The sequence below is a fragment of the Lathyrus oleraceus genome, chromosome 1 (genome assembly GCF_024323335.1).
Source record: "Lathyrus oleraceus cultivar Zhongwan6 chromosome 1, CAAS_Psat_ZW6_1.0, whole genome shotgun sequence".
Classification (NCBI taxonomy): domain Eukaryota; kingdom Viridiplantae; phylum Streptophyta; class Magnoliopsida; order Fabales; family Fabaceae; genus Lathyrus; species Lathyrus oleraceus.
Genome location: NC_066579.1, coordinates 97964149 through 98025096, shown reverse-complemented (window position 1 = coordinate 98025096; position 60948 = coordinate 97964149). Strand labels below are relative to the sequence as shown.

The following is a 60948-nucleotide window of genomic DNA, read 5'->3' as shown; positions in this document are numbered from 1 at the left end:
AAGGAGGCTATGGAATTAATCAAGTTTGCTGGTTTGATGAAAACAGTTAGTGCATTACCCCAATGTTTTGAAGGTTTAGTGGAGGAGTTTGTGGTGAATATCCCAGAGGATATTTCTGACAAGAATAACAAAGAATTCTGCAAGGTCTTTGTGAGAAGAAGGTGTGTAAGGTTCTCCTCAACTATAATGAATAAGTTCCTAGGGAGAGGAACAAAAGGAGCTGTTGAGTTAGAAGCCATAGACAATGAAGTCTGTAGGACAACCACTGCTGGTCAAGTCAAAGAATGGCCAAGAAAGAAGCATGCCACTGCTGAGAGAGTAATTGATTTGGAGGAAGAGAGTTCAGAAAAGGAAGATGACACCTTGGTTCATCACTTGAAACCAAGTGTTGCAAAGAAAACGAAAACTAGGAAAGGCAGGACTGTGGCTAGAACTAGTAGGAAGGTTGCTGCTGTAGGTCCTTCTAAATCATGGAGTAAAGTAGAGGTTCAGAAGAGGAAAATCAGATAAAGCTCTGATTCTGAAGATGATGTCGAAGATGATGTCCCAGACATCTCACCTGCTGAAAGGCAAACTATTAGAAAGTCTCCAGCTAAGGTTGCAGCTGTGCATTTGGGCAACATTTCCTTCCATCTGGAAGATGGTGAAGCCAAGGAGTCAGATGCCCATACCTCAAGTGAGAGGTCTAATTCTCAAGATCAATCTAGTGGCAGTTCTGAATCTGAAAGTGAAGAAGATGCTACCTCCTCAGACTAAATTGTGGTGATGGCCCCCTGTTATGATGACATGGGTGCTGTTCGGGATGCTGTTATGACTGTTTTGGAAGCTTGGATGTTTTGTTTCTGTTGAAATGTTTGTATTTTGTGGCAGTCCTTACTGATGCCTTGATGTAATATTTGGGCTCTTAATGAGTTTAATGGATTTCTAATTATCTCAGCTATTACAGTTGCGTATAATTATGGTATGTATCTCCTAGCATTTATGTTACCTTTGGTCAATTTTGACTAAAAAGGGGGAGAAGTGATTATGTGGAGAGCTGCAGTTAAATATGTGGTTGTGGAGATCTGCAGTGCTGATGTAGCTAGCTAGGCTAAACAAATGACAACTGATGATGTTGAATAGAATGATGTTCTATGATGTTCTGTTCTGTGATGTTGGAAGAGATGTCTGATGTAAGACATAATGGTTCTGTTCTGTGATGTTGGAGGAGATGTCTGATGTAAGACAGAATAATGTTCTGTTCTGTGATGTTGGAGGAGATGCCTGATGTAAGACAAAATGGTGTTCTGTTCTGAGATGTTGGAGGAGATGTCTGATGTTCTGTGCAAGCTCTATTATGTACATGTGATGTTGAAGGAGATGTCAGAAGGAGGTTCTGAATGTTAACATGTTGAAGGAGATGTCAGAAGGAAATTCTGAATGTTAACATGTTGAAGCAGATGTCAGAATGACATTCTGATTGTTACAGGTGTTGTGGTTACAGGTGCTGTTATTACCAAAGAAGATGTTTGTTGTGTGCACAGATTTAGGGGGAGAAGGAGTACCCTTGTGCATTTGTGTGTCTTACTAGTTGCATCCATAACTAGTAATTCTATTTCTATTGCACAAATTTAGGGGGAGGAGAAGTACCCTTGTGCATATGTGTATTACTAGTAGCTATAACTAGTAATTGTGTTGCTTTTGCTACTGTTTAAACTGTTGTTTAACTGCTGATAGTTTTCTTGTGAGTAAAAAGGATAGATATATGTTTTAGCCAAAAATTGCCAAAGGGGGAGTTTGTTGGTTCTATGTGTTGGCAGCAATTTTGGTAAAACAAAGAGAGTTCACAAGATGTTATGTGTGATGTCTTAACATAAGATATCCTATGTACTTGCTGGAGTTCAAGAACATGATCATGTAGGATTGTTTCAGAATGTCATATACAATGCCATGGCTTCTGATAATGTGTTCCTGCTGGAGTTGAAATGGAAAAACATAATTATGCAGGATTGTATCAGGATGTCATACACGATGTTATGACATCTGATGTTTGTGTACCTGCTGGAAGTTATAAAAGGAATTATGGAATTATGCAGGATTTTTCCAGGATGTCAGACCCAATGTCATGACATCCTATACACAGAACATTCAGTATGAATGTCTGGTGTTTTGTGATTGCACAATTAATGGAAATCTATGTATGATTGAAGATCTGATTTGCAGGCGCATTCAATCATGGATTACAACCTGATTTACTTATTTTCCAAGGAGATCTAACCAACTGTTATGAAAAGATTTAATTGGAAAATAGATTTAGGGTTTTCAAGATGTCCAAGCCCAACTGAAAGCTTCTATAAAAAGGGACTTAGAAAACCTGTTTTACGACACAACCAATACTGAGCGAAATATAGAGAGAGAGCTAGGGTTTGTGTCTGTTTAGTCGTGAGACTTGTAAGCCATTCAAGTCAGCTTTTGATGATTGAATTGGACTGATTTGTGGTTGTAATTTGTCACTCTAAAGCTGTTAAGCAAAAGTGTGTGTCTACTTGATCAAAGTTGTGAAGCAAGATGAAGTGTGTGTCTACTTGATCAAAGTTGTTAAGCAAGATCAAGTGTGTGTCTTCTTGATTGAAACTGTGAAGTAAAGTCAAGAGTGTGTTATTGAAAAGTGTTTTCTTTTCTCAAGGAATTGTTGTTTAAAATCATAGGTGTGATTGTAGGGAAGTGAGTGGGTTCTCATATCTAAGAGTGCTTAGGTAGAAATTGCACGGGTAGAGATTAGGTGAGAAAGACTGTAACTTGTTGAAGTGTACAGAGAGTCTTTGAACTGATTCTGTTTTAGTGGATTTCCTTCCTGGCTTGGTAGCCCCCAGATGTAGGTGAGTTGGACCGAACTAGGTTAACAATTGCTTGTGTCTCTTGCATTACTATTCTTTATCTTTATCCTGTTTGCATAACTCAGATATTAGTGTCGTGACATTACCTTCGACATCTCATATCTGATACCAGAATTTCACTCTTCATCACTCAATAATGCTGCCAAAGTGTCAACATCCTATTCAGAGTACTTGTCCAAATCTGAAGCTTGTGTTGGTGGACCCACATTGACCATTGGTTCCACATTGACAGTTGGCTCTACATTGACAGTTGGCTCCATATTGACAGTTGGTTCAACATTGATAGTTGGTCTCACTCTGGCAGTTGGTCTTACTTTAGCATCAACTTTTTTCTCCTTTATCTGAGCCTTTTTACTCTTTGTTGTAGTCTAACTTGTGCTACCACTCAGAGACCCCATAAGCCTCCTCTAGTAGAAATAATTTAGAACATTAATTTAGAGACAAACACAAATTAATTTAGATCACAAGCATAATATTGATTTAGAACATTACCCTCTTTTTGCTGTCACTTGGGCTTTAATAGTCTGAATGGAATTTGTGTAGGTATCTCCTATGTGATAAACATGTTGTCATCATTTGCCCCACTATCAAGTTCATTAGCTATGTAGTCTTCTTTAATGAAATGTTCCCTACCCATCTCTTGTGTGATAAATATGTTGTTAGGTGGTTCACTTGGGGTCTCACCATCAACAACAACTAACTCATAAAGCATATCCATCATCCCTAAATGGTTTTAAATCTTCTTTCAAAGAATAACCATCATGCTTCCATCATATTTTAACATCCCCAGCATCAAACTCAAGGTTAATCCCTTTGACTAAATCACAAGCTTCAAAATAAGACCAATAATCTGTATCTTAACTACTATATGCATAAACTTCTCCACCCTCATATATTAAGTCAGGTTCTTTTACAAAACAACCCTTGTTGTAGAACACAACCTTAAATTTGCCCATGTCATGTACAATTAATTCATTTAGGATCAAAGTTTTTCGAATTAGATCCAATACAGTATGCAGTAGAAATACTAATATACACATACAATCCAGACCAACACATATGGTATTCAACATTAATGCGAGTAAAATAATTCTTAAACTAACCCTAGCATTACTAAATAAATAAAAATGAAATACTTGAATGGACCACAAGCTTGCTTTCAACTGGGACCATAAGATGCAAATATCTGGGACCACAAACTTTCTTTCAGCTGGAGGAACCACAACACCAATAGGATTTCGACTGAAAGGTACCATAAGCACAATATATAAGACCACACAGATGAAGAAGAAAACATTTAAGGCTTGACTTATGAAGAAGAATGATGGAATGGATTAAGAATTTTGGTTTTCTAATCATCTAGCTAACATTGTCGGAATATCATCCACACTGACGAATCATTGAAAAAATAATCCACGTTGAAAAATTAAATATGTTTCATGCAAGCCTCTGTTAGTGGAAACTAACGGGAGAGACTAAATTTATGGATGGAAAAGTTTACAAATATCATTATTTGAAGGAGAATTTTAGAGAAACTAAAATTAAATTATGACTTATAAAATAAGGACTAAAAACATATTTAACCCAATAATATATTAATAGACATTTTGATATAATTGTGATAACGTAGTTTAGTTTTCTTGGCTTAATCATATTTGAAATGTCAGCATCAATAAGTTGTGCATATAATTTATAAAACACAAGTTAATATTAAAAATGTAGATATGAAAATAAATCATCATTCAAAATATACCATCAATTAATAAGTGTAATGACTCTGTGTTGACATGCAGTTCATCAATTTTCTACATAAAAAAGAGAATCAATTTTCTACACAAAAGAGCAGATCATTTAATCATTGAATACATTTAAGTTCATTTATATACTCAAACTAATATCTATAATATAAAAAAAATGATGTTCTGGAAAATCCTCTAATGTCCTACCCTCTTCTTCCGCCACCTCATCAAATTAAGGGCATTTTGTATCTAAGAAATATTTTTTCCAACCGATGATGTCAATTTGTTCTATTTCAACTACATGTTTATTCAATTAGACCATGGTTTGGAAGGTGTAGTTCATTTGATGATGTCACATGCTTATATTTGATTCTAAACCAATCTATCCAATTCAACTTTTTCTCTTTTCTCTTTACCCAATATCAGATCCAATTCAAAATTTATTGTAAAACAATTTGTAATTGTAACAAATAGGGCTAGACAACGGGCCGGGCCGGGCGGTTTCGGGCCCAAAACCCTCACCCAGTCCAACCCACAGTTCATATATGAAGGCCCATTTCCGCCCAATATCAACACGGTTTGGACGGGTTCAGTTTGTGCGGATTGCGGGTTTGTTTTAGCGGTTTATTCGGGTTAAAAACAAACTTATATATATATATATATATATATATATATATATATATATATATATATATATATATATATATATATATATATATATATATATGCAGTTATTACCACTTGCTAGTCTTTCAATGTATAGAGCACATTCCAAGAATCAAGTATACACAAAATCTTATAAAACATCACAGCTGAGAATTTTATGAATGCAGCCTAATGAATCCATTAATGTACGACAAGTAATTAAACTCAATCTTACAGACACACAGCTTAGAGGAAAGATGAGTGAAATGGAAAGCAGAAAACAATACATAGACATTGAGCTATCAACAACTACGTGTTTAATGACTGTTTAAGCTCTTTAATCTTCTGTTGTGTCATTTCTCCTCTCGAAAAATCAAAAACCTCTTCACTCAAAAGCTAAACAACCATTTTTTAGGTTAGTCATTGACATTGACATAAGAAACATAATTTAATGAAAAGTGAGATAGACTTACTTTCAATATAGCCATGCAATTCTCACAGATTGTTTCACTAGTTTTAGCTGCTGAGACAAGATCAGGAATAAAGCTTCCCCATCTTGCTGGCCACTCGTGCTTCAAAATCTGCATGTGAGACACCCACAATTACATAAAGCCTTTAAGTACAAATTGTCCTAAGATGAATGAATGTGTGTATAAATGGAAAGCATAAAAATTAACCATAGAAACATGGGTTTCAGAACTTAAAAAACACAGGAATTACTAGTCAATGTTAAGAAACTGTGCTGTTTACCTAAACTAATATAATGTTGAGTTTGCTGACATACAACCTTTCCGCTCGAAATGAGGCCTCATTGCTGGAAAGCTATGCAAGAAAAACCAACAATAAGATCCATGATGCGGGAAAAACCAAGTACTAAAAAAGAAAAAACTATGTATGCCTGACTAGCTCAACACAAATAACTGCTTTTGCGAAATACAGCTGATACCTGTACAATGATATCAGAGATGAAATTATTCATCCCGTCTCGCTGCTCAGCAGGTAATGCATTCCATCAATATTTAATCACACCTTCAAGAACCTAAATATAATGTATAAGAATAATGAGGCCCTTTAACTTTTTGATCCAACCAACAAGCTAGTCTTAAGGTCTCCCATGTAAAAAACAGGACCTTTAAGACTCTGATAAGCTCTATAGAAGTTCAATGTTTGCAAGATATGGTTGAAAACAAACAAAGGTGGTTGTTACATCTGATATTTTTCCATTTAAGTTTAAGATCACTCAATCAACTAATGGCACAAGAAAGGATGGTTGGTATGCCAAAGTTTTCAATGCCTAAGAAACTTTGTGAAAGTTGCTGGGTAGGAAAGCAATCCAAGAATTCTTTCAAGTCCTATTTTCGTATGAGATCAATGTGCATTCTTTAGGTAGTTCATTCAAATGTTTGTGTCTAAGTCATTGTGTGGTATATTATTATTGAGCAAAAGACAAAACAACAAATGTCCCCAAAATGCTGATTTTGATAAACTTCATATAATAATATGATAAGATGCAGAGATAGTAACTGGTTTAGTCATATACTTAGTTGTAGCGAGACATAACATAATAACCACAAGACATAAGAGACGGAGTGAAGATGAAGTGAAACCTTGTCAGCATGTCAGGGTCAACATCTTCCCATTTCACCTCTTCAATAATTTCCACAATATGCTTCGTCCTCTTTTTAAGCTCTATCGATTCAAGAAGATGCAGATCAACACTCAAAAATGTGCCCTCGTCAATAGGACAAGTAACCTGTAAAACATATATGCTAAGGTTAACACAGGGAGGACTTGCAGAGATTCTTTGAAAAACCCAATCAAATATGAATACACACATAAACAACTGAGACATAAAATATGGCAGGAGATAAAGACAGATTTACCCTTCCATTAGTAAAGATAACATTGACACCAGATTCAGACCCAAGGGCTGTAGACAAAAACTTCTCTGCCTGATAACAAGAAGTCTCATTAGTGCAAACTTTCACGGTTACTGAACAATAAAAAATGTCACTGAAAGGCTGATATAGTTTAGAAAAGGGAAAAGCAGCCAGAAGGAGTACCTCACTCAAATGGCTTTTCACTTCATCAGCAGAAAATTCTGAGAGGGAAGATCTAAAGCTCTCATATGGTAACCCGTTAGACTCGGCAAGCTTGCAGATCTCATCAATAAATGCTTGGGTCCCATCAACACCCACAGGAGATGTAAGGATGTATTTCTGCAGATAGACTGAGGACAGCTGATCCAAAAAGTTTAATGCATTCTTTTTATGGGTGCATAAAACCATGCATTCATACAATAGCTATAAAACCGTGCATAAACTTAGAAAAGAAATGCATAAAACTGCAGAATCAAATAGACAAATGCCAATCAATCTATTATTAAAAGTCAACTTTAAAAGTTATAAAGCAAACCTATATGAGGATGTAGTAATTTCAAAAACCTTCACAAAAAGGAGGCTAAATAAATTTGTAGTATGATTGCCACTAAACAGAAGACCTACACGAGCATCTTTGGACCCTTCTATCTGTAGAATAATGTTCAAATAAAAAAATACAAGTACTGAATAAGTGGCCCAACACTCCAACCAATGACAGTCATCAGGCTAAAAGATAGAAGCATATTTAAAAGAAATGCAAATAAGTATTAACCAGATAATTGAAGCCTTGGCAAAGTAACTTAATCCCACTCGCTAAAGTGATGTCAACTGCAAAAAGATGTGTCACGGGCTTCAAATCATCCATTGCTGCATTGGATAAAAACAGTCCAAATGATAAGACTAAAGACCAGTGTGTAGGAATGGACCTGTTTATTTTAACATATCAAACAACTTACATCAGGGTGAGATTTTATTTGTCCAAAATATACTTGTTCTTGTAATCTCTGAGTCTCATCATTCAAATATAATTATTAGAGTAATTAAAGTAATACCAAATTTTAGTTTATGAAACTAAAAGTTGAGCACATAAAGCAGACTGAAAGTTAAACAAGACATCAAGCACAGTAATAAAATGAATTGAATCCTCTACAGTTCAGGGTGTACATTATATACTAATGTGACAGTGGTTAACCATTGGCAATTAAACAAGGAGCATGTTCAGGGTGTACATTATATACTAATGGGAAAAAACCATGCACTATCAATCACATTAGAACGAAAGCAAGAAAATGATAAAACGATAAAAAGAGTGAAATACCAATGCTCAATGACGACAACAGTTTGGGCAGTCTCTTCTTTAACAGCTCCAGAGCCTTCACCTTCTTCTTTCACTTCCCAAACGGATGGAGTGATGGGGAAAAACTTAAATATAAAGCAAAATAAAACCTGTAGAAACTTTCACAGGCTCCAATGGCAACCAACCAATAGGCATTGGTAACTTTCACAGGCTCATATATATAGGTCATGCATGACTCCAAAAAATCAAAAATCATAGCCTAGCTATTTTTCATTCGGCCATTGAGTAGTGATATATATATATATATATATATATAGATCATGCATGACTCCAAAAAACGCAAAAAACATAGTTGACCTGGAAAATTGGACAACATAAACATTAGTTTACAAAAATAATAATAAAGTAATAAGTAAATAATGATATACATACATCCATTTCAAGCACAACCCGAAGGTTGTGGCTGAGACTGTGATGATGAGACACCTGATACTCGTTTTGCTGCTAAAGACATTTGTTGAAACTCTAAAATAATTAAATAAACAATTTTTAATAAGGCATAATTATACAACATTACATCATATTTATTAGAAACTCAGTAATGAATTTACCTGTTACAATATCTTCTGAAAGCTCAAAATCTTCCATGAGATTCATATCTTTGAAATAGGTAAAAAAAGGTCTTAACAAATTCTAGGTGCAAATTAAAGTCTCGGCCATTTCAGCAGTTAGAGAACTCCTATAGGTTTCTACGACTCTCCCTCCTGTGCTAAAAGCACTTTCAGAAGCAACAGTAGACACTGGTGTGGCTAAAATATCTTTAGCCATTGTAGATAAAATAGGATATTCGATTGAATTACGTTTCCACCACACAAGAATGTCAAAGTTAGGATCCCTTTTGACACACTTACTAGAATTACACACCTCAAGCTCATTTTGTTGATCAATCGAGTCTTGCTCCTCTAAATGTTGCTCAAAAGCATCGGCTCTAGCCATAAGTGATGAACGGGCAGTAGATGCATTTGTTTCATCATTGGAGACATTATTTCCACCACTACCAAGAGGCTGTATGGAATTATGTTCTTGGTCATAAGCTTGCTTATGCCAATCATACAACTTTTGTAAATTCTCTTTTATAGATTTTACCAAGTCACTACCAAACTTTGATCCAACTCCATACATGTCCTTAAACGCCCACTCAATGCAACTCAACTTGTATCTTGGATCAAGAATAATACCAAAATATATCATCTTGTTCATCTTATCAGGAATTCCCCAATATCTATTATATTTTTCCATCATATCTCCACCCACACTTGCAAAAAAATCATTTAAGTTCAAAGTAGCTTGCTTTAACTCACAATAAATGGCAGACACTTGGTGAAAACAAGTATGCAAACTCACATTTTGAGAGGTGGAAAAAGTCTTAGTTACTTCATAGAATAACTTTAGGAAAGCGCTAAAAGCCCTAGCAATGTCCCAATCATCATTACTAGGGGGATTACCTTTTCCAAAGAACTCCCTATAGCTCGACTCTTCATCCTCAAGCTTTTCAAAAGCGAGTTGAAACTTCTCCGCAGCCTCTAGCATTAAATATGTCGCGTTCCAACGAGTTGAAACATCAAGGCATACTAATTTTTTGCAAGTTATTCCAGCAAATTCAATGCATTCTTTAAACTTGGCTGCCCTATGAGGTGAGGACTTAACAAATCTAACAGCATCTCTAACACTAGTTACAGATAAATGTTTATCTTTCAAACCCTCATTTACCACCAAGTTCAAAATGTGAGTTGAACACCTCATATGAAAACACTCTCTGTGATACGGTGAACTGGACCTTATTGGATTTGTAATCGCAATGTCGCGGTTAGCAAGAGTCGCCACCGACTTTTCTCTTATCCCATAAGGAAAGGTGGAAAAGAACAGGAAAGACCTTAATTTTAGATTCTTAGGTTCGGGAGGTACTTTATACGAAGGGAAGGTGTTAGGCACCCTTCGTATCCATGGTTATCCATGGGCTCTTAATTGCTCAATCATTTATGTTTTCTTTGTTTGAAAAAGGTGGTTGAGAAATGTATGAAAAATGTTTTGAAAATGAGAATTTAACTTTGTAATGATTCTTGCATGAATGTATACCAAGTGGTTATCTCGTTTAATTCAGAAAATGGTTTAGAAAAATATAACTTGGCAATGATCCTAGTACGGATGTATGCTAAGTGGTGATTTTCTAAAAAAAAGGATGTTTGAAAGGTGTAAGGTGGGAAAAGTATTTTTTATTATGAATGAGCAATTAAGGTTGTACCTGTCCGAGGTCTTTCCGGGCATTTCCCATCCTTATGAGGGTAAAACTGTCCTTACTATTGGGAAGCAAGTAGTTTATCCTTGGGATGTAGAAGGGTCATCGTAGGGTCATTGATAGGTCATTGAAGGCAACAGTTGTGAGGATACCTTAGCATTCGAAGGGACGATCATCATTTAACCGTAGGCTATGTCGAAGGGTCATCGAGGGACGAAATCGTATTTCCGAAGGCAACATCCGAGGGACTATGATGATTTTACCGAAGGGTCTTTGCTAAGGATATCCCCATATTCGCGGGACATGACCGTTATACCGTAATACCGTAAGGCAGCAAAGAGAGGTCCAAGATCACTTATTTAAAGGTCATATTTTAAAGTCAATTAAGTAATTAAGTCCATACTAAAATCAATGCATTAAAATTAATACATTAAAATTAAGACATTAAAATTAACACATTAAAATTAATTAGGCCACTTAGGGTGAGTCTCCACAAGGGTATCCCACAAATAAAGTGGAAGACCTAAACAGCAATCTTTTCCTGGGACATATGAACCTTCGCAAAATTCAGCAAACGGGTTAGAATACCAAATCAGGGTGCAATCGAGAGTTGCACCAAAGTAATAGGTAAACAAAGCATGGTTATAGTAAAACAGGTCAGGTGGGCAAGGGTCAAAACAGAGCGAAGAAACAGCGGCATCCATTATAACAGTTCAAAGTATCCAGGCATACTTAAGTCCACGTGCAAACCTCAAATATATTTATGAGTTAAATTATGATATCACACGCAAGTTAAGAACATAAAGCGATATCGCATGCCAATTGAGAAAATGAAGCTGTAATAATAATGCAAACCTGTTTGCAATCGAATTGCACCCTTGAGTCGGCGAGCCGGATTGAATTGGACGGAGGTAGCTTTGCGGCCGCCGGCTTTTCCTTCAGGGTTTCCTTTAGAGTTACCCGGGGTAAGTTAAACAGTAGTCTTGTAAAAACAATGCCTAAGCTGTTGGAAAAGTAAATGTGCAAAAGCGAAAACGGCCACGGAAAAAGGAATGTGAAAAAGCCCCCCTTTTAGGTTTTCAAGGTGGCTATTTATATTAGTGTCATTAGGTCATGCATGCTGCCCCAAAAGTCTTCAACGTGCGCATGGATATAGTGGATGCAGGGCCCAACATTCCTCAACGGATCTTCAAGTCTCCGAAGCGTTACCTGCGCCTACAAAGTAGGGGAATGGTGTGACGTTCGTTACACCATGTGTGACGCCCGTCACAGGGGTGTGTTGCGTGACGCTCGTCACGCCTTCTGTGACGCCCGTCACAGGCACAACATTTGTGTCTTGCGCTTTGGGCTGGGCTTTGCTGTTCGGTTCGTTTTCTTTTCTTTTTGCACCCCTTTTCCTCCGCTTCCAAATAAACCACTTTCATATTATCACTAGGTGAGCGTGTAGCGAGTAGGCCAATTTGGGTCATTCGCGAGCTGGGCCTTTGTTCCTTTAAGTGTCATAAAATGAGTCGGAGTGCCCTGAAACGTCTTGAAATATTAATGGGCAAATTTTGGGGTATGACAGCTGCCCCTGTTCAATATTCTTGAACCGAGAGAGTAGAATGGTATGTGCCGTTCGTGGTCTGGAGGTGAAAGATTATTGAACACTAGAATGCCCCAAAAATTTGCACTTGCCAATTAGTCTTGGTGGAGATGGGCTTAAAGATGCCATCCAGGTAGTTTGATGAGGAGATTTCCAGATTGTGTCGTACGTTAGACGATGTCTGAAGACATGGATGTCATACCGGGTCACACACTAGACCGTATAGTGAATCATCCATCCTGCTGTTGACTTTGCTGGGGAGTCAGAGTATGCTATATATTGCTGGGGGATAAGGGATCAGAATGGGTCATACACTGGACCGTATCTGAATACCAGAGTGAGCTGTTCGTTAGGCAGGTGACTTTGATGGGGATGAAAGATCAGAACGGATCGTACGCCAGATCGGTTCTGAGTTGCAGAATGAGCCGTTCGTTAGGTTGAATCTGCTTGAAGAGGGAGTAGTCGTATACCAGACTACCATTCAGGAATGTACCTGTCCGAAGGTAGCACCTGAGCAAGGGAGTAGCCGTATACCAGACTACCATTCAGGAATGTACCTGTCCGAAGGTAGCACCTGAGTAAGGGAGTAGCCGTATACCGGACTACCATTCAGGAATGTACCTGTCCGAAGGTAGCACCTGAGCAAGGGAGTAGCCGTATACCAGACTACCATTCAGGAATGTACCTGTCCGAAGGTAGCACCTGAGTAAGGGAGTAGCCGTATACCGGACTACCATTCAGGAATGTACCTGTCCGAAGGTAGCACCTGAGCAAGGGAGTAGCCGTATACCAGACTCCCATTCAGGAATGTACCTGTCCGAAGGTAGCACCTGAGCAAGGGAGTAGCCGTATACCAGACTACCATTCAGGAATGTACCTGTCCGAAGGTAGCACCTGAGCAAGGGAGTAGCCGTATACCAGACTACCATTCAGGAATGTACCTGTCCGAAGGTAGCACCTGAGCAAGGGAGTAGCCGTATACCAGACTACCATTCAGGAATGTACCTGTCCGAAGGTAGCACCTGAGCAAGGGAGTAGCCGTATACCAGACTACCATTCAGGAATGTACCTGTCCGAAGGTAGCACCTGAGTAAGGGAGTAGCCGTATACCAGACTACCATTCAGGAATGTACCTGTCCGAAGGTAGCACCTGAGCAAGGGAGTAGCCGTATACCAGACTACCATTCAGGAATGTACCTGTCCGAAGGTAGCACCTGAGAAAGGGAGTAGCCGTACCAGACTACCATTCAGGAATGTACCTGTCCGAAGGTAGCACCTGAGCAAGGGAGTAGCCGTATACCAGACTACCATTCAGGAATGTACCTGTCCGAAGGTAGCACCTGAGCAAGGGAGTAGCCGTATACCAGACTACCATTCAGGAATGTACCTGTCCGAAGGTAGCACCTGAGTAAGGGAGTAGCCGTATACCAGACTACCATTCAGGAATGTACCTGTCCGAAGGTAGCACCTGAGTAAGGGAGTAGCCATATACCAGACTACCATTCAGGAATGTACCTGTCCGAAGGTAGCACCTGAGTAAGGGAGTAGCCATATACCGGACTACCATTCAGGAATGTACCTGTCCGAAGGTAGCACCTGAGCAAGGGAGTAGCCGTATACCGGACTACCATTCAGAAATGTACCTGTCCGAAGGTAGCATCTGAGCAAGGGAGTAGCCGTATACTGGACTACCATTCAGAAATGTACCTGTCCGAAGGTAGCATCTGAGGATTTGACGGTCTAACTTGGTCGTGCATTAGACTGTAATTGAGTTGAAGACGGTCAGAATGGATCGTACGCTAGATCGTATCTGAGTCGAAGGAGTCATATGTTGAGCTGAATCAGAATGAACCGTATGTTAGGCTGTATCTGTATACGTTGTACTTGCAATAAATGTCTGGGATGGGCTTAAAGATGCCATCGCTAGGAGGATATCGAAGTGTTGTCAGAATGAATGTTCCCATGAATTGCATCTGGAATATGTATCTGAATCTTGTCTGTGATTGATAAAGGCGTCTGCCTGAATGAGCCTTTTACTTTGACTATATCAGGAGGATAATTAATCTGCAAAGAAAGGTTAGCGCTATGCTATGTCATGATGCATGAGATGTTTTATGCTTTCGAAAATAAATGCGAATGTTGTATGCATGCGTATGTGGTGAAACGATGTAATGAATGAGTTATGCGTATGAGAAGTTCTGCTTGGGGACTCTACTGGGGAAAATAAATCCCCATCTACTGACTGGAGATATTCGTGTTGAGGACCCTCTCTCGGCTGGGGGTTCTGATTTCTGTCTGATGGTAGAGATATTCAACAGAGCCTGGCTGGGGATGGATGAGATGATCAATCTGTCTGATGATGCCGACCTCTGTTGGGGAATAACTGACGTTGCCGGGGAATCGAATTAGTAACAGCCTCCTTGGAAAGCATGGTTAGACCTTCTCCTCGATCCTGAAGTTGTGTAGTAATTGCTATTGCTATTTTAGGCATGCATTTTTATAAACATTGGTCATATCCGAGTGCATAAGTCAATTCAAGTTAAATCAATGGACATTTACGCAACCAAAACAGAAAAGTAAAAAACAAAAGCATCTTTTTGGAAATGAAATTGTATTGATGTTGAAAGAGGGCCTATAAACAGGCAATTTATGTACAAGGAGACAGAAATCCTAGTAAGAGGAAATTGTCAAGAAAAAGAGAAAGCTATGCAGAAAAAGTCCTATCGATTCTAATTCCACCATTGTCATCATGTCTTCAAGCATCTCATCTCCTGCCGTCGGATAGAAGTGATTGGCTCGTTCAGTCCCTGGAACTTGGTTGAAGGGGGCAGAGAATGGGACATAGTCATACGCTTGATCCTTAATTTTTGCCTGGACCGCCTTTTCAGGTTTTCAGTCCACCAGGATACCCTTTTTTGCCCAAGCCACCTTTTCAGGTTTTCGACTTGCCGGGTGTACATTTTTTTTTATATATCCCTAATTTTTGCCCGAACCCTTTTGGTTCGCCGGGATGCCCTTACTTTTGCCTAGATACGTCGATCTAGCGGGTCTCTTTTATGCGTAGTATTTTTTAACTATGTCCGCGTTCACGGGATGTGGGAAGTCTTCACCATCCATTGTAGCGAGTATCATGGCTCCACCAGAGAATACCTTCTTAACTACAAATGGCCCTTCATATGTGGGGGTCCATTTGCCTCTGGGGTCAGTTTGTGGTAGGATGATGCGTTTGATTACCAAGTCGCCAATTTGATACACTTGTCTCTTGACCTTTTTGTTGAATGCCCTGGTCATGCGCTTCTGATATATCTGCCCGTGACATACAGCCGCAAGTCTCTTCTCATCCATCAAATTTATCTGATCGAGTCGAGTCTGAATCCATTCGTCCTCGTCTAAGCCCGCCTCTTTCATGATTCTCAGAGAGGGAATCTGGACTTCCACCGGTAAAACAGCTTCCGCTCCGTAGACTAAAGAGAAGGGAGTTGCCCCTGTCGAAGTGCGTACTGAAGTGCGATAACCATGGAGAGCAAACGGTAACATCTCATGCCAGTCTTTGTACGTTACTGTCATCTTTTGTATGATCCTCTTGATGTTCTTATTAGCAGCCTCCACGGCGCCATTCATCTTTGGTCGGTACGGAGAGGAGTTATGGTGTTTAATTTTGAACTGCGTGCAGAGTTCAGTAATCATCTTGTTGTTCAGATTAGTACCATTGTCAGTGATAATCCTTTCAGGGATGCCATACCGACAAATAAGGCTATTCTTGACGAACCGTGCCACCACATTCTTGGTGACAGAAGCGAATGAGGCTGCCTCCACCCACTTCGTAAAGTAATCAATAGCGACAAGAATAAAGCGATGTCCATTAGAAGCCGTGGGTTTAATCTCTCCAATCATATCGATGCCCCACATTGCAAAGGGCCAAGGAGCTGTTAACACGTTCAATGGAGCAGGGGGCACATGTACTTTGTCCGCATAGACCTGGCACTTGTGACAGGTTCTGGAGTGATGGTGGCAATCAGCTTCCATGGTAGACCAATAATACCCTGATCTCAGGATCTTCTTGGCCATTGTATGTCCACTAGAATGAGTCCCAAAAATACCATCATGCATGTCTTCCATAATCCTTTCTGCTTCCTTTCTATCCACACAGCGAAGCAGAGTCGAATCATGATTACGTTTGTATAACACTCCATTACTCAGAAAGAATTTAGCGGAGAACTTCCTCAGGAATCTTCTGTCATTGATGGATGCCCCTTCAGGGTATTCCTGAGCTTCTAAATATCTTTTTACGTCGTGGAACCAAGGTTTCTCCTGTACCTCCTCAGTGTTAAGTTCATAACAGTGTGCTGGTTCATCCAATCGTTCAATAGTGATCCTAGGAGCTTCACCGTCCCATCTGACTCTGAACATAGATGACATGGTAGCCAGTGCGTCTGCCAACTGATTCTCTTCTCGTGGAATGTGTTCGAATGTAATCTCCTCGAAGTATGGGATTAATGTCATCACCTGCTCTCGATAAGGGATGAGATTTGGATGTTTAGTATCCCATTCCCCTTTGATCTGACTGATTACCAAGGCCGAATCTCCGTACACACTCAAAAACTTGATTCGCCAATCTATAGCAGCTTTGAGTCCAAAAATACACGCTTCATACTCAGCCATATTGTTGGTACAATGAAAACATAGTCTAGCAGTGAGAGGCGTATGGTAACCTTCAGGAGAAATGAGTACAACCCCAACACCATGGCCCAATGCATTAGAAGATCCACCAAAAACCATAGTCCATCGGGATCCCCATTCGAGTCCTTCATCTAGTTTAGGTTTTTCATTATCAGCAATAACCATGACATCCTCATCCGGGAACTCAAAATTCATAGATTGGTAATCATCCACCGCTTGATGAGCCAAATGATCAGCCAACACGCTTCCTTTGATTGCTTTCTGGGTAGTGTACCGGATATCATACTCTGTTAAGATCATCTGCCATCTCGCTATTCTTCCGGAGAGGGCAGGCTTCTCGAACATGTATTTGATGGGATCCATCCTAGAAATCAACAAAGTGGTATGATTCAACATATACTGTCTTAGTCGGCGAGCAGCCCAGGCCAAAGCACAGCAAGTTCTCTCGAGCAGTGAGTATCTTGTTTCACAGTCGGTAAACTTTTTGCTCAGGTAGTATATGGCATGCTCTTTTCGACCAGACTCGTCATGTTGCCCCAATACGCACCCCATTGAATTTTCTAACACGGTCAAATACATGATTAGAGGTCTTCCTTCAACTGGTGGTATCAGAATCGGAGGTTCCTGGAGGTAGTTCTTGATTTTGTCAAAAGCTTCTTGGCATTCGTCATTCCATATCATTTCTTGGTTTTTCCTCAGCAATTTGAAGATGGGTTTGCAGGTAGCGGTCAAGTGGGAGATAAATCGAGCAATGTAGTTCAAGCGTCCCAAGAAACCTCTGACTTCTTTCTCCGTACGGGGGACTGGCATTTCCTGAATAGCTCTCACTTTAGCTGGGTCCACCTCAATTCCTTTACCACTGACAATAAAGCCCAAGAGTTTACCGGATCTTACTCCAAAGGTGCATTTGTTCGGATTCAATCTCAACTTGTACTTCTTCAACCTCTCGAACAGTTTGTATAAATGATCGAGATGTTCTTCTTCAGTATGAGATCTAGCTATCATGTCATCCACATATACTTCTATCTCATGATGAATCATGTCATGGAACAAAACCACCATAGCACGCTGGTATGTTGCCCCGGCGTTCTTTAGACCGAACGGCATTACTTTGTAACAGAAAGTGCCCCATTGCGTCACAAACGTGGTTTTCTCCATGTCCTCAGGTGCCATCTTAATCTGATTGTAACCTGAGAAACCATCCATGAATGAGAATAATTTGTGTTGAGCGGTGTTATCTACCAGAACATCAATGTGTGGGAGTGGAAAGTCATCTTTGGGACTCGCTTTATTCAAATCTCTGTAATCCACGCACATTCGCACCTTACCATCTTTCTTTGGCACTGGCACCACATTAGCAACCCATTGAGGATAAGAAGTAACGGCTAGGAAACCGGCATTGAATTGTTTCATAACCTCGGCTTTGATTTTCTCAGACATTTCGGGACGCATGCGGCGAACCTTTTGCTTGACAGGACGGCAGTCTTTCTTCGTAGGCAGTCGATGCACCACTATATCAGTATCCAACCCGGGCATGTCTTCGTAAGACCAAGCGAAAACCTCTACATAGTCATGTAACATCCGAATCAATCTTTCCTTGACACTGCTTTCCAATCCTCCTCCTATTTTGACTTCTCTTCTGTCTACCTCAGTACCCCGATTTACAATTTCGAGGGGCTCTTCATGCGGCTGTATAGTCCTTTCCTCTTGCAATAACAATCTGGCCAGCTCTCCAGGGACTTCACAATCTTCCTCACTTCCATTTTCGGCTTGGTAGATTGGATTTTCAAAGTCATAATGAACAGTAGCGGAATGATTATCAATAGGATCCAGAGTGAGTACGGATCTGCAATTCGTTACGTGAGTGTGTGTAAGAAAGCATAGCTTGTTTGAAAGACGACAGGAAAAATAAAGAGCGCAACATTTGAATGCGAAAATGTCCATTGATTTATTGAATATGAAGATATGCTTATGAAATGACAAAACCCTTAACAAATTAGCTATTGTGCCCCGGGTATAGACACAATGCTTTAAGAAGTTCAATTAGAATTTGCAATGCTAAATAGACAATAACAATTACTCCTGACTAAAGGAGATCGGGATAGTGTCTTCAGCCTTCCAATTATTGAGTCCGTCGCCAATTGTTGGGTAGATCCAACTATCCAGGTCGCAATCGCCGTCAGCATCTTCTACAACATTGATTTGATCTTTGACCATCTTCTCAGAGTTGAATCCCAGACCAGCTTTGTCAGACTTGTACGGTACGTTGATCAGTTGACCCCAGCCAGTACAGCCACCATCTTCCACTACAGCTTGAGCATCTTTCAGAGAAATCATAGCAGGAGGAGCACGACCAACCTTGGGCATACAGGGAGTTGGCTTAAGGACAGGATCGGGCGGGGAAACCACTTCAAATGACTGAGTTGGAGTCTCGAAGAATTCACCATCCATTTCGACGTATCTGAAGGTATGCACACTACTGACAATGTATTCTTCTTCCCCACACACAGTGACGATCTTACCCTCTATTGGATACCTTAGCTTTTGATGGAGAGATGAAGCTACAACACCTGCCTCATGAATCCAAGGGCGCCCCAATAGGCAGGAGTAGGCAGGACGAATGTTCATTACATAAAAGGTAGTGTTGAAGACTTGAGGGCCTATCTTGATAGGGAGAACAACTTCACCGTGGACAACACTCTTTGCACCATCGTAAGCACGCACCACAATGTCACTAGGCTTCAGTTCAATGCTCTTGCAGTCAAGTTTCTCGAGCACGGCTTTCGGTAACACATTCAAAGAAGAGCCATTATCGATCAGCACATGGGACAGGGTGATCCCTTTACACTCAATGGAGATATGCAGGGCCTTATTATGGTTCTTTCCCGCTGGTGTCAGATCAGCGTCGGAAAATCCTAGGCCATTGTCAACAGCCAAGTGAGCCACATAATGTTCGAACTGATCGACAGATGTTTCCTGAGGCACATGAGCAGTCTTCAAGAATTTTATTAACGCATTGGCATGAGATTCAGAAGATAACAGCAATGATAACATTGAGATCTTAGATGGGGTGTGCCCCAGCTGCTCTACAACATCAAAGTCACTCTTGCGAATGATTTTCAACACTTCTTCCATTTCTCGTTTGGCAACGTCTTCAGTAGTAGCTTGGATCGGTGTCTCTGACTGAGAAGGGTTGACTGGTTCTTTTCCTCGGTTTTCGAGAACCGGAGGTGAGATCTCTGGAGAGAAGATCCTTCCGCTTCGAGTAACCTTACTAGTCCCAACAACGTCATTAGGATTAGCAGAATTGCCAATTTGCTTTACACCATGGATGTAAACATCACCTCCATAATTCCACGGAATGGCTTTGCTCGAGGAATATGGTACTGGGCCAGGGGTAGTAATGATCAGGGGAGCTACTCTGGGCTCAGCAATAATCTTCACAGGTATTCTGGGAGCAGTTATCTTCACTGGAATCTTGGACCTCGCAATCACAGATACTTCTTCAATAGGGTTTTCTGCCTTAGAAACCCTTTCAAAGAGGATTGTACGATCGTCCATCAGTCGTTGGATACCATTCTTCAATTTCAAACAGTCTTCGGGCCGGAGTATGCAGAGATTGCAATCTTCAGTACAACCTGGAAATAAACCAGCTTGCAATAAATTCCTCTTTATGATCGGGAGAGGAGATGTTAAGTCCGCTACAGTAGTGATGAGAGAACCGTCATCGAGAGCATTAACAGCTTTGTCATGATTAGGCATAGGAGCGGTGATGACATTAGGGGTCTCCGGAGGCTCGAACTCAATTTCCCCAGCGTCGATCATGTCCTGAATCTTATTCTTCAACAGCCAACAATCGTTTGTATCATGCCCAGGGCTATCGGAGTGATATGCACACCTGGCATTGGGATTATAACGAGGCGAAGCAGTGTTGACATTTGCAGGAGGACCTCTGAGAGCGATTAAATTTACCTTCAGCATGCTTTGCAGTGCTTGTGCTAAAGTCATATTGAGCTTGGTAAACTGCCTTCTTGGTCTGTCTTGTCTTTGCTGGAAGTTTTGAGCTGGCGGGGCTGCGATTGTCACTGCTCCAACGGCATGATCACCATTTTTCCTATTATGATTCTTCTGACCATACACAGCATTCGATTCATTCTTCCCATGATAGGACTTTTTGCTGCTTGTAGAAGTAGCTGCATGTATCTTTCCACTTCGAAGGCCGCTCTCCACCCGTTCACCTGTCAGTATAAGTTCAGTGAGACCTGATGAAGAACTCCCCAGTAGATGGCTGTAGAATGGGCCGGTCAGGGTACCCATGAACAGGTCTACTAATTCTCGGTCAGTCATAGGGGGTTTGACTCTGCCAGCCAAATCTCTCCATTTCTGAGCATATTCTTTGAAGCTTTCTTTAGATCCCATGGCCATGTTTTGCAACTGTAGCCGAGTAGGTGCTAATTCAGAATTGTACTGGTACTGCTTATAGAAAGCCGTTGCTAAATCAGTCCAGGTGCGGATGTCAGAACTCTCGAGCTGATAATACCATTCCAACTGAGTGCCAGACAGACTTTCTTGGAAGAAGTGGATCCACAGTTTTTTATCAGTGGTATGCGGCTGAATCTTTCTCACATAAGCCCTTAAATGCATCTGAGGACAGGATGCACCATCGTACTCAGTGAAAGTGGGGATTTTGAATTTGCGAGGAATGGTCACATCGGAGACCAGACCCAAACTTTCGAAATCCAGACCAGGTGTCTTCTGACTCTCCATGGCTAGCATGCGCTCTTCCAGCAGTTTGTACTTATCATCTCTTGGAGAGTACTGTTCATTTTCATACTCTTCATCTTCATCCTCAGGGTTAGAGAAATCAGGATTCTCCTCCTCTGAATCAATTTCCGCCCCCTCCTCTGGACCATTCGGGATTCCAAATTTGATTCCCGTAGCCTGTCCTTTACGCCTTCTGCCCGGGTTAATGAAGCTCACAGCTTTCTTGTCCTTCTTCTTTTCGGCCAAAAGAGCCTTCAGTTCCTCCTGCCCCTTGGATAAGCTTAGCATCATCTCCTTGAACTGAGCATTCTGAGTCTGGAGATCTTTGACAGTTTGCTCGAGATCCATTTTTCTGTTTGAAGGAAAACCGTGAGAATACTGATCCTTTTAGAGTACCTGTTATGCAATGTCATGTTATGCTATGCAATGTATGAAATGTTTTCAAGGACTTTTGGAATTTAGCTTTGCATAAACCACCAACAAGAGAGAAATGTTTATTGCTACTTTTTTTTTTAATCAATGTTCGTTACAAAAGGAATAATAGTAAAATACAATGAAAGCTCAAGTCTCCCAGGGGCGACTTCTTTTTGGGCGAAGATATGCATTGAGTCTTCGTTCCTCGTTAAGCTGACTGGTGAGCTCTAGTACTTTCTTCCTTTCTGTATTGAACTGAGCTTCAAAAGTATCTCTCTCTTCTCTCAACTGGGTCCAGGATCTTTTCAATTCCTCAACATCAGTAGGCATATCTGGGTAAGGAATGATCTGGGAAGTACCTCCTTCGACCTCTGATTCAACAATCAATGGTCCGACTGCAAGATACGGCATGACAAGTTCGCGAGCTCTGGCGCGTACCCATCTAAGATAAGGTTCCATAGGAATAGAATTTTTCTTGCCTAAATTGCTTCTTTTCACCATGCCCCAAGCTCGTACAAACTTTTGACGGAGATTTTGAGGGTCATTGTCATAGTCAAACACTATACCTTGAACAATTATTTCATGCGGACCATCCCTTCGAGCATACCCAAACTGACGTAGGGCTAAGGCAGGATTATAAGTAATACCTTCTCTTATCCCCATGAGGGGTACATTAGGGAATTCTCCACAACGGTCGATGATGATAACATTTTCTCTGAGGTTAGAACACCAACGGATGTCTAAATGGGAGAGTGCCATTATCCTTTGGGACCATTTCAGATTTTGATCATTCTTCAAGATTGATTGAGGAAGGTGCGAAATAAACCACCTAGACAACAAAGGTACGCAGCACATGAGAGTCCCTTGCTTCTTCATAGTACGAGTGTGAAGGGAATGCAAGACATCTCCAAGCAAGGTAGGCACAGGGTTATGAGTGAGGAATATCTTAATAGCATTCACATCTATGAATTGGTCCGGATTAGGGAATAGCACCAAACCATAGATTAGCAATGCTAGAACATCTTCAAAAGCATGGACATTCATAACTTTTAGGAATTCTCGGGCCTTACTTATCAGAAATTTGGCAAGTAAACCTTTAATTCCACTTCTTGTTACCCAATTAGTTTCAATGTCGGACTTTGTCATGTGTAAAGCTGCGGCAACTTCTTCGGCCTTTGGCATCTTTTCTAAACCGCTGAAGGGTACTTGATCGAGGATAGGTATCCCAAGCAGCTTGGAAAACTCTTCCAATGTGGGTACCAACTGATAATCTAGGAAAGTGAAGCAATGATGCTTAGGATCGAAGAACTGGAATAGGACTCTCATCATATCTTCTTTGAAACCAGTGGTAACTAAGTTGAGAAGATGACCATGTTTCTTGTTGAACTGAGCATGATCGGGGAGTTCTGACACCAAATCCTTGAGTTGAGGAGAGATTGCTACAAGATTGATCCGGATAGTCTTCCTGGAAGCCATAACCTGTTCAACAGAGCAAAGCTAAATTCCTAAGTCCTTGAAATGGTTAGTATGATGATGTTATGATGTTATGATGTTATGATGTTATGCAAGCACAAGCATGTCACACAACAATTATTCCTAGGTTTTAAGGCTTGCATGAGTTCCATAGGTAAGTACCCTCCCCACTGAAGTTTGGTTGGTTCAACCTGTCCTAGAATAGTAACTGGGTTCTAGAAGGATCTCAGATCATCGACCTTTCTTTGGGTCCACTTCAGTGCAACACCAAGTGGTTGACCGAAGCTTTCCTAAAGTCCAATCTCAAAGAGTGTAGCATCGAGTATCAACCAACCTCAGTCGGAACCGAAGTCAGTTATCTCACTACTTTCTAATGGCTAGGATGAGTCAATTAGGGTTCTAAAGGTCTGGTTAATGCTTTGATGACACCACGCGGAAGCCAAATTTTTCCTCAAATAACATAAGGACCATCAGGACAACCAAAGTGTCACATTAACCGTAGCTATCATTTTAACCATTCCAGTATACGCCGGATAGTCGCGATGATCTATTGCTACTTACCTAAGGTACACTAGATCCGGGTGTAGGATCTTTCACTCAAAGCCCCCCTTAAAAGAAGGAAAACATAAATGATATATTTTTTTTTAAGATGGACCTCTCTTTTTAGTCCCCAGCAGAGTCGCCAGTTCTGTCATACGGTGAACTGGACCTTATTGGATTTGTAATCGCAATGTCGCGGTTAGCAAGAGTCGCCACCGACTTTTCTCTTATCCCATAAGGAAAGGTGGAAAAGAACAGGAAAGACCTTAATTTTAGATTCTTAGGTTCGGGAGGTACTTTATACGAAGGGAAGGTGTTAGGCACCCTTCGTATCCATGGTTATCCATGGGCTCTTAATTGCTCAATCATTTATGTTTTCTTTGTTTGAAAAAGGTGGTTGAGAAATGTATGAAAAATGTTTTGAAAATGAGAATTTAACTTTGTAATGATTCTTGCATGAATGTATACCAAGTGGTTATCTCGTTTAATTCAGAAAATGGTTTAGAAAAATATAACTTGGCAATGATCCTAGTACGGATGTATGCTAAGTGGTGATTTTCTAAAAAAAAGGATGTTTGAAAGGTGTAAGGTGGGAAAAGTATTTTTTATTATGAATGAGCAATTAAGGTTGTACCTGTCCGAGGTCTTTCCGGGCATTTCCCATCCTTATGAGGGTAAAACTGTCCTTACTATTGGGAAGCAAGTAGTTTATCCTTGGGATGTAGAAGGGTCATCGTAGGGTCATTGATAGGTCATTGAAGGCAACAGTTGTGAGGATACCTTAGCATTCGAAGGGACGATCATCATTTAACCGTAGGCTATGTCGAAGGGTCATCGAGGGACGAAATCGTATTTCCGAAGGCAACATCCGAGGGACTATGATGATTTTACCGAAGGGTCTTTGCTAAGGATATCCCCATATTCGCGGGACATGACCGTTATACCGTAATACCGTAAGGCAGCAAAGAGAGGTCCAAGATCACTTATTTAAAGGTCATATTTTAAAGTCAATTAAGTAATTAAGTCCATACTAAAATCAATGCATTAAAATTAATACATTAAAATTAAGACATTAAAATTAACACATTAAAATTAATTAGGCCACTTAGGGTGAGTCTCCACAAGGGTATCCCACAAATAAAGTGGAAGACCTAAACAACAATCTTTTCCTGGGACATATGAACCTTCGCAAAATTCAGCAAACGGGTTAGAATACCAAATCAGGGTGCAATCGAGAGTTGCACCAAAGTAATAGGTAAACAAAGCATGGTTATAGTAAAACAGGTCAGGTGGGCAAGGGTCAAAACAGAGCGAAGAAACAGCGGCATCCATTATAACAGTTCAAAGTATCCAGGCATACTTAAGTCCACGTGCAAACCTCAAATATATTTATGAGTTAAATTATGATATCACACGCAAGTTAAGAACATAAAGCGATATCGCATGCCAATTGAGAAAATGAAGCTGTAATAATAATGCAAACCTGTTTGCAATCGAATTGCACCCTTGAGTCGGCGAGCCGGATTGAATTGGACGGAGGTAGCTTTGCGGCCGCCGGCTTTTCCTTCAGGGTTTCCTTTAGAGTTACCCGGGGTAAGTTAAACAGTAGTCTTGTAAAAACAATGCCTAAGCTGTTGGAAAAGTAAATGTGCAAAAGCGAAAACGGCCACGGAAAAAGGAATGTGAAAAAGCCCCCCTTTTAGGTTTTCAAGGTGGCTATTTATATTAGTGTCATTAGGTCATGCATGCTGCCCCAAAAGTCTTCAACGTGCGCATGGATATAGTGGATGCAGGGCCCAACATTCCTCAACGGATCTTCAAGTCTCCGAAGCGTTACCTGCGCCTACAAAGTAGGGGAATGGTGTGACGTTCGTCACACCATGTGTGACGCCCGTCACAGGGGTGTGTTGCGTGACGCTCGTCACGCCTTCTGTGACGCCCGTCACAGGCACAACATTTGTGTCTTGCGCTTTGGGCTGGGCTTTGCTGTTCGGTTCGTTTTCTTTTCTTTTTGCACCCCTTTTCCTCCGCTTCCAAATAAACCACTTTCATATTATCACTAGGTGAGCGTGTAGCGAGTAGGCCAATTTGGGTCATTCGCGAGCTGGGCCTTTGTTCCTTTAAGTGTCATAAAATGAGTCGGAGTGCCCTGAAACGTCTTGAAATATTAATGGGCAAATTTTGGGGTATGACACTCTCCATCCCCCATTAACCCATTCATATTTGCTATTTTTCTCTTTAGATATGTCACAACAACATCATTTGAAGTGGCATTATCAACAGTTATGGTTGACACATTCCTAATTCCCCAATCCCTTAACACTTCTTTAATCTTCCTACCTACAGTTTCACCTTTGTGGTTTGGAATTACGGTAAAGCTTATAATTCTTTTTTGATACTTCCATTCGTTATCCACAAAGTGTGCCGTAAGGGTCAAGTAGTTGAGATTTTGTATAGAAGTCCAGCAATCAGTAGTAAGTGCTACCCTATTGCAATCAGACTTAAAAAAGGCCTTTAACTTTTGTTTTTCATCCAAGTATAGCTGAAAACAGTCCCTAGCTACCGTACGCCTAGATGGGATGGTAAATTGGGGCTGCATTACTTTGGAATAAAATTTAAACCCTTCACCCTCTACTGCACTAAATGGCTGCTCATCTAGAACTACAAAAACTGACAAAGCACTTCTACAAGCTTTCTTGTCAAATCTAGAGCTAACTTGAACCAATTTACCATCTACACTTGGGTATGTTAGAATAGTTTGTGTGGAGTCAGTTGACAAGACAATGGGCTTCTTAAAACATTTTAAAATATGGTGGTTCAAATTAGTGGTGCCGTGAGTCCTAGGGTCACACAAGTATTTTTTATGGCAGTGTTTGTAGGCTGCAGTGGGTGCATCAACTAGGTCATCGGGTAATCTAATAAAATGTTCCCAGCAAGCAGATGTTTGCCTAGAACCACTTGCACTAGATTTCCTCTTCTTTATAGGTTGTATAGTTGAACCTACTTCATTAATTGGTAGATTTTGATTAGGCTCACCAGTCACTGAAATAACGAAGGAGCCAATCAAGAACTACCAATCAACAAATAACGGTTCCAATTCATAAAACAGAGACAACAATAGCAGTACTAGCAAATAGCAGTGATAACACAGTGCTGGAAAATAGCAGTTATAGCAATGTTATAGCAATAGCAGTTATAGCACAATGCTGGCAAATAGCAGTTATAGCACAGTGCTGGCTAGGGCTGGACAGGGTTATGAATAAAGTTTATAAAATCCATTCATTGAACAATGACAATGTATACATAACAGTGCTGGCAAGATGCATAAAAGTTTGACATTTTTTAACAGAACAGTATACATAGCAGTGTTGGCAAGATGCATAAAATCCACATGAATCCACATTTTTTTGGATAAATAATTAATTTACAAAGTTGAAATCCTTGACACTCAACCCCCCAAATCAACATGAATCCATTAAACTGAAGGACGTGTACTGAAGAATGGCTTAGTTTCGTATCTTGTTTCTATGAATGACAATTATTTAAATATCTCATGTTTTAAATTTCAAATCTAATCATGCATATCCTCATTTTCAACTTATACCATCTCAATGTTTTTATGACTTTGAAAAATCATGCAATGCACGAGATACCTTCTAAACCAACTAAAACAAAAAGCCAAAGTTGAGGCATATTAGTATAAAAACGCATAAACCTATGCAAATCTTCTAAAGCCATAGCAAAATATTACATACTTCTCAAAACAGTGACTTAACTCAAGAAAAATCAGGTAAAAGTAACCACATTATGAAACTCAAGAACTAAAAGAGATTATAAGTTATAGCACAGTATACATAGCACAGTGCTAGCAAGATATATAAGTTATAACACAATGCTGGCAAATAGCAGTTCCAGCCCTAGTGCTGGCAAATAACAGTTATAGCAATGTTATAGCAGTTATAGCAGTTATAACAATGTTATAGCAGTTATAGCAATGTTAAAACAGTCCCAATTCATATGCATACAACACATACAAACAAACCCAATTAACATACATTTCAAACAATCTCATACACTACTAATTGGTTTTAAATCAATTTGAAAATTAGTTAAAAACAGTCACAATTCAGCCCAAATTCATATGCATACAACACATACAGTCCCAATTAGCATACATTTCAAAGACACGAAGTCAAATACACTTACAATTGCATTGCTCTTGCTCTAAGACTCTTTCCGTGCTACTTTGACGTTGATCCATCTATCCAAATCAAATATCAATAACATTATTAGGTAATACATATTGTTGTCATCAATGAGATAAGTACATGGTTTTTAGGACAACTTATAAATTTCAAACACAATATAAAACAAGTTGAATACACTTACAGTTTAGTGGATCTTGCTCTATGGTTCTTTGAGTTCTTTGGGGCTGCATTACAATATTTACCCTACACATCAGCCCAAATTTGAAAGTAGAACAATATTTCAAATTATTCTCCCCAATTTTACCCTACCATTTATATTGGAGACGGATTCTTACATGTACTGCCCCTTCCTATAAATATGTAATAACACATTGCCACATTGTTCTGTCTCAAAATACATAAACTGTATTGAATGAATGAATGTGGCAAGAAGCATGTAACATGAAAAACAGACAGCAACATCTAAGTCAGAAATACTAAGATAAATCAATAATACATTAGTTGTATTTTCAAAACTAGGTACTACACACATTGTAAACCAGCCATCTAAAATGGCAAATTAAAAGTAATACTCTAAAACCAGATTTTCTAGCCTCACAGGAAGTTGTAAACATGAGTTGCTTATAAGATACAGGAAGAACAAAATTGTACCAAACATGAAAGTAAAAGTTCAATACTGATGCAAACAATGAATAAATTGGTGTCATAGAAAGTTTTTCCTTCAAAACAAATTCTAAGACAAAACCCAAACTTTTGCATTACAAAGAGCCCATCCTTAAAATTGTTGTTAATGGACAGTCAAACTGATAAAAATTATGTCGAACCTCTTACTTGCAAGCTTTCCAGGTATCAAACTTTCGGATGGTGTGAGAGGAGAGTTGAAGATGAATTAACAAAACTTCGTATGATGGACAAAACATGACTTGGAAATCATGTACAAAACAAAGAACAAAATCATTCCCAAAAAAGAAAAAGATAAAAACACAAAATGAAGAATCAAACTTACAAATAATGAAGAACGAATTCAAGCTTTCCAAGTATCAACGATGCTAGATCCTTCGAACCTCATTCCGATGGTGGATCAATGGTGGGTGGTGAGAGTTGAAGATAGGGTTTTATGGTGTGAGAGAAGATTTGAATGAACACCATAACTTCATTTGACGGTGGTTAATGATAGTGGATGGTGAGTGATGATGTATATGTGGTGGGTGGTGAGGGTTGAAGCTATGGTTGGTGAGTGATGATGGTGTGCGGATGAGGAGTGAAGGAGAGAAGAGAACAACAAACAGAACGAGAGAAGGACAGTGACACAATTGTACCCTAATCCAAAACGACATAGTTTTGCTTACATCTATCTACCGGGCGAGTCAGGGTACCCGCGATTCAGTAAAACCTACCCGGACCCGCTCATTAAGAATTGGTTTAACCCATTAAGCCAAACTCGTTCACCCGCTAATCCATCTTAACCCGCCCAATTCTTTTTTTTCTTCCGGTTTCCTGCGGTTTGGGTCGGGCTTCGGATCCTTGTCCAGCCCTATGCACGAGTACCGGTTTGTAGTACACATAATTTAAAAATATTTATTTTTCTGTTTTATGTAATTTTTATAATAAAAAAATATTGAATTTTTATTATCTTTAACTCACAACTATCCATTTTAATTATAATTTCCATAATTAGGTAACAAAACTTAAAACAAATATGGAATTTTAAAATTTATTTAATATTTAAATATTGATATTTAAGTCATCGAATATTGATATTTAAGTCATTAAATATTTGAATTTAAATATTTAAATATGTAGTATGCTTTTCGGTTTTTTTACAAAATTAACCCACTTTTCAAGGAAATTCCCAAAATACCCATGGTTTAAAAAAAATCCTAAAATACCCCACTTTTAGGAGGAGTCACCAATTGAATTGGAGACTCCTCTTAAAACTTGAATGGAGGCGCCAATTGGATTGGCTAGGGCAGTGCCCTAACCAATCCAATTGGCGCCCCTGTGTAGGTTTTAAGAGGAGTCGCCAATTCAATTGGAGACTCCTCCTAAAATGAATTTTTTGTCTTATAAATAGATGCGTTGTGTGACTAATTGTTCACATCTCATATAATTATTTGGCAATCATGTTTGGTGTTCGTCGCCGATACGGAATGGTGATTTATGCGAGAGATAAACCTCAAATGCTGATGCTGTTTTGGAACATCACCACGTTCGATCAACTGAAGAGGGAGATGGTTCGTTGGTTAGATGGGAAAATACCAGAAGGGGAAAAAATCAGAAGTATTGAGAGACTTGACAGTATCTTTGGTTGGGTGCGAATGAAGACTGATAAGGATGCTAGGGAAATGATGTTCGGTCGAGACGACATCAGTTTGATTGTTGTAATCAGTTAGAAATATATATGTTTTCATATGTTTTGTACTGATGTTTGTTGTGAACCTCGTTGTAACAAAAACTTAATGATATATAATGATTGAAGGTTACAAAAATACAATGATACAAAAAGCTTAAGACCTAGATGATGCTCCTCGATTGGGACAGTTGTTCTTGTTGTGTCCTGGTTGACGACATATACTATATAATCTTATCATTTTATCTGTGAAATCCATCTCTGTTCTGATATGTGTGCTGTTTGGCCTTCCTTTCTTCTTTCTACGCATCTCGTCATTGTGCCAAACAATATCACCTTCATATGGAGGCCAGTAATCCTCCATTGGTAGTACTGAGAAGCTTTGAGTATATACATTCATGACGGTGTTGGCCTTGTACACATCAGATAAATGGATGTAAGCGTCTTGACGAGTATAAGCGCATGCTGCTATGACATGGGAGCAAGGTATGCGGAAGGCCTGGAATTTTCCACAATCGCACTAACTTCTGTTTAGTCTAACAGCGTAGGCTAAATTTGGTCTCCCCTCGTTGTGGTCCATTGTTTCCTGGACGCTGAAATTTTGTCTATGACGGTCAAAGACTGTTACAGCGTGTGTGCTAGCTTTGATGCTCTCCTCTTTCATGACTTTCATGCAACACTCACTGAATACTTTCCCGGGCATTAACACCGCACTCCATCTTTCACCTCTGGTTGCGAACATAGAAGCCAACCTGTAATAGGTTGATCTTACCAAGGCGGTTATCGGAAGATTTCGAATTCCTTTGAATACCCCGTTCATGCATTCCATAATGTTTGTTGTCATGTGGCCCCATCGACAACCTCTGTCAAATGCCCTTGTCCACTGCTCTACTGGTATATTATTTAGCCATCTCCCTGCGTCTTCATTAGACAGTCTAATTTCATCACAATAATATTGAAATGACGGCTGAGTTAAAGCATACCCAACATTCACCACCTTCTTGCGAAGATTCTTATCTTTTATAGAACGCATGAAGTTTTGTGCAATGTGTCTGATAAAGTAGACATGGGTAGAAAGAGGATCATGTCATCCGTTGTCATGGTTGTTGTAGGCACTCTCAATGGCAGCATGTCTATCAGAAATCAAACAGAGATTGACTTGTGGAGCCACATGCGTTCTGAGATATCGAAGAAAGAAACCCCATCCACCAGCCGTTTCACCTTCAACAAGAGCAAAGGCAATGGGAAAGACATTTTTGTTGCCGTCTTGTGCAACCGCCATGAGCAAAGTACCCTTGTATTTTCCGTATAACCAAGTGCCATCAATTTGAATAATAGGTTTGCAGAATGCGAAACCTTTGATGCACGGGTCAAATGCCCAAAAGAGACGGTGAAATATTCTATTACCTATAACACAGGTTCCGTCTGGCATCATCGCTGACAATGTCTCCATAATTGCCACAGTTCCTGGGACATATATTTTTAGTGCCCATAAAAACCGTGGCAATTCCTTGTATGAATCCTCCCAGTTGTCGAAAACTTGTTCAACAACCATTGTCCTCGCAATCCATGCTTTCTTGTAAGATGGAGTATAATTATATGTTGTTCTGATATGGGATATAATTATACTCACCTTCACTGATGGGTCTTTATTAACCAACGGCAGAATGTCTTAACATATCAAAACTGCGCTTAGTTTACGGTGATCTTGTGCAACTGTGCGATGGGTCTATTGAAGCGATCTCCCAAGAGTCGTTTTTCTTCTTGTAAGACGCAGCCAAACGAAACTTACAAAGCATGTTACGACATTCGATAACATACCTTCTAGAATTAGTGCTCTTCACTGTAAAGTCAACAGAGTTGTTCATGTGAAATTTTTTGATTGCCAGAACACATTCTTCTTTGGTACGAAACATGTCTCCCACCTTTAATTCGCCTTCTGATCTCGGATACGGATTATAGAAAACACTGTTGGATGTTTCATCGTTGTGAAGATCCATATTTGTCATATGTTGAGGCGGATTGTAGACATGACTAGGAGGTATTGGTGGTGGTTGATCATCATCTTCATCGTCGTTGTCCAGCATGTGATCAACCTGTATCTCGGTCTCCTCTTCTTCTTCATCAATGACGTCCACTTCTGCTTCTGCTTCTGGGTTGACGTCATCTGACCATTGTCGATCATCTTCACCAGATTCATCCTGACCGGTTAGTTGAGACTGTTGAGATGGTATACATGGTTGAAGAGTAATGTACAACTCAATACAGTTGCAGCCTGAATGTTCATGACTAACAAACATGTATTCAACATCTTCATCGTCTCGTACCTTAAAGGGGAAATACTTGCATTGACCATTCTAAAAAAATATTGGATTTTGATATGTGATCTTTGACACAATACCCGATCCTATAAAGGATTGTATTCTTTTTTTCAAATGCAAGAAGGTTGCATTTCTCTTGATCGTGAGTCTAATGGTATCGGTGTTTCGAAAACAAAAACCATGTAGCTCAGACTCGTATGTTTCACCGTTGCAGTGAACGTTGACACTGTATAATGATGAAGATGACATTGTGCAGATGAAAACTATTTTCTTACTGCAGATGAATGTGAGTGAAGTGTCTTGGATGTTGATAGTAAGACACTTAAATAGAGGAGTGAAGTGTCTCACATGCTAGCTAGTTCGGAGTGATGTGTCGCACATGCAAGCTACTCCAAAATAACGTGTCGCACATGCAAGCTACTAAGAAGTGACATGTTCATCATGCAAGAGACAAGACATCCACGTCTCAGACATGCAGACACACACTCCAAATGAATTGGCGCCCCCACTCATTCCTTGCACATGGGCGCCAATTCAAGTGGAGACACCATGCATTCAGACCTCGAAACCAAGCAATCAAACCTAGGTCTTGCATGCATGTCCCTATGGAGGCGCCAATTTGAATGGCGACCCCTCTTAAAGGTTGTACATGGTCGCCAATTCAAGTGGAGACACCATGCAAGCACAACTTTTCATGCTCCCATCCATTTGCCTATAAATACATCCACTTCATCAACACTTCTTCCACACCATCACTCTCACTACTTCTTCTACAATACTTCTTCTACAATTTTATCTGCAACAACTTCTTGTAGTTTCATCTACACCAACCCCCACTAAAATGTCTATCCTCACAATGGGCAAAGCACATAGAGGAACGGTTGCAAACATCGCAACATATGTAAGTTTTTTCTTTTGTTAACTTTTTATCTTTCATCTTCACCAACCCCCTTTTATTTTGACATACCAACTTAGTCAAGTTTTTTATTCTTTCTTTTATAGGATGTATCAAGGTTCAGAACTCGGGTCCACGAGTATGTCCATATGGACCCGATGATTCAACCTTATGTTGAACTCGCCGATTTTGGTCATATTAGCAAGATTTTGTCTTGATCCACATATAACAAATTCATTCTAGCTTTATGCGAAAGATGGAGACCAGAGACACACACATTTTGGTTCCCAACCGGTGAGTGTACCGTGACGTTAGAAGACGTCTACATGCTTTTAGGATTACCCATTGAAGGTAAGGTTGTTAATGGTAAGACCAACTATGCAAATTCAATTTGCATGGAGCTCTTAGAGACTGATTTGTTAGATGATAATGCAAGAGGTCAAGGTATACTACTCTCATGCCTTAAGTCGTACTATAATAGTTTGTACTTAGATGAGCATTCTACCGAAGATGCTCGAATAGTAAAAACTAGGTGTTACATTATGCTGTTAATTGGCTCGTTTTTATTTCCCGAAGGTAGTGGTTCTAGCATGCATATTATATACTTACCTCTACTTAGACATGTAGATAGAATAGGAAGTTACAGTTGGGGATATGCTTGTCTAGCCTATCTCTATAGCTCCTTGTGCAAAAACTCACACAAAGACACATCTACATTTTCTGGATGTGCAGTTTTGCTACAAGCATGGGGTTGGTCAAGACTACCATCTCTAGCACCCGTCAATAACAACCCTTTCACATTTCCGTATGCACAAAAGTAAGTTGTTTAAATTAATATATCTTTACTTACTTCTTTAAAGATTATTACCTCTAACTAATATTTTTTTGACTTTTTGGTGTAGATGGTCTGCACGTGGTATGAGTTACAACAGATGTCCAAGACACTGTATTACTCAATATCGCAACCTGTTGGATCACCTTCGACCGACAGACATAAGGAAAATAACTTAATTATTTCGTTATATTTTGTTAACTTCTTCTACATTGACTATAATCCTATCTTCTTTCATATTTCAGTTCATTTGGCGTCCATACCTTAATTTGGATCACGACCATGAGGTCAACGCTGAAGACGCAGCCGTATGGACTGCATGCACACCGATAATACGATTCACAATTGTGGAGATGCACAACAGTGATCGTGTCAAGCTGCAGTTCGGTATGCTCCAAAATATCCCAGATCCCCCAGCTAGCCTAGGAGAATGGCATCTGCGCAAAGTTAACGACCAATGGAACTTCAATCCATGGCAAAGCTTCACAAGATCGGAGTATCGGAAATGGAAGCACCGTCATGACCATGTGTTAACTGATGCGGTCATGCCAACTGAAGAAAAACCAAGTCGTACTTATATGGCTTGGTACAGATCAGTTGGTTTTTAGTTCATCGCCGAGGATATGTACTTGTACGACCCACGCCAGATGACTTACACACATGACACCTCAACATCAAACCTCCAACAACAGTGTCAGACCGGATACACACAACCCACTGTCCGTCAAACGTTCCGTTCAACCAACACACAAACATACAACCAAAACATTCCATACACCCAACCCCAATACCAAGAGCATACCCCATACCACCAGTAACAAATTAACCATCAACCTGAGACTCAACATCGCTTCACACCTACCCTATCACCCTACCAAAGTCGTCTAAGCTAGAACACCCAACGATCATTCAACACCAACCGTCCCTCCTCCAACCGTAGCCAAGAAGCCCAAACCTCACAGAACCAAAACATCCAACAACCCTATCTCTACCAAACACCCCAACAACCTTTCCAACCTTTCTTCGACGCATCGTTCACACCCATGTCTCCCTTCAACCGTCCCGGTCGTCCATCAATGAGTCAACCACATCCCAACTTCTCTGGCATGGGTCATGAGCTCAGCTACGGCGGTACACCATCAATGCATACTGAAGACTATGCCGAATTGTCTGACTACCTCAACAGACGTTCTCCTGTAGTTGGTAGTGACGCTCCTGGCCCCTCAGATGATCAAACATCGGTACCGAATCGTCAACGTGGGTTAGGGCCACGGGTTAGGGTAGCTAGAGGATGTGGGACTGGAGGACGGTTAGGTGATCCCGGTCATCACCATTAGGTTTCTTTGTGTAAACGACAAATTTTATTAATATCAAGTGGTCTTATATCAAATTTATCTATCACTTATACCATAAAACACAAAAAATTGCATTTTAGGAGGAGTCTCCAATTGAATTGGCGACTCCTCTTAAAACCTACACAGGGGCGCCAATTGGATTGGCTAGGGCACCTGCCCTAGCCAATCCAATTGGCGACTCCTCTTAAAAGTGGGGTATTTTGGGATTTTTTTTGAAACCATGGGTATTTTGGGAATTTCCTTAAAAAAGTGAGTTATTTTTGTAAAAAAACCATGCTTTTCTGGTGGTTTTTTTTTCTTTTTTAAATTAACGATATATATTTCGATAGTTATTATTTTTTTATCTCCCTTGAAATATTAAAATTCAGTGTTATTTATCCCCTAAGCGCAAAAATTACTTTTTGTAATATTTTTTTTGTTTACATCCTCAGATTCAATGTTCAAATTGTACGTTTAGGGGGTAATAAAAAAATATATATTACAGAGGGAGAATCCAAAAAAAAAATACATGAGGTAAAGTGAAACTCACCTACATTTCAGAGGGTGTGGGCTACATATTTTTATTTCAGCTCGGGAATATCACATCGGATATCAAAAAAATTAGCAGGTTGAGAAGCTAAAAAGATAAACAAAATTGATGTCAAAATTTGAGGCATAAATATTATCCAAATTGTATGTATTATCAATATAAACATACCATAAAATAAATCTTGCAACATAAAAATTACCTATGGGCTAAATTTTAATGTAATAAGATTTAAAAAAAATTGTGATAGATTTTTCAAACCTCACACTTTACCTCTATGATATAATTTTGTTTTTCTATCCAAAATTAATACTTTATGATAAAACTATCAAATTATGTGCCAATTCATAATTCTTGTGGGCAAGTTATGAAAATATTTTGACATTTTATCCTAATTAATCATACAAATATAACAAGAATTCCGATAGGATAAAACTTATTATACCACGTATAATTAATTACAATTTTATGTCTAATAATTTATGTGATCTCAAAACTTTTAAAAAAATAATCTCAATTAATTTAAGGATGTTGTGGCTAATCCAAATTAATCAAAATTATAAGGATCACTAGACATAGTAACTCAATTATATGAGAGAACAAAAATAAATAAGTAAGATCTCTTATACAATTGCTTAACAAAATAATAACATTATAAATTAATTTTAATTTTTTGCACAAATTTAATTCAAAGATTAAATAATAAGGCATAATAATCAGTAAAAATGAAATCATATGGATATGAATAGAATCAAAATACATGTTTAACAAAATAAACCAGCGGTAACATTCATGAATGCCAAGGATCAGGAATATATGTCGTGTATATGTATGTGCTATGTTTTATTAGTGAGATCTAATTTTGGATGCGTATTTGTTTGCAGACTGTTATAAAAATTAAAAGTTGAAAAAAGAAAAAAAAACTTTAAAATGATAGTAAATTTAAGTTGAAATAGTAATAAATGTAGAAGATGAAAGTTAAACAAGAATATCAAGAATAATATGATTAAAAATAAAAACTATTGAAACTTGTATTAAATAAATTATCATTTTAATTTTTTTTTTACAAATAAGACATTATTTTATAAGAAAGAATACAATTTTTAAATATCTACTAAATCTTTTTTAATAAGTTTCCTTAATTTTTTTCACATATTTGAAAAATATGATCGATAAATTTTTATTATTCAATATTTGAATAGTAATAAAGTTGTTTCTGTTTATAATAGTAGTATTTGTTTTCCGATATATAAAAATATTTTAATCAACAATATATTTTTTCCCATATATAAATATTATTTTTGTTTTAATATTATTTTTAAAAATATTTGAATTAATACTAAAGTTGTTTCCTTATATAAAAGTATTTGAATCAACATTTTTTTTCTCATATATAAATATTATTTTTGTTTTAAAAATATGTATAAAAATATTTGAATCAATAATAAAGTTCTTGCCATTTATAATAATAGTTGGATAAGTAGTTTCATTTTACCCGTTTAAAATGATTTTAACAATATGAGAAAAAAATTATTGGCTTAGTATTTGAATTAATAATTTCATTTGTCCTGTTTCATATCATTTGAGCAAATGAAATTTATTAAGATTTTCTTGAATCATCGCATAATTCATATTTACGAGGACCTATAATTAACTTATACATTAATAGAAATAGAAATTGTATAAATATGAAAAATGTGTTTTAATTAATAGATATCTAAACTTATTTCAATGGCTATTTGAATAAAATTAAATATTATACAGTTAGTAGTATATTTTTTTCTGTGTATAGAAGATAAAATAGTAATAGTAAATTTATTCAATCACACATTTTTATTCAAACATAGATGATAAAATAATAAATTAAAATTAAAATAGTAATATATATACAAACTATGCACGAATACCGATTTATAGGCACATTTGTAACAAGACTTTAGCATGACTAAGGGCACTTAAACACTACAATATATTATTAAGATAACTTTCTTGCCAAGTAACTAAAAATTGAAAGCAAAGAATGGATAGAAAACAGACCCAAGCAACCATTAGACAGAATGCCACTGATGCTAATTGATAATATCGACAATCAGAAAGAATAAAGTTACTGAAACAAGCATACTTTCAAGCAGGAATAAAGTTGATGTCCTCGACATATCAAATCGAGCAGACTTCCTTATGAAGTTCAGTGCATAATCATTGATTGTTGTTTATATTTTATTTTTTATATATATTATTATTTCAATTTCAATTTATTAATTTATCATCTATGATTGAATAAAGGTGTCATTGAATAAATTTACTATTACAATTTTATCTTCTATTGGGAAAAAATATACTACTCACTGTCCAATATTTGATTTTATTCAAATAGCCATTAAAATAAGTTTAGATATCTATTAATTAAAACACATTTTTCATATTCATACAATTTTTATTTTATTAATGTATATTTTAACTATAGGTGCTCATATTCTGGAAATGATATGAAATGGAAAAAGTAAAACTACTGATTTAAATATCTAGTGAGCCAATAAATTTTTAATATTTTTTTTTCTCAAATCGTGAAAATTATTTTAAACGGATAAAATGAAATTACTTATCCAATTATTATTATAAACGGTAACAACTTTACTATATATTGTTGATTCAAATATTTTTATATAAGAGAACAACTTTAGTATTGATTCAAATATTTTTAAAAATAATATCAAAACAAAAGTGATATTTATGGGAAAAAATACATTGTTGATTAAAGTATTTTTATATACAGAAAAAAATACTATTGTTATAAACAGAAACAACTTTATTACTATTCAGTTATTGAATAATAAAAATTTATCGACCATATTTTTTAAATATGTAAAAAAGATTAAGGAAACTTATTAAAAAAGATTCATATATTTTTCATAATAAAGTTGTATTCTCTCTTATAAAATGTCTTATTTGTAAAAAAAAACTAAAACGATAATGTATCTAATACAAGTTTCAAAAGTTTCAATAGCTTTTATTTTTAACCATATTATTCTTGATATTCTTATTTAACTTCCAGCTTCTACATTTATTAATATTTCAACTTAAGTTTACTATTATTTTTATTTTTATTTTCTTTTTTCAACTTTCAATTTTTATAATAGTCTGCAAACAAATACGCATCCAAAATTTTTTCTCACTCAAAAACGTATCCCATACATATACACGAGTTTATTAATAGTTAGCTTACCATATATGATTGATTATATACATTACTAAATAATGCATGTGAACAACACCTCATAACACTTGTAACCAACACCTTGGTATGACAAAAACCTTGTTTGTTTTCATTGTTTTACATGAAAAAAATAGGGTTAAATATACGACACCCTCTGCAATGTAGTCGAATTTTGCTTTATCCCTGTAATATATTTTTTGAGATTCTCCCTATGTAATTTTTTTTGTTCCCCTTAAATATACAATTTGAACATTGAATCTGAGGATGTAAACAAAAAAAAGTATTATAGGGAGTAACTTTTGCGCTTAGGGGGTAAATCACACAAAATTTTAATATATAAAGGGAAATAAAAAAAATTATAAGGGGATAAACCGAATTTCGTTAACATTAAAGGGTATCGTATATTTAACCAAAAAAATATAACTAGTAAAAATAATATAAAAGGTGAATTAATGCAATTGATTAGAGCTAAAAGTAAAACTTAATATTTAGAAGTGCCATATGTTCTTGTATTTCTGAAGTATTAGACCAATTATATATATATATATATATATATATATATATATATATATATATATATATATATATATATATATATATATATATATATATATATATATATATATATATATATATATATATATATGAGATTTTCTTCCACCATTTTTAATCATTTTGCCCTCTTTTTTCTTAATCATTTTTACTTGTGTTAAACTGTCATTATTACTTACTATATCTTTTATTTTTTTCCAGGTCCTAATCAGTTTGATCTCGTGTGGCTCAAAGTTTCTCATGCAGGTGTGATAAAAGTTTGATATGGGATGATTCCTGAGAATTTATGGTGTGCTCCAAGTTTGGTTCAGCATCAGGGAATGGTTGCACCAGCAAATACTATGACGTCCAAGTCAATAACAATTGGAAGTGAGATTTATTTTAGGGTTAGAAAAAGAGTGGAACTTTATTTGACGTATCACCTTTCTTTTTATAGTCAAATTTTAGGATTTTAGAGACCTAGAACCTTATGTGCATAATAGATATTCAAATGGATAAATTTCTGAATATTATTTGTTTTGTGATTTGACGGTCTTCCTTCAATCATTTGTCTTGATCAAGTGTTTTTCTTGGGCATATAATGCTTGTTCTCAAGATCTTAAAACCTTCTCCTAGTGCATAAATGGAGAAGTGTTGTTTTCGGCCTAGAGTAATTGATCTGACTTTACACAAATAAGACCACTCTTGATGACATGATCCATAGTCTTCATAAAGTTGAAAACTCTTTTTATGGGATTTCATATTTGAGTTAAAGCATGACTATTTCCTGGCCATGCGTCTAGGTCAAAATAGTAAAACTTAATATTTAGTAGTGCCATATGTTCTGGTATTTGTGAATTATTAGATCCATTATATTTCTTTATTTTAGGAGGTTGTCTTTCACTATTTTTAATTCTTTTTTATTAATCCTTTTTACTTGAGTTGAAATGTCATTACTACTTACAATCTCTTTTATTTTTTGAGAACCTTATCAATTTGATCTCGTGTGGATCAGTGTTGCTCACGCAGGTGTGAGAAAAGACCGATCTGGTGCGGTTCTTGAGAATTTATGGTGTGCACCAAGTTTGGTTCAAGGTCAGGGAATGGTAGCACCTGCAAACACTATGAAGTACAAGCCAATGATAATTGGAAGTGATATTTATTTTTTGGTTAGAAAAAGTGTGGACCTTGATTCGACCTATCAGTTTCCTTTATATAGTCTATTTTTTTAGGATTTTGGATACCTAGAATCTTATGCGTGTAATAGACATTCAAAGAGAAAATTTTCAGAATATTATTTGTTTTGTGATATGTTGCTCCTCCTTCAATCATCTGTCTTGATCATATTTTTCCTAAAGCATGCAATGCTTGTTATCAAGGTCCTAAAACCTTTTAAAGTTGCTTAAAGGAAGAAGTATTATCCCCGGCCTAGCGAAATAGATTTGGCTTTGCACAAATAAGACCACACTTGATAATATGACCAATAGTCTACAAAAAGTTGCAACTTCTTTTTAGAGGATTTCATATTTGAGTTAGACCATGACTAATTCCTGGCCTTGCGTCTAGGCCAAAACAGTAACCCCCAAGCCTGCTTGTAACTAACACCTTATGTCAACTCTTTATTCATTATGAACCTTGTATACTTTCACTGTTCTACATGGAAAAAATATAAATGGTGAAAATAGTTTAGTTAATGTGAAGTATTTAGTCTTGCCATATGGTCTTGTATTCATGAAGTATTAGATCCATTATGTTTCTTTATCTTAAAAGATTGTCTTTCACAATTTTAAATCATTTTTGCCTTCTTTTTTTCTTAATCATTTTCATTTATGTTGAACTGTCATTCCTACTCACTATATATTTTATTTTACTTGAGATCCTAATCAGTTTGATCCCATGTGGATCAAATTTGCTCACACGGGAGTGAGAAAAGTCCAATTTGGGGTGCTTCATGAGAATTTATGGTGTGCTCCAAGTTTGTTCCAACGTCAGGGAATGGTGGCACCTGCTAACACCATGACATTCAAGTCAATGACAAATAGAAGTGAGATCTATTTTAGTGTAAGCAAATTGGTGGACCTTGTTTTGACGTATCACCTTCCTTTTTATAGTCAAATGTTAGGGTTTGGAGACCTAAAACCTTATGGGTATAACAGATATTCAAAGACACAAGTTTTTGAATAATATTTATTTAATGATCTTACAATTTTACTTCAAGCATTTTTCTTGATCAGGTGCTTTCATATGGCATGTAAGGCTTGTTCTTAAGGTCTTAAAACCTTCTTTGAGTGCATAAATGGAGAAACGTTGTCCTCGGTCTAGCGTAATTGATCTGACTTCACACAAATAAGACCACTCTTGATCATATGACCCATAGTCTTCATAAAGTTGAAACCTCTTTTTAGAGGATTTCATATTTGAGTTAGACCAAGACTATTTTCTGCCTTGCAACTAGGTCGATATAGTATCCCCCAAGCCTGCTTGTAACCTACACCGTGTGACATCTCTTTATTCATTATGGACCTTGTTTACTTTCATTGTCCTACATGGAAAAATATAAATGGTGAAAATAATATAAAAGGTGAGTTAATGTAATTGACTAGAGCTAAAACTAAAACTTAATATCTAGTAGTGCCATATATTCTTGTATTTGTGAAGTATTAGATCCCTTAGTTTTCTTTATCCTAGGAGGTTGTCTTTCATTGTTCTAATCATTTTTTCCTTATTTTTATTTAATCATTTTTACTTGTGTTGAACTGTCATCAATACTTACTATCTATTTTATTTTATTGAGATCCTATTCAATCTGATCTCGTGCGGATCAGGGTTTCTCACGCAGGTGTGAGAAAAGTATGATATGAGGTGACTCCTGAGAATTTATGGTGTGCACCAAGTTTGGTCCATCGTCATAGAATGGTGGCACCTACAAATACTTTGGCGTTCAAGTAAATGAAAATTAGACATGATATATATTTTAGGGTTAGAGAAAGTTAGGACCTTGATTTGACCTATCATTATGCTTTTTACAGACAAATTTTAATGTTTTCGAGACCTAGAACCATATGTGCATAACAAATATCCAATGGGACAAATGTTTGAATATTATTTATATTAGGATCTGATGGTCCTCAGTCAATCATTTGTCTTGATCAGGTGTTTTCCTTCGGTATGTAATGATTGTTCTCAAGGTCCTAAAAACCATATTTGGGTGCAAAAATGGAGAAGAGTTGTCCTCGACCTATCGTAATTGGTTTGACTCCACACAAATAAGAGCACTTTTAATTAGATGACCCATAATCTTCATAAAGTTCCAACCTCTTTTTAGGGGATTTCATATTTGATTATGACCATGATTATTTCTTTACGTCTAGGCCAAAATAGTATCCCATAAGCCTGGTTGTAACCAAAAACTTGTTTACTTTCATTGTTCTAAATCCAAAAAATATACATGGTGAAAATAATAAAGAAATAAAAAAAGAACTAGTGTAATTGACTAGAGATAAAAATAAAACTCAATATTTAGTAGTGTCATATGTTGTTGTATTTGTGAATTATTAGATCTTTTATGTTTCTTTATCTTATGAGGTTGTCTTTCACCATTTTTAATCCTTTTTGCCTTCTTTTTTCTTAATCCTTTTTACTTGTCTTGAATTTTTATTACTACTTACTATCTCTTTTATTTTATCCTAACAAGTTTGATCTCGTACGGATCAGAGTTTCTCACACAGGTGTGATAACAGTTAGATCTGGGGTGATTCCTGAGAATTTTCAGTGTGCTCCAAGTTTGGTCCAACGAAAGGGAATGGTGGCACCTGCAAACACTATGACGTCCAAGTCAATATTAATTAAAAGTGAGATCCAATATACTGTTATAAAAAGTGTGGACCTTCACTTAACCTATCACATTCCTTTTTATAGTCAGATTTTAGGTTTTGGAGGCCTAAAACCTTATGTGCATAATAGATATTCAAAGGGAGAATTTTTTTAATATTATTTGTTTTGTGATCTGACGTTCTTCATTCAAATATTTTACTTAATTAGGTGTTTTTCTAGGGCATGTAATTCTTGCTCTCAAGGTTCTAAAACCTTCTTATGGTGCATAAACGGATAAGTGTTGTCCTCGACCTAACATAATTGATCTGATTTTGCACAAATAAGATCACTATACATCAGATGAACCATAGTCTTCATAAAGTTGCAACCTCTTTTTAGGGTATATTATATATGAGTTAGATCATGACTATTTCCCAACCTTGCGTCTGGGCCAAAAAAGTAGCCTTGAAGCCTACTTATAACCAACACCTTGTGACAACTCTTTATTCATTATGAACCTTGTAACATTTCATTGTTTTACATGCAAAAAGTATAAATGTAATTAACTAAAGCAAAAAATAAAACTCATTATTTAGTCTTGCCATATGTTCTTGTATTTGCGAAGTATTAAATCCATCATGTTTCTTAATCTTAGGAGCTTATCTTTCACCGTTTTTAATCATTTTTGCCTTCTTTTTTCTTAATCCTTTTTAATTGTGTTGAATTTTCATTACTATTTAATATCTCTTTTATTTTTCTTGAGATCCTAATCAGATTGATCTTGTGTTGATTAGATTTTCTCACGCAGGTGTGACAAAAGTCTGATATGGGGTAACTCCCGAGAGTTTGTGGTGTGCTCCAAGTTTGGTCCAGTGTTAGTGAATTGGTGGAACCTACAAACACTATGACGCCCAAGTCAATGACAATTAGAAGTGAGATCTATTTTAGGGTTAGAAAAAGTGTGGGCCTTTATTTGAAGTATCACCTTCCTTTTTATAGTAAAATTTAGGGCTTTGAAGACTTGGAATCTTATGTGCATAATAGATATTCGGTAAGATTACACCTGAGTTCTTTAAGTTAGTTTTTTGTATCAAGTTGGTATTTAAAGTTTTTTTTTGTAACAACTTGGTCCTTTAGGGTGATTTCTACATCATGTTTCTCACATTTTGAACATTAGAAATGTGTGACTGTTGTATTTCTAGTTGTACTTCATCATTTCCATACCATTCAAAATAATTGTATCTATAATTAACACATTCACTATATTAAAAAAGGGTAACAATGCACACATTTGAAAACCTAAAGGACCAAGTTGTTACAATACTACTTAAAGGACCAACCTATTAAAGAAAACAATTTAAAGAACCTCTAGTGTAATTATGCCTAAACATTCAAAGGGACAATTTTTTTAAATATTTTTTGTTTTGTGATATTTCGGTCCTCATTCAATCATTTGTCTTGATCATGTATTTTCATAGCATGTAATTCTTGTTCTCAAGGTCCCAAAATCTTCTTATGGTGCATAAATGGAGAAATGTTATCCTCGATCTAGCATGATTTACTCGACTTCCCATAAATAAGACTACTCTTCATCAGATGACCCATAGTATTTATAAAGTTGCAACCTCTTTATAGGGGGTTTCATATTTGAGTTAGACCATAACTATTTACCGGCCTTGCGTGTAGGCCACAATACTAGCCACCAAGCTTGCTTGTATCTAACACCTTATGACAACTCTTTATTCATTACAGACCTTTGTTAATTTTTGTTGATCTACATGGAAATAATACAAATGGTAAAAATAATATAAAAGGTGAATTAATGTAATTTACTATATTTTAAAAATAATACTCAATATTTAGAAGTTCAACATGTTCTTTTATTTGTGAAGTATTAGATCCATTATATTTATTTATCTTAGGAGGTTGTCTTTCACCGTTTTAAATCCTTTTTGCCTTCTTTTTCCTTAATTCTTCTTACTTGTATTAAAATGTCATTACAGTTACTATCTCTTTTATATTTCTTGAGATCCTAATCAATTTGATTTCGTGAGGAATATAGTTGCTTACATAAGTGTGAGAAAAGTGTGATCTGGGGTGATTACTGAGAATTTATGGTGCGCACCAAGTTTTATCCAACGTCGGGGAATGGTGGCACCTACAAACACTATGACGTCCAAGTAAATGAAATTTGGAAGAGAGAGATATTTTAGGATTTAAAAAAGTGTGGACCTTGATTTGACCTATCACCTTCCTTTTTAAAGTCAAGATTTAGGGTTTTGAAGATCTAGAACCTTATGTGCATAATAGATATTCAAAAAGATTTTTTTTTTGAATATTATTTGTTTTGTGACCTGACGGGTCTCCTTCAATCATTTGTGTTGATCAGGTATTTTTTGAGAGCATGTAATTCTTTTTCTCAAGATCCTAAAACCTTTGTTTGGGTGCATAAATGGAGAAGTGTTGTACTCGACCTTGCGTAATTGATATAACGTCGCACAAATAAGACCACTCTTGATTAGTTGACCCATAGTTTTCATAGAGTTGCAACAACTTTTTAGGATATTTATTATTTGAGTTAAAACATGACTATTTCCCGGCCTTGCATCTAGGCAGAAACAATACCAACTAAACCTGCTTGTAACCAAAACCCTCTGAAAGCTTTTTATTCATTATGAACCATTTTTTACTTTCATTATTCTACATGAATAAAAAAAATATAAATGGTAAAAATAATATAAAAGGTGAATTAATGTAATTGATTAGAGTTAAAAAAATCAATATTTAATAGTGCCATATAACCTTGTATATGGGAAGAATTAGATGCATTATGTTTCTTTATCTTGGTAGGTTGTCTTTCACCGCTTTTTTAATCCTTTTTGCCATTTTTTCTTAATCCTTTTAAGTTGTGTTGTTTTTTCATTACTACTTACTATCTCTTTAATTTTTCTTGAGATCATGATCCGTTTGATCTTGTGTGGATCAGAGTTTTTCACACAGGTGTGATAAAAGTCAGATATGGGGTGATTCATAAGAATTTATGTTATGCTCCAAGTTTAGTCAAGCGATAAGGAATGGTGGAATCTGAAAATAATATGATGTGCAATATAATAATAATTGGAAGTGATTATTGGTGTAAGCCCTAGAGGCCAATACTTTTGGTACTTGTATCGAATTATTTATTAATAATAAAAGGCCTTTTCTTGATTATGTTTGTTTAATAAAGTCCCTAGAATAACTAGTCCGTTTAATGTATCAAGTGTGGCTTAATCATGAGATCACATTAAACATAAGGACACTATTATTAAAATATATATAGTCGAGCTTTGTTGTGAAATGGGATAACATTAAAGCATTAAGATTATTATGTATATAGACTGATGATCACATCTCATGGATCATGGATAAGGAGTTATCAAGTCTTAAACATAAGTATGAATATTAGGAGTAATATTTATACTGGATTGACCCGCTATGAGAATACTATATAAAATGTTATGCAAAGTGTCATAAGTTATTCTCATGGTGATAGTGGTGCATACCACTCTTCGACCTGAAACCACTATGGACCCTAGATGTAAAGTCGAGTGCTTTATTGTTGATCAAACATTGTCCGTAACTGGATGACTATAAAGACAGTTGATGGGTACTCAATGAAGCATGCTGAGGGACATGAGTGACCTAGATGGAATTTTCCTATCCTGCTTAACAGGACGAATGTCTAAGGACCTAATATTGAACTGGACAAGGATGACACAGTCTATGCCTTATGTTTAATATAGACATAAGGGTAAAAGGGTAATTATACACATAAGTATTATCACAAAAGGATTTGTCAGGTCACATGACATTTTCGTGTCTTGGGTAGCAGTGATGTGTTGTTAGATACCGTTCACTGTTTATTATGTTAAATACGTGATTTAATATGATTTTCCATGCTGCGAAAACTTACAGGGTCACACACAAAAGGACAGATTGATGAGAAATATAATAAATAAGGAACACCGTAAGGTATGGTGCACTTAAGTGAATTGTAGAACATCGTAAGGTACGGTGCACTTAATTAGAATACGAAATATGGTAAGGTACCACGCGCTTAAGTGATTTTGGTATATCATAAGATATGGGCCACATACACTTAAGTGGGATTTTTAGCTTACAACCCACAATAGTGGTTCTATAAATAGAACCCTCGTGCACAAGCATTTGATTAGATGAAAATTTCATTTCTCTCTCTCTCTCTCTCTCTCTCTCTCTCTCACACACACACACACACACACACACACACACACACACACACACACTAAAAGCTTTCATTCCTAGCAGTTAGCACTGAGACTGAAGGAATCCGTTCGTGTGGACTGAGTAGAGGCGTTGTCACCAATCAACGTTCGTGATCACTCCTTCGATCTGCATCAAGGGTTTCAATCTCCACAAGAGGTAACAATTCTATCACTAATCATGCCCATTCGTAAGGATCACTAAAGGAGAAAATTTTAATTTCCGCTGCATTTTGGATCGCTATTCTCCTTCAGTGATATCCATTAAAGGGTTAGAAAAAGTGTTGATCTTCATTTGACCTTTCACCTTCCTTTTTATAGTCAGATTTTAGGATTTTGAAGACCTAGAACCTTATGTGCATAAGAGATATTCAAAGGGACAAATTTTTGAATATCATTTGTTTTGTGATCTGACGACCCTCCTTCAAGAATTTTACTTAATCAAGTGTTTTCCTCGGGCTTGTGGTTCTTGTTCTCAAGGTTATAAAACCTTATTTGTGTGTAAAAATGGAGAAGTGTTGTCCTCAATCTAATTGATCTGACTTTGCATAAATAAGACCACTATAGATCAGATGACCCATAGTCTTCATAAATTTGCAACCTCTTTTTATTGGATTTAATATTTGATTTAGACCATGACTATTCCCCGACCTTGTATCTAGGCCAAAATGGTAGCCCTGAAGCGTACTTGTAATGAACACCTTGTGACAACTCTTTATTCATTATGAACATTGTATAATTTCATTATTTAGTCTTGCCATATGTTCTTGTATTTGTGAAGTATTAGATCTATTATACTACCTCCGTTCCTATTTGTAAGAGACAAATTGTAACTTTCTTTTGGTCCTTTTTATAAGAGACACATTATAAAATTAAATTTTATTAATTGAGAAATCTCATTTATACCCTTAGTAAACAAAATGCAATATTTATTATTCATTGGGCATTAATGTTTTGAAAAGAACGTGCTATGTATATTCCCCATACACATAATGGGTATCTAAAGCCAAACCTATTCAGTTTCCATTGATATTAACGATTTGGAGGGAAAAAAATTCCCACTGGTTATAAAGGAGGGAACTACTACGAGTATCTTACTCATATTTCAAAGAAAACCATGAGTATGAACTCTCATCACACCTATGAAAGTAAGATTGAAAAATCTCATGAAAGAAAAGTGAAACAAAATTCTAGTAGATGAAAACTAAATTTCTAGTATGATTGAAATGAAACACCAACTCTCTTTATATAAAAAAGACAAATATACTACCAAAATTGGTGGGAAGATTATTTTGGTTTTTAAAATTTGGTGGGAAGATGTATAAAAAAAATAGAGGGAAATTTAATTTGCATCTAATTTTTCACGATGAGAATGTGGAAAGCCAATTTTTTTGTTGTAATTATTTTTGGATAGAATAAATGCTGACCAATTTTTATTATATCAACATTTGGCTTAATTATAACATTAATACTACTAAATGTTTAACTTAGGGGTATTTTTGGAAGTACAAGTTTATTTTTCAGAAAAATTAATTAAAAAAAATATTCCTTGGTTTGTGTGATTTCTTATGTTTGTCTCTTACAAATAGGAACGGAGGTAGTATTTCTTAATATTATGAGGTTGTCTTTCAGCGTTTTTAGTCCTCTTTGCCTTCTTTTTTCTTAATACTTTTTAATTGTATTGAATTGTCATTACTAATTAATATCTCTTTTCTTTATTAAGATCCTAATCAGATTGATCTCGTGTGGATCAGATTTTCTCACACAGGTGTGAGAAAAGTATGAGATAAGGTTAGTCCTGAGAATTTGTGGTGTGCTCCAGGTTTAGTCCAACGCCAGAGATTGGTAGAACCTATAAACACTATGACACCCAAGTCAATGACAATTATAAGTGAGATCTATTTTAGGGTTAGAAAAAGTGTGGTCCCTTATTGAAGTATCACCTTCATTTTTATAGTAAAAGTTTAGGGTTTTGAACACCTAGAAACTTATGCGCATAATAGATATTCAATTGGCCAAAAAAATTATATATTTTGTTTTGTGATCAGATTGTCCTCGTTCAATATTTTGTCTTGATCAATTATTTCCACAGGGCATGTAATTCTTGTTCTCAAGGTCCCAAAATATTCTAAAGGTGCATAAATGGAGAAGTGTTGTTCCCGACCTAACATGATTGATTTGACTTTGCGTAAATAAGACCACTTTTCATCAGATGACTCATAGTATTTATAAAGCTGAAACCTCTTTTTAGGTGATTTCATATTTTAGTTAGACCATGAATATAGACCCTAAGCCTATTTGTATCCAACACCTTGTGACACCTCTTTATTCATTATGGACCTCTGCTACTTTTGCTGATCTACTTGGAAAAAAATATAAATGGTGAAAATAATATAAAAGGTTTATTAATGTAATTTACTAGATTTAAAAATAAAACTCAATATTTAGTAGTGCAATATGTTATTGTATGTGTGAAGTATTAGATCCATTATATTTCTTTATCTTAGGAGGTTGTCTTTCACCATTTTTAATCTTTTCCCCCTTTATTTTTATTAATTATTTTTTCTTGTGTTAAACTGTCATTATAATTTACTATCTCTTTTATTTTTCTTGAGATCCTAATCAGTTTAAACTCCCGCTGAATAGACTTGTTTACACAGGTGTGAGAGAAGTATGATATGGGGTGATTACCAAGAGTTTAAGGTGTGCACCAAGTTCTGTCCAGAGTTAGGGAATGGTGGCACCTACAAACACGATGAAGTCCAAGCTAATGGCGATTGGAAGTGAGATATATTTTAGAATTAGAAAAAGTGCGGACCTTGATTTGACATATCACCTTCCTTTTTATATTCAAATTTTAGGGGTTTGGAGACCTAGAACCTTATGCGTATAATAGATATTCAAAGGGAAAAAGTTATAAACATTATTTGTTTCGTGACCTGACATGGGCTCTCCTTTAACAATTTGTATTTCACAGGTGTTTTCTGAGGGTATGTAATGCTTGTTCTCAAGATCCTAATAACTTTTTTGGGTGCATAAATGGAGAAGCGTTGTACTCGATATAACATAATTGATATGACTTCGCACAAATAAGATCACTCTTGATCATATGGCCTATAGTTTTCATAGAGTTACAACCTCGTTTTAGGAGATTTCTTATTTGAGTTTGACCATGACTATTTCCCAGCCTTGCGTCTAGGCAGAAATGATAGCCACTAAACCTGCTTGTAACCAACACCTTGTGACCACTTTTTATTCATTATGAACCTTTTTTACTTTCATTGTTCTACAAGAAAAAAAAATATAAATGGAGAAAATAATCTAAAGGGTTCATTAATGTAATTGACTAGAGCTAAAAATAAAACTCAATATTTAATAGTTCCATATAATCTTGTATATGAGAAGAATTAGATCCATTATGTTTCTTTATCTTATGAGGTTGTCTTTCACCATTTTTTTTTTATCCTTTTTGCCTTTTTTTCTTAATCCTTTTAACTTGCGTTGTTTTTTTATTACTACTTATTATCTGTTTTTTTATTACTACTTAGTTAAAAAAACTTTGACAAAAAATAGTTTTGAAAAATTTATGGCACGTAGAACTAAGAGGAAGTATCCCAGATTAAATCGTCTAACCGAACTCACTATCAAAAAGCTCGGATATGCATAACTATAATCACAGTATGATAATGAATCAAAAATTGACCAAACACATTTAATCACAACTAGTTGAATACAAAGCAATAAGGATATTCTACTTCCAATGATAATTCACATAAAAAATCTATTGAGATAAACTATCGAACATCTAGTGTGCAATCAATATTGTTTGGAATTTTATACGATTTTGTTGATCTTAAAATCCAATCATATTCTATAGGATTGTGATCAACTCAACAACACCACTTTCAAAATATTATCAAAAATAGTATCCAAACAAATTGATCATATGATCAATGAAATCAACAATTTACAAACGAAAAATAAAAGAGAGAGAGAGAGAGAGAGAGAGAGAGAGAGAGAGAGAGAGTACAGGGATTTGTTTAGGCAGTTCCCCAATCGACCTCGCTATGGGTACATATGCCTTCAATTCGAAATCGAATTGATATAATGAAATTAACCTTACTTCACAAAAAGCGTATACAAGAGAAATGTTACAATCCAACCCTACAAACCCTAAGTTTGATGTTGATTATGACACTTTCTCTTCCCTTGATCAAAGCTTTCACTCGACCGAATCCGAATTTCACAATTGTTATAACCCAAGATTTACCAATATGATCCACCATCCCACATTACCCCTTTGCAAGAAACCACCGTTCTTCAAAGCTTTCACTCAATTGAATGCAAATTGAGTAATCTTGCCCAAAACCTTCAAAACCCTAATCGATCTTGAAGGAAAACCTCAGCTCAGTTTTCTTATTTAAAACCCTCAAATATCTCAACCTAATTTACAATTAACTAATCCTAAATTGAATGTTATCAACCCTAATTCTATATGGAATCCAACCAAAAAATGATTATCTGTAGTTTGTTTGTGTGTATACATAGAATGAAGGTTGAAGATGATGAATTCTTTGAAATCCCAGTTTCATATAGCTTTTACTCTCTATAAGCATTACTAGAAATGATGCATGTATGAAGTATTTATATCCATGCATGTTTGGAGGCAAAAGGAACGTAAAGGGTTTAAAAAAAGTTGTGATATTTTGGAAAAATATGTTGCATGAGCCGGCCTGTGAAAGTCATGATCCAACCTATTTGATGCATGTGCCGACCTGTATAGGTCATGCGTTGAACTGTAAAGGTCATGTGCCGACCCGTGGAGGTGGCACATCTAACAGAAGCTACAGGCTTTAAAAATACAATACATGAGTCGACCTAAAAAATAGATGTGTTGACACATAGAAAACTTTTTTCTTCTATGTATCGACCTGTAGGTTAATTTTCCATAAAACTTGTTTTTGGTGCATTTTTTATGTATGTGACCTTTTCCAACTTATTTCTAAATGTTTTTAAGCTTTCTAATGCTAAGATGCACATTGAGAATCAAAGGATACCATCCAATATACATTAACGCTAAAATATCCTAGTTTTGACATTGAGAATCAAAGGATACCATCCAATATACATTAACTCACATCTTTTATTTTTCTTGAGATCATGATAAGTTTGATCTCGTGCAGATCATGATAAGTTTGATCTCGTGCGGATCAGATCTGGGGTGATTCTTTAGAATTTGTTGTATGCTCCAAGTTTGGTCCAACGACAAGGAATGACGACACCTGTTGAAATAAGTTTGGTTATGCAATTATCCTTGAGTTTTGATGATAACAAAGCTTAATATGTATATAGAATAATTTTTGTAATCTAATTATTTTAATAAGTGTGCTGATAAAAGAAATCAGTTCTGACTCTAAAGAAGTAAACTCTAGACGACCAGTGATTTGTAGACGTACTCTGAACCAAAGGAAGAAATAAAAGCTTGTTTAAACAAAAGTCAAGCATCTGGATTACAAAGTCAATGCTTCTGCAAGAATCTATCCATAATAACTCTGATAAAAATTGTGATAATTCAAGCCTCTGAAGTCTCAGGACTCTAAACTCTATAGACTCTAAAGTCTCATTTTCACCAAATTCTGAAGACAAACTCTGAAGTATATTCAAGCTTCATCATCTTATACATGAAGCCTCTGAATATAAGTTAATGTCAATGATTGTAAGAAGAACACTTGGAAAGAGTACAACAAGTACAATATAAAATATCCTTTCCACTACCCTGAAGATCAGGAAAAAGGATTGTAAAATTATACCAATGTGGTTCTTTTTGTCCCATCCTATGACCCACTTTATGATGAAAGCGCCACTCTATTATTGTAGGTTCAAGTGAAGTTCATATAATTATGATATTGAGGATATTCCAATTCCACCCTCCAACGGATCTATTCATCATCTATATAAAGAGGTCTTGGATGTTTGGAAAACTACTAATTATGAAAAACAATGTTGAAGAACATACACAAGAGAAAATAAAAGAAGTGTTTTCACACTATGAAAAATATCACGTTCATACACTTAAAACATTTTATTGAATATATTTCTTGAGGGTAAATTTCTGTTTTAACTTATGTATCTACTTATTTTAGAAGCAACTTGTAAATGCAATCTTGTATTCTTAACCTTTGGTTAAATACCTTGAGAGACTAGGTTATAGTCAGGATTCTAAAAAAGTCTTAGACATGTTATCTTTAAGTTTGTAATCAAGTCTTTGATTAATGGATTAAGTCCTTATTGAGAGGGTGAGTTTACTCTAGCGGGTGAACTGGAGGTAAGCTTAGTTAAGAGCGAACTAGAATAAAAATAATTGTGTATTTTCTCTTTGTTGAATATTTGATGTTTGTGTTCTTGGGTAGCAAAAAAGTTTTAATCTAGAAACCCAATTCAAATCCACATTTATTGTGTTTCTTAAACCTTCAATTGGAATCAGAGCTCCAATTCTGGTATTGATTATTTTATATCAAACACTTAATTGGGCCAGTAAAATATCCAGTTTTTCAAACACAATATGGTAGCTATCAACAATGAAAAAGATCATTACTCTACTAAACCTTCAGTCTTTGATGGAGACAAGTTTGATTATTGGAAGGATATAATTTAAAATTTCTTCCTTGGTTATGATGCAGACTTATGGGATAAGGTCATAGATGACTATACACATGCCCTGGATACAAATGTTGTTAAGTTGGAAAGAAGCAAGATGAGTGATCAACAAAAGAAAGACAAAAAAGTTCATCACAGGTCAAGGACCATCCCCATGAATGTTATCTCATACACTGAGTATGAAAAGATAACAAATAGAGACCCTAAAAAGTCTATATTTGATTCTCTTAGAATGACTCATGAAGGAAACTAACAAGTAAAAGAAACTAAGGCTTTCACCTTGATTCAAAAGTATGAAGCCTTCAAAATGGAGGATGATGAAACTATTAAGGACATGTTATCAAGGTTTAAAATGCTTGTAGCGGACTTAAAGGTTTTTAACAAAGTCTACGCTATTGAAAAATCATGTGAAGAAGATCATCAAAATCTTACCAAAGAATTGGAGGCCTATGGTAACTGTTCTTAAGGTGTCCAAAAATCTGAACAATACGACTCTGGAAGAACTTGTCAGTTCTTTAAGAAGTTATAAGATAAAGCTGGAAGAGGATGAGTCTCAGAGAAAAGGAAAACTTGTGGCTCTTAAATCCAAAGACAAGACAGAAAAGGCGAAGGCTTATCAAGCTGAAGAAGAAGAAGAAGAATCTGAAGAATATTCTGATGAAGAAGATGAGTTTTGTCTTCTTTCCAGAAGTGTCAATCAACTCTGGAGAAAGAGACAAAAGAAGCCCAAAGGAATCATAAGAACAAGTGGGCGCTTTGAGTCAACATATGGATAAAAGAAGCCCAAAGGAATCATAAGAACAAGTGGACGCTTTAAGTCAACATATGGACAAAAGAATTCTGGTTCTGACTAAGATGTCATTTGTTTCGAGTGAAAGGATCCAGGCTACTACAAAAATGAATATTCCAAACTTAAGAAAGAAAATCCTAAGATAAAGTTCTTCAAAGATAAGAAGAAGGTTCAGATGGCTACATGGGACGACTCTGAGTCTTTAGAAGGTGATTCTGAATAAGAGAAAGCCAATGTGTCGTTGTTGGCAAGCACAAAAGCTTCTGACTCTAGATTAGGATCAAAATTTGAATTTGAATCTGAATCAGACTCTGATGAGGTATTCTCTAACTTAACTCGTTCTGAAGTTGAGTCATATCTTACTGAAACTCTTGAAAAGTATCACATGCTTTAGAAAAGGTACAAGGATTTGAATTAAATTCATGTAGTTGACTCTAAACACTATAGTGAGCTAAAGAAAGAAAAACCCACTCCGAAATAAAAGATATGCAATCTTGAAAAGATAACTCTACCCTCAAAATCAAGAGTAAAGAACTTAAAAAGGAGATTCTTTCAGAAGCTCATATGGACTCTGAATTTGTCATTAAGAAATATGATATGTCTTTTCAAAAATTTCTTGCACGAAACATAGACAGAAGCAAAATGACTTCTATGATCTATGGAGTTAGCAAAAATAGAAAGAGATGTATTGGTTATGTGCCACCTAAAAATTATATGGTCAAACCTAATTTACAACAGAAGGCAATTAAACCAAAAGCTTTATGTTCCCATTTCACTTATGGACACACACATGATTATTCTGCATATAAAACATGGGTTAAGAAAACCTATGAGAGAGCTAACAAAAAAGGTCCCAAAAAGATATGGGTACCTAAAGACAAAATAGTCTATGTTGCAGACATCCTTAGCAGCCAAGTTGAAAAACAAATCTTGGTACTTGGACTCTAGATGCTCACATCACATGACAGGAAGAAGGCATATGTTCCAAAGTCTAGAACTTAAGCTTCGAGGTATTGTTGGTTTCAGAGGCAATTATAAGGGTAAGATAATTGGCTCTGGAACTATTGGTAATGGCTATCTCCCTTCTATTAATAATATTTTATTAGTTAAAGGAGTAATGCATAACATTTTGTCCATAAGTCAATTAAGTGACAATGGTTATGATATTATATTTAATCAAAACTCATGCAAGGATGTTAGTAAAAAGGATGGCGTTGTACTCTTCAATGGCAAGAGGAAAAATAACATTACAAAACTAGACTTTCAGATTTAGAAACTCAAAATGTTAAGTGCCTCGTGTCTGTGAATGAAGACTAATGGACTTGGCATAGAAGGTTAGGCCATGTTAGCATGAGAAGAATCTCAAAGCTAAACAAGCTGAAATTAGTCAAAGGCACTCCAAATCTGAAGTTTTCTTCAGATGCTCTTTGTGAGGCATGTCGTAAAGACAAGTTTTCAAAAACTTCTTTCAGAGCTAAAAATGTTGTTTCAACCTCTAGGCCTATGGAGCTTTTGCACATTGACTTATTTGGGCCAGTGAAAATAACCTTTATCAATGGTAAAAAAAGTATGGATTAGTCATTGTAGATTACTACAACAAATGGACCTGGGTAAAGTTCCTAAAACACCTGGATGAGTCACATTTTGTGTTTGCTACCTTTTGCTCCCAAGTGCAAAATAAAAACGCCTTTAAGATTGTTAAAGTCATAAGTGATCATGGTGGAGAATTTGAAAACAAAAACTTTGATTTTTTTTTTTTATGAAAATGGCCTTCTTCGTGAGTTATAGAAAGGAAAAAATCGCATGTTGCAAGAAATGGCCAAAACCATGATCAATGAAACTAATTTTGCAAAGCAGTTATGGGCAGAAGCAGTCAACACAACATGTTACATTCAGAACATGATCTCAATAAGACCTATTCTGGGTAAGACTCCCTATGAATTATGGAAGAACAGAAAACCCAACATTTCATATTTTCATCCTTTTGGTTGTTCATGTTTTATTTTAAATACTAAAGAGAACTTGAACAAGTTTGATTCCAAAGAACAAAAATGTATCATGTTAGGATACGCTGAACACTCAAAAGGCTACAAAGTATACAACACTGAAACATGAATTATTGAGGAATCAATTCATGTTAAGTTTGATGATAAGCTTGACCTTGTAAAGTCAAAGTTAGTTGACAAGTATGCATATTTGGAGATTAGATACTCAAACTCTGAAGGTAAGGAATCTGAAGTGAAAGCCTCTGAAAGTGCTCAACACAAAATTGATCAATCAGAATCAGAAGTTGTTATCACACTAACGCCTCTGAGGAAACATAGGAAAAGATCTTCATATCCCGAGGAATTGATTCTGGGAGATAAGACTGAACCCATCAGAACCAAATCCTCATTCAAACCATCTAAAGAAATGCTTATAGGTTTGGTGTCCATCACAGAACCTGTTTCCATTGATGAAGCACTTCTGGACACAGAATGGATTCTGGCAATGCAAGATGAATTAAATCAATTATCCAAAAATGATGTATGGGATCTTGTGACAAGACCCAAAGGAAATTATGTTATTGAAACTAAATGGGTATTCATAAATAAGCTTAATGAGTAAGGATAAGTGGTAAGGGACAAAGTCAAACGGATTGCACAAGGCTATAGTCAACGAGAAGGAATTGATTATACTTAAACCTTTGCACCACTGGCCAGGTTAGAATCTATTCGTCTCCTAATTTATTTTGTAGTAAATCATAACATCATTTTATATCAAATTAATGTTAAGAGTATTAGAGAAAGATTTGGTTATGCATCTATATCTTGAGTTTCGATGATAACAATTTTGTATTTGTGTGAGAACAATTTTAGTACCCTTATGGTTTCTTATTGTGTAGCTTTAACAGCCAGTTTTGAATCTAAATATATGACGTGCAACGTCATCAGTTTCTGAACAATTGTGTTTCGAAATCCGCTTTTGCGCTAATCATGAGAAGTTCTAAAAGATATTAAGTTGTTGTTGCCATGTTCTTTTTGTTTCTGTCCTGATTCACTCTTGAGAAGTTTCTAAAGAGACGCTAGGTTGTTGCTGTAACGTTCTCTCTACTTCTGCTTCTGGACGTGACTCTCATTATCAAGCTTCTGAAGAATGGAAAGCTTATGAAGTTTTGTTACTTATATGAAGATTCTGAAGATCTCAAGCTATACATTGAGGTTATCAAGGTTCCGACTATAGATTTTGAAGACTCTGAAGATTCTGAAGATACTGAAGATCTCAAGCCAGACTGTTGATGCTATCAAGGTTCTAACCATAAAGAATATTTGCTTTGTACTATGTACTATTTGATCACTACTTGATATCGTGAGCAAGGACAATACTATACATCACACTTGTCACTGAATTTATGGGTGAAGGACAGTATGCAATATCACTCCTTTCACCATCCAACAGTGAACAACCGCTCTATTTGATTTCCCCATTTTACCCTCCAACAGTCTTCTTCTTATGCCATATAAGTAGGACTTGGAGAGTTGAAGAAAAAGAGAATTCTGCTAAAACTCTACAACTTTTAACAAGCATATTTTTTCTTTGTGAAAAGCTATCAATATTTGTATATAGTTTTTCTTTAAGTGTTTGTAATTCATTTGTGTAAAATCTGCTTGTGTAGAAGCATCTTGTAAACACATACATTTTTATTCAAACTGTTTGTTTGATTTTTCCTTAAGGAGACTAGGGTACATTCGGATCCTTGAGAAGAAAAAAAGGGTATTGTTTGTGATTATTGTAATCAGTGGATTAAGTCCTTGTGTATAAGGAAAAATCACCTTGGTGGGTGGACTGTAGTAACTTTGTGAAGGAGAATGGCGATCCAAAACGCAGCGGAATTTAAAATTTCTCCTTTAATGATCCTTACGAATGGGCATGATCAGTGATAGAATCGTTACCTCTTGTGGCGATCACGAACGTTGAACGATGACAACGCCTCTACTCAGTCCACACGAACGGATTCCTTCAATCTCAGTGCTAGCTGCTACGAATGAAGGCTTTGAGTGAGAGAGAGAGAGAGAGAAACGAAATTGCAAGTGTGACAATGCTTCTACACAAGGGTTCTATTTATAGAACCACTTGTGTGGGATGCAAGCTAAAAAGCCCACTCAAGTGTATATGGCCCATATCTTATAATATGCCAAAATCACTTAAGCTCATGGTACCTTACCATATTTCGTATTCTACTTAAGTACACCGTACCTTACGATGTTCTATAATTCACTTAAGGGCACCGTACATTACGGTATTCCTTAATTACTCTATCTCTCATCAATCCGTCCTTTGTGTGTGACCCTATAGGTTTTCGCAACATTGGCAATTATATTAAATCACGTATTTAACATAATAAACAGTGAGCGGTATCTAGCAACACATCACTGCTACCCAAGACACGAAAATGTCATGTGATCTGACAAATCCTTCTGTGATAATAATTATGTGTATAATTACCCTTTTGCCCTTATGTCTATATTGAACACAAGGCATAGACCGTGTCATCCTTGTCCAGTTCAATATTGGGCCCATAGACATTTATCCTGTTACGCAGGATGGGCAAATTCCATCTAGGTCACTCATGTCCCTTAGCATGCTTCGTGGAGTACCCATCAACTGTCTTTATGGTCATCCAATTACGGACAACGTTTGATCAGCAATAAGGCACTCGACTATACACCTAGGGTCCATAGTGGTTTCAGGTCGAAGGGTGGTATACACCATTATCACCATGAGAATAACTTATGACACTTTGCATAACATTCTATATAGTATTCTCATAGCGGGTCAATCCAGTATAAATATTACTCTTAATATTCATACCTATGTTTAAGACTTGATAACTCTTTATCCATGATCCATGAGATGTGATCATCAGTCTCTAAACATAATAGTCTTCATGCTTTAATGTTATCCCACTTCACAATAAAGCTTGACTACGGATACTTTAAGAATAGTG

At 36.5% G+C, this 60948-nt stretch overlaps 1 protein-coding gene across 1 annotated transcript; it reads right to left on the bottom strand.

Moving 5' to 3' along the window:
* Window positions 1-9130: 9130 nt before the first annotated feature.
* Window positions 9131-10240, bottom strand: LOC127093619 (zinc finger BED domain-containing protein RICESLEEPER 2-like). Its single transcript, XM_051032565.1, has one exon. The coding sequence runs from the start codon at window positions 10238-10240 to the stop codon at window positions 9131-9133; it is 1110 nt and encodes a 369-aa protein (XP_050888522.1).
* Window positions 10241-60948: the final 50708 nt, after the last annotated feature.

Coding starts and splice junctions, on each gene's coding strand:
- LOC127093619 (XM_051032565.1), bottom strand. CDS start 10,240: ATGAGGTGTTCAACTCACATTTTGAACTTGGTGGTAAATGAGGGTTTG.